The following is a 62,075-nucleotide window of genomic DNA, read 5'->3' as shown; positions in this document are numbered from 1 at the left end:
TTATATTTTCATCTTACATAATTCATTAATCAAAACTTTTAACATAAAAGTATCTTTGGTAATTGACAGATCCCTACTCTGATCTTTTATTTGTATAGGAATAAATTTAAACATGTGCTCTTTTGTTTAGGAATATTTTGTAGTGAAAGTCTTATATATTCACTAATCTCATAATTAGAATTAGACAGGTCAGGAATTTATACAAACAGTTGTTTAGTTAACTATGCTCATTTTAATCCCAATAGAAACATTCAAATATTTGTGGTAAAAAACATGACCAAAGTACCTAGTAGTCGTTTACCCGGTGGTGATCCCATTAAACTGATTATAGATTCGAATTGATTAGAAAACACAAATAGAAACATGTGTTTCCGTACAACAAAATCGGAAGTAAAGTGAACAGTTAATTGACAGAAATATGTGGTCAAATATGTTTTAACAAGGAAATAAGTATTTCAGAGAAAGACGCAAAGATCAGTATGACCCCGTATTGTGTAATTAGAAAGTTTATTCAATTCTAGGGCATACATCATAATTTGATAGTCCATTTGTAATAAAATTCAAATTTTCAATACAGATTATGAGATACATAAAAAATATTAAAGAATAAGAAGCTTTAATTAAAAAACAAAAACAAAAAAAAAACAAAAAAACAAAACAAAAAAACGCATACATATACAAATTACTTACAGTCGAGCATCGGGAAGTCATTAACATATCTTACGAAACTTTAATTTGAAACCGATATTTGCTCGCGCTGAAGTGATAAATGTTTATTTGAAAAATAAAAAAAAAGAACTTTTATGGTTGTGTTCTAAAAATAATGGGCGGCATAAGAGGAATTTCTTATTCATTTTACAACACTTGAAAAATTACTACAGAAAATGTGATGTTGTTTTGTTTTCAACAAAAGTGTGTGTGTTTTAAGTTTATTTATACTCGGCGCCGGAATAACCATATGTCCGAGATTATAGCATCTGGGACGTCTTTTTCAAGCAGATTCTTCCTGGAAGCCCATTCTTCGTTCTTTGGTGGTAAAGGAGACGACAATACCGTCAAGGCATCAACTTTCTGACTGACGACAACAAAAACGGCATCTATTAGCGCCAAACCTCCAGAGTAAGTCACCACAGGTCAACCAATCACCTCTGGTACTTATGATGACTTGACTATGACCTTCCGTGTGCCTTCTCCGCGACGTGCACGCCTCTGGAGGTATTTGGAGTAGTTTCAACAAAAACTTCCAAAACACGCCATTTATAACACCATTCATAGCACTGACGGCTTCGATGTTCTCATCTATTTGCGGGAAATGGTCGACAGGGAAAACCCTACGTAATAACCGCACACCCTGTTAACAACAGATTTTCCGCAGTATATATTTCAAGCTAGTGAGGTTTAAAAATACACGTAGAATCTATCGATTAACTACCATAAGTTGGTTGAGTGTTGAGTGTTGGCGGTAAAAAAAGAAGATATAACTTCCTGATCAATTTTCACTTAGGTTGATTCAGTTTTGAATAAGCTTTGCAGAGATGTATTTTTTCAAGAAATATTTAGCTTTAATATTATCCGACGCCGTCAGTAATGAAATGGGATTAATTTTCTGAAACGTGATTTTATTCGAGATTTGCTTCTGAAGAAGACAACCTTCTGTCCGTAGAGCATGAATGTTAATACTCATCACAAGACAGTATCTTATTGGTCTCAATTATGGTACATCTAAACGTGTATAATTTTTATGTTCAATAAAAATGTTGCATCACGTGCAGTTGTTATTATCATTCAATAATATTAAAATGACATAAAATATTTATGATGAACAGTCCTAGAATATTTTGATAAGGAACCGTCAGTTGTAAAATGTTATTGTTATCTGATAATGAACAGTCGTCATACTTGCTGGTATGTCATTTATTATTGACAGTTTAGGTTTTTCAAAATTTGCATGATTAACAGTCCGAATGTAGACCTTAATTAAATGTTCTGGAATATTAACAAAATGAATAGTCAACCTCATTAACCATATATATGAATGGTTGAACACAACAGTAAGGATAAATAGCGCAATGTGCATATCTTTTTATTTTGGTAGCATATTTTAAGCAAAAAGAAAAGAAACTATAAGTCTGAAACATTCTCTCATAGCCTCCCCATCAGTACATTCAGTGCTTTGATTTGATTACTCAGCTGATTTCTTAATTACTATTTTCATCATGCTCGTGATATTGAAAACTAGTGTGTCGACCCTTTATGCAAATTAAGTAAAAAATAAAGCTATAATTAAACAGATGTCACAACAATTTTATGAATTCATGAATTAATTCAAGTATACATCACCACTAATTCATTGTCTTTGTCCATCTATGTTTTTTATCATTCTTATGTAACATATTTATTGCTAAATAGAGGGGTAAATGAGTTAAATCGGAAAATTCTTAGTCCGAGTTTTGTGAAAAGCCTCGCAACGCTTCTTCATTTTTGGGTCATTTGCACAATAATTTGATTATTCTGGAAGAACTGGGAGTTGGAATTATCTGAAAATTTGCATCAGACCTACATCAAATGGTAACAAAAACTCGGTCCCATCATGTCAAAGAACGTCAGTAGAGTCCTATCAAAATATGATTATTTGACAAGCATTATTCGGCCGGTGCAAAAAAAATCCTATCAGAATAATTTAAATGATTTTTGTTGCTAAGAAGCTCCTACAAATCATTAAAAGGCATAATTGACCCTTTATTGTTGTAGAAAATCTTCTCCATTATACGTAAAATACATAGTACACTGTGCACTGTTTTGGCCTATGGATGTTTAAATCTTTTTAATCATCTGTAAGAAATAAATAGATGGGGCACACACTCCAAACAGAAAATGAAAACAAAAACACTTTTTAATAGTAAACCATTCATTTTATTTATAAAAACGCTATATCAATTTACATTCTTTTCTTCTTTTATATAAAAAAATCATAGATCAGAATAAACTGTGCGAGTTTTCAGACAAAACTGTTGTTGTTGTTGTTTTCCCCAAGTGGATCACTTTGTCGTCCTTGTCCTAGAAAAAACAAAACAAACAAGTCGGGAAATTGACTTTTGGTACAACCGTCTTTAAAGCATTTAGAGTAATTTGAGGTAAGAGTAACTAAGAGTATCATATGCAACATTTAAATTGTTGAAAAGAATGTTTGTTTTGTTTTTATTCGTTTTTTCGGCGCACCAACAGAATTTATATATGGCGCCGGAACGGAAAGATGGTTTTGCCTAACTCGGTTGTTACACAACTTCAAAGCCACACCAAAGTCAATGCATAATATAAACTAAACAACTGATTATATATATAAATCTATTAATATCTTTTTATATATCTATAATTTACTTACTTTAATAATGTTTCCATGGTTTCCCTTTTGGCCAGTAAGGTCTGTACCTTCCAGGGTACCCCCCATCCATCATTCTGTAAATTATTTCCAAGTAATTTTTATAATTTTTATAAATAAATCTTTTGTATTTTTATTTGGATTTTGGTTTTGCCAACCATAGATCTTTATCGAAAGTTGCCTTTATTTTATTGTATTTGTGAGAAGCAAAGGACCTTTCCTAAACTAGAAAATAGTGCATTTATTAAATTGTTTTTTTCACATAATAATTCACGACAGTCTTGATATAATTCCCTCTGTTGAAAGAAATACTTTTTTCATTACGCTCTACTCTTAAAGTTATAAGTATATACATATACAAGATTGTTATTTTGTGTATTAACCGTATTACATAAAGTGTAGTAAGTAATGTATTAAATAAGAATCAAGTAAACAAGTATTCAGTCATCGTGAAACATATTTCTTCTAAATATCCTTTATTTTAGTCTACGTACATCCCATATCCTCCACCGTGACCGTATCCTCCATTATCTCCATATCCGTTGTCGCCTCCATAACGTATGTAACCACCGAAGCCCCTATACCTCCAACCGTCGTCCTCGTCCCCATAGTCGCCTCGCCATCTGTATCCACCATAATATGGTGTCGCTATTGCCATGGAAAGCAATGCAGCAAGAACTAAAATCGACTTCATTCTTTAAAACAGAAAAAGAGGGACATGGTTATATACAACTTTAGTTCTTTTAATGATTTGAACAGGTTAATGAGTCTATTTGACATATAGATATGTAAGCTATTCCTCGCACAGATATTTAATTTGCTTTGCTGGCAATTTTACATTAAATATATTCTTACAAGTTAACTTTTGCTTATTGTAACAACTATCTTACAAGTTACCAAACAGATTCATTTCGTTGCCATGAAAAGTCAAATTTAAAATATGAGATCTTACCTGTTTGTTTTCGTGTGGTGTTGAATTTATCAGATATACTTTATAACAGTATATATACCCTTGCTCAGAGGAATTGAAAATAAAAAGAAAGAAAAAAAATGACGATGTCTCTGGGTTAAACATTAGATTTTAGCTTTTTTTACGTACACAAAACCACAGTGCACCACTTAACATTGCAACTTGTCCAATCAGATTAAATTCATACTCAATTTCGATGACGTTTTGTCAAATAAATTAGACTTCAAAATAATTTTAAATCTGGTTTTGACTAGCTTATATTTTTTTGATGATTTCCTTATTCTAACTCAAACTGATTTTAGTGTGTCTATACCATTCACATACTATAACCAGCATTTAAAACTGTCAAAACTAAATGGAAATAATAATGGGCGTCAACATGTAAAAAAGATTTGTCAGGTGCATACTATTTAAGGGTCAGCAAAAAGATATATCGTTTAGATCATATATTATAGCTTGCATATTTAATATTTTCCTATGAACTTATGTTTTTGTCGGAGCCCTTCAGAATTCAAAACCAGTGGTCCTGTCCTGTATGGCAGATTTTTTAAGGGATGCGTTCATTGAATGCGGCATTTCCTTGTTGATCTTTGTTGTTTTAATGTATACCAACTTCTCGTAGCATTTTACCTGATGACGCCACCATACTGCGGCAATTAATCTGCTTGCAATATCTGTTAAAATAAACATTTTTATCTCTTTTATTTAAATGTATTGATAATACTGTGTAAAGAAACATCTTATGGAATGCGTATGAAGAAATAATTAATACAATTATTTGGGTTTCACTTCCACTTATTTTGCAGAATATTCAAGTGCCGACAATCAAATAATGTAAATAGTAAAACACGTATGATGTACAGACATTATTATAAAAAATTAGTTGTTAATTGCTTTAATTTGCTTATCATTTATTTGTACATCCCTATACATCCCGCCCTTTGTACTCTTATTGCCCTACTGAATGCTGTTGTGGTTGTCCGGTGTGATTTTTATTTGTTTCGTATAGCTCGTCGATATTTGTTCTCATAAAATCTTCGAAAATTGCAGACTCGGTTTGATTGAGTCTGTACATGAGGGATAATGAAGTGCAACATACTTCACGACTCCTAGCACCGGCTCTAGCGGTACTCAATGTTCAACACTTGAAAATCAATAATCCCGACGGACTAATCGAAGTGAAGTACGGGACAACTTTTTACAGCTGTCACACGGCACTTGACACCTGCTGTTGTGAGGTATAAAAATCTAGAAAAATGTGATCCCCCAAGAAACATAAATCATCACAACAGTGGGTCGCCGAAAATTAAGTCTGTTTAGAATATAAGCACTATTTGCCATATATTACCAGCTTCTTATATGTACTAAGATGGTCATACACGTGACCAAGTTCAATTTGATAATACGTGGGGTTCATAGATCGACTTATTTCATTTCTAGATGTAAACAAGCACTCTTACAGTGTTTCGATGCTTCTGACGAAGATTTTCTGTTTCAATACTTCCTTAAAGGGACTTACTGCGGTTTTTCTGACATGAGGGAACTGGAAATATATTTTCGAGATTTCGAGATCTGTTTAACATTTGTTATATGTCTGGAGTAATAACTTGTGTGAAATTTTTCAGATCATTTCTTCACCCTGTTTTTCCAGAATAAAAATAACTATGAAAAATGAAAATAAATATGAAAATAATAAATGTGAAAAATGACCTAGACATGAAAAGCGGTGCAAAGAAAAATCGATTTTTAGTTTAATTCTGAATATGTTCCTTTATTTTTTCTTTGCAGATTTTTTCTTTTAAAGCGTTTTTACTTCTATTTAAAAGTATAAAACTTGATGTTATTTTTTGCTTTCTTTTCTGTAAGTCTCCTTTAAGTATCAAACGTGGTCTCAAATGTGTTTCTAGTGATGTTGTACTACCATTTGGTTATTTTCTTTACCTTATGGTTCTGAACATCTAAGTCTTAACACCATGTTCCGGTTTCTTTGCTTATTTATTGTAATAAACACTATTTGAGCCGCGCCGCGACTAAACCAACGTTATGCGTTTGAGACCAGCATGGATCCAGACAAGCCTGCGCATTCGCGCAGTCTGATCAGGATCCATGCTGTTCGCTTACAGACCCTATTACAAGTAGAGAAACTGATAGCGAATAGCATTGATCCTGATCAGACTGCGCGGATGCGCAGTCTGGTCTGGATCCATGCTGGTCGCAAACGCACTATGTTGGTTTTTTCGTGACGCGGCTCATTTTTTTCAGTTTTATTATGAACTATTCGTGGCCATTAACGGAATTGTACAGAAAAAGATATGTCGACAGGTTCCTTATTAACGCAAATTGAATAAATTTGAAACATACAATCGACCATACCTTCATCTATTTGTAAATGTTTGGATTAGCTTAAAGTTCAGTTATGTGCAGTTGGCTATATTACAATAAATATTGTTCATAATAAGGTACAACCAAAGAGAATCGGCATAATTGGTTTTGTTTTGCGACTTAAAAACTTCTATACAAATTTATTACTTTGCTGTTTGCAACGACTGTTCGTTAATGTTTTGGTAAGATACATTCAGAATATGCATGCATCATATTTAATCATACTTATTATGAAACTTTGCCTAACGGGTTGAAATAAGAAGAAAACATTAAAGTTGATGTCAAAGGATCAATTTTTTGTTGCAGTTTATCATAATAGTGTTGTTTTTTCCCCTCAATAGTATCAACATAGAAAAGTCTCATTACATGATATCACGCGAACCTTTCATTCTCGAGAAGTTATAAAATATAATGTGTAATACATTTATACTTTAAACTTATAACTGGGTGTAATTGGCTATTTATAAATTGTAAATGTAAGAACATAAACACAATAATAAAGATCATTGCAATTTATTTGTACATTACTTTTGTTAACATTCAAACTTTTCATGAAAAAATGAAAATAATTGAACATTCATATACTACATGCAAAAGTCATAAAAAGAGTCGGTGTCCGAGTCGGCCTAGTTGATAATGTTCTAATAGTATCCATTTCCTGAAATAAAATACAAATATGTAAAGCTCTTTTTGAAAATTCTCTGATTCTTATCATGCAAATATTACTTCCTGTACTTGCATAACGTGCTTAAGGACCGAATATTTGTAGGTTTGTAATAAAAGAAAATCGAGCAAAATGTCTTATACTTATGAATCAATTAACAATCAAATATTTCTTTGGAAAATAAAATAGATAAAAGGATGAGCTAGAGGTTTATAAAATCCAGTTTCCAGAGTTTATGGCACGCAAAATTTTTTGGGGTGCTTTTTTAAAGTCTACAGTATTCTGATTCAAATGATGCACAGTATCTTGCTGAAATAACGTTAATTTAGTGCACGAATTGAGATACCAATATTGTTTTACGTTAAATAAAACAACGTATCCATCAATGCCGAGAACAGGCTTTGCATTTCAAAAAGTTAAATTTCTACTTAACATATTATACTGAAATGCTTCTGATCATTTTTCTTTCAGACTAATTACCCTTTACTTATTGTTAGGTTTCCAGAGACCATTAATCATTTACTTACTGTAAGGTTTCCATGGCGTCCATCTGGGCCAGTATGGTCTGTATCCCCAATGTCGATATCTATACATTCCCGGGTACCATCCGTTCATTCTGTTTTTTATATAAGTATAATTAACATGCATTAATGTTGAACGACAGTTTCTGATAATACCAAAATAATATTCTAAGAAAATTAAGACACCGACGAGCTTAAATAACTCAAAGCTCTCAGGACCATTTGAGCCGCGTCACGACAAAACCAACATAATGGGTTTGCGACCAGCATGGATCCAGACCAGCCTGCGCGTCCGCGCAGTCTGATCAGGATACATGTTGTTCGCTATCAGTTTCTCTACTTGTTATAGGGTTTGTAAGCGAACAGCATGGATCCTGATCAGACTGCGCGAATGCGCAGGCTGGTCTGGATCCCTGCTGGTCGCAAACCCATTATGTTGGTTTTGTCGTGACACGGCTCATTTGATTTATGAAGTGATATTTATTGATAAACAAACATCGCTGGCACATCCGATATTAATTAACATGATAAAAAAGATCGTTTGAAGTCATAAACATATACATGTCTTGTTTAACAACAACATCATTTACTTCTAAGAGATCGAAAAATAAATTGATTTTGTATCAAATTGTTGAGTTTTGAGGAATGACTTAAAAATGGAAAAATCAAATTAATGTCATTGTCTTCAATGATGATACTGGAGATTCCAGTAACTTATTATCAGATATATTCATTATTTACCCGCCATATCCTCCATAGTCTATCATTCCTCCGTATCCCCCATAGCCTCCGTATCCTCCATAACCTCTGTAACCTCCATATCCTCCATAACCGCCATATGGCCAATAGTCGTCGTCGTAACCACCAAACCTGTATCCTCCATAATACGGGGTAGCTATTGTAACGGCAAGTATTGCCAAAAATATTATTGTGGACTTCATACTAAAAAAGAAATAAAAAGAATATACAAACATATTGAAATGAAGTATTATTGATAAATCAATGAGATCTATTCATTTGTTTATGGTTTTTGATATGATTTTAAACAATTCAAATTACAATTATAACACAAACAAAAAAAAAAACGGGAAAATATCGTTACATCCATCAAGACTACAAGAAAAGTTTAATTATATTTCTAACTAATTCAGTATTAAATTGGCCCAAATGTTAAATTGTCAAAATATAATAACAGAATTATTGATATGCCTCCGCTCTAACCCAAGTTCGGCATGGTCAAGTATTAAGATTAGTTATACCGTTAGACAAGTATCTAAATTAATAGTTAATTTCCGATTTGGCAGGTGTCATATACTCGAAATCATCACAAAGCTTTGAAGATTTTAATAGGAAATATTTTATCCGTTTTGCATTAAATAACAGGTATCTATTAAAGTTCGTTATAGATTTTAGCATAAACTATGAAATAAAGATTATTTGAAATATTTAATTTTGTTTCCTTTCTTATAGAATAAAAAAGCATCGGAAATGTCTTTGAAGAAAATCCTATTGCTTGCTCTAAACGAAATGAATGTAAAACGTTAAAAAAATATAAATTCAAGCAACGATTCAAATATAATAATTCTTACCTGTTTGTCTTTGTGTTCGATGTATGTGTCAGCTAAAATTCAGACTAAAATTTATAGCATCGAAGGTGACATTGACCCGCAATAAATGACAAAAAAATATAAAAGATCATTGCTAAAATTTATAATGTTGAGAAAAAAACTCATTGTGGGATCTGGTTCAGTTTTTCAAAAACAAAAATGCTGACACTCCTCATCTATTGACTCAAACTCAATCTGTCTTTTTGAATTAAAATGTATACCTGTAATTTGTCAAACCTATAAATTATAACATCAATTTCAATTTTAACTATACATCAAAGCTTTGACCAGCTGTCTATATTCTGGGAATTACTGTTGTACTTCATGAACCTAATTTGTAACACAGGGCCAATTCATTTTATGCCATTTCCATGATTTAACGTCACTTTATCAAACTTGTAATTATTTAGATACTTAGAAATTGTTATAATAATTCTTATTTCTTTTATTCACTGTGATAGATGGAAGACAAAACAATACATGCAATTGTTTTAAAAAAGCCACATGACAAACAAAAGAAGATAATGTAAGATATATTTTCAAATACATGCTAGTCGGATCCATATTTCACTTGATTTCACTTACTATTAGTACTTGGTTATATGTAATATGTAATACCTTTTTCCATTAATACAAATAATCAGTGTAAAACAAAATGATACACCAATTATTTACGAAATATAATACATGTAGCCTTTGCTGTCAAAATTGACTATCTGTTGCAATACGATGATTCTTTGTGTCCTTAATGTATGTCTTATTAATTGTTAACATGAGGTGACACTTGGTGCGTCTCTTTGTCCTCTGTTTAATTTAGATTTTGTTTAATTTTGTAATTTTTCACCGACGGAAAGTATTTCCTTTCACATTGACCTCTAGTCACCCCCATCTTGTCCCTGTAGTTCCCATTTCTACATTTTTATTTAATCTAATAACTTTCAATTCCAATTATACTTTTTTTTAATTATTAGCTACAATTGTATTTTCATAACATTGCTTCGTTCATAAACGTTGCCTGCTGGGTGACTTTTCGAAATACATATGTGGCTGAATACTGTTTGGGTGCATTTGGTGACTGTCGCACCCCTTTGCTGATCTTTTTTTTTTCATTTTCAATGATACTTTAACAATCAAAAGTTTTTATATCTAGTCTCAAATCATCACAAAATCTCGCATACAATAATCATGTTTAGATCTATTTGCTCAGAAGCATTATCTTATTTTATAACATTAACATTATATAAGTTTTTTCTCTGAAATTGATTTATAGGAACAATGAATGCATGCTGATAATGAGATGTTTCTTAAAAAAATGAAAAATTGTTTCCTTTGTAACATTGCAACGTTTGCAGAAAAAATAAAAAGAAATACTTGGAAATAAGTTATGATTGCAACTTTAAATAAATGTAGATAAAACTTTATAAAACTAAAAATAATATGACCATTCTATATCTATATAAATAAGACAATGCAAGGACAATCTATACTTTATGATTACACGACCACTGTGTGAAATTTTGAATTCAAAAAATAAAAAGCATTTTTTTGTCATTTATTGACAATGCAGGTTTCGAATATTTTTGAACGGGTCGTGTTTCAATTAAGTTATAAATAGTTTGATTACCTTCAAATTTAGAGTCTTTCAGCAACAATACATTAAAAAATGACCTGGATATACGACAATGATAACGCCCATTGTGTCGTTACTGTATTTCATAAAGAAACAATATCATTACTTTGTTTTCTAAGTATTCACAGATATATAAAAATGGCCTTATGTAAAAGCAAAAAATATATACAATACAGTTCATTTGACAAAACACTTTATCCATACATCATTTTGTGGTGAGTTATTTATTGCTATTAAGTCGCCTGCTCGTAAAGTCATTGCACCATATAAACCTATCAATTTGTTTACACTTGGTAGCTTAATTAGGTAAAATAAAAAACGCCGAGTACAAAGCAAAAAAATGCGTTGGTTACATCCAGGAAAAAAATGTTGATCTTATACCAATTTGATGTCACGTCATAATTGTATTCAATTTTTACAATTAATAATATACTATGTATGATGCTATGCGGAACATTTTAATTGTTGTTCTACTGATGACATGACTTATCAAATTTGTCAAACTTTTTTGTATGTATTTGTGACATCTTAATCATTCGTTCTATATTTATAAATTGTCAAGTAAATTGTGAATGACGATATGTCAATAATCCTTAAACAAATAATTATCGTACTAGTAAACTACTAATTGAAGAATTTTTAAAATCTTGAAATCACATCACAGATGAAAATTGCGGTGCAAAACATTTCATTTTTATACATTTATTTGCTAAATATGTAAACTTCCTCGAATTTATTTCAGAATATCTAGGCCATGCATTTCCACCATGTATGAAATATAACAAACAAAATCAACGTGGAAGGGCGGCATTCAAAGGACAAATCCTCCCAACACAGGACCACCGGCAAGGAGTCAAGCATGCCACAAAACAGGACAGGGTGCATGGGCGAGACTATTTTAGTGTAAACTTTTACGATTTTAAGACTATGCATTGCCACCATTTACGAACCTATGACAGTGTCATTTTCATTTAGAATACAATAAACTAAGGGTTGTAGAAGCTTTAATTAGCATATTTGTTTTACTACAATGCTATTGGCAAGGCATTAAGTTATCAAAAGATATTTTATAAAACATAATCATGAAAATATCTAGAATCCCCCCATGTTTTTCATTAAAACATAACTGTCAAATGACGTCGCACTTGCAGCACAACCAATGACAAATTTCTTTATCATCTTCAGAAGCCCCCTAAGACTCAGAAAAAATAATTCGCTCTGCGAGCTCGGGCTTTGAATGCACACACGTTCTTCTGCAGATGTAAATGTAAGAAAAAATGTAGATTTATTATCTATTTTAATACCTACGACCCAAGTTGGTGTCATTGCAAAACATCAAAGGTATCTTCATTGCATAATATTCCATGTATTCTTTGATATAATTCATCACGTATTCTTTTATATCAAGAAAGTAAAATGTTATATTACGCTAAGAGCCTTCTTATACTGTATACCATTGTTCCTGTGTATACCTGTTTTATCGTCACGTATGTCTCTAACCCACACCAGACTTAGAGCAAATTCTTGCAAACTGCTCGATACAAAACCAGACGATATCTACTCTAGAGACTAGTCAGGAACCAAACAGACAGCGAAGACATAGACAACTTTTTCTAACGTTAACCGCAAATCTGCAGTAACTCATATGAAATAAAAAAGGACTTACAACAGTATTGCGGTCAACCCTCGAAATGTCTTTTACCAATAACTTGAGGCCCTTTAAGAGTATCACCGTTTATTATAAAATTTAAACATAGATACATGCAAAGATAAATACATGTACATCTTAACCGAGCAAACAAAAACACATTCTACATTCAAACAAAATAAAAGGACTGTTATATTAATGTTAAATTTCTATAAACATTTTATAGATAATTTTATAGCACTGTAATCTAATGAATGAAAACTGTTACTGTTCGTATTGAATTTAATATATTTAATGCATAATAGTATGTCCACGCTCACAAACTAATCATGGAATGAAAACATATTTCAAACCCTCCAAATGTTTCTTGTTAATTATTGTTTGTGTCTCTCTTTCTATTTGGTATTGGTAATTAATATAATCTCTATCGAAGGTCTTTTAAATTCATTTTACAATAATATATGTAAAATGTATTTTATTTTATCTACAAATAAAAAGCTAAAGATTTGTTTCATTATCTGCATTTTGTATGCTTTAAAGAAGCCAAATGCAGATAATGAATTATCTGCCAAATGCAAATTGTCAAATGCAAATGAGTATTTTCAAAAAGATCACGAATGAGTCGTGTCAAATAGAAGTGAAATTTCTTTTGTTTTATTCTTTATCTTCCAAGTTTGCATTAAGTGTTTGTTCCCATTTCCGTTAACAAACAGGTATACGAGTACTGTTACTTGATTTTAATATATTATGCATTGGTTGTGAACCTTTTTCAATTTTTTAAAATGAGAGATAGCATTGGTGGAATAAAGGTTTTGAGACATGTTTCAAACCACAGGGCAACCGGCAATTTTTAGACATTTAACTACTGTGTGACATGTGCCCCGAAAATGCAAACAAAAATCGCACTCATATTATAGATTTTATTGCATTCATGGATCTCATACAAACCCCATATATCTTAAACATGTCACATATACACTAGCATAAAACTATGACTTTAAAAATATACTTTTTTACCAACCAATATATTATATTCGCCTAACCCAAGTAGTTTTTAATGCCGTAAAAACGCATTTAAATCTATCATGTCAAATCCTCCATCTTTTTAATTTTTTATTAAAACAACTTTTTTTAATCTTGCATGGACCTTGCCATATACCATCAAAGTATATTCTGTTGAATATAAGATTTTGGTGAATAAGGCAGAGACAAACAAAATAAATAGTAAAAGTACAGAGTTTTTATAACAACTATTCTTCCAATCGCTGTAATTATTCTTCTCTTCCACATTTTTAAATATAGATCCTGCTTACGCAATTTTAGTTTTGTAGTTCTATTTTAGCATTTTTAATAAATCTTCATTGAACTTGAAGCCAAGCATGACAAATTTTGCTGATTCCAAGATAATTTCCATTTTCATTTTATATTATTCGCACTTAGTTTTTCTTTTCCAATCCACACATCTTTTGTTTTGTCAAAATTAACTTTCAAACCTGAGATAAAATTAAATGTGGACAATATGTCTAGAGTTTCATTTTAAAGAGGAGGTCGAACCGTCTAGAATAATTGTAGTATCATCTGCAAATAATATATTCATTTTAATTCCTTTGATATTGTTACTTGATCTAATTTTCTGCAAAAGTATTTTAGTACATAAAATAAAAATGATCAACCTGCCGGCATCCACGCTGAATGTTAGAGAACTTTGAAAATCCATTTTGCCATATTGATATATCATATCTTTATAGAAAATGCTAAACCATCTTTTGATGTCTTCTCCAAAATTAAAAAGTGACAACGTTTTATTTACAAAGACCAAGACAAAGAATCAAAAGCCTTTCCGAAATCGCTTAGGAGTAAAAGACCGAAAATGTTATTCTCCTCTGTATATTGCATTATATCATAAATTAGTCAGTTTTTCGAAAAACGTTTAGGTTTATCACCTTTAGGGATACGTGTATTTAGACCCTGTGCTTGTGTTACAAATAAGTTTCCAGATATAAAAGCATGGTTTAGAGCCCTACAAAAAAAATACGCCAATTCTTTTCCAAAAACATTTATAAAATTCTGCTGAAAATCCAGAAGAGCCTGGATTATTATTTTGAAATTAATATATTTAATGCATAATACTATGTCCACACTCACAAACTAATCATGGAATGAAAATATAATTCAAACCCTCCAAATGTTTGTCAAAAATGTCTACCTTGTTAATTATTGTTGTGTCTCTCTTTCTATTTGGTATTGGTACATATGTACTTAATATAAATATAATCTTTAGCAGCTCTATCGAAGGTCTTTTAAATTCATTTTGCAATAATATATGTACTTCTCTACAAATAAAAAGCTAAAGATTTGTTTCATTATCTGCATTTAGTATGCTTTAAAGAAATTGTATTATTGTGAAATGCAAATAGTCAAATGCAAATGAGTATTTTCAAAAAGATCATGAATGAGTCGTGTCAAATAGAAGTGAAATTTCTTTTGTTTCTTTCTTTATCTTCCGATTTTGCATTAAGTGTTTGTTCCCATGTAAGTTTGCAAAAAGGTATACGAGTACTGTTACTTGATTTTAATATATTATGCATTGGTTGTGAACCTTTTTCAAAATGAGAGATAGCATTGGTGGAATAAAGGTTTTGAGACATGTTTCAAACCACTTACAGGACAACCGGCAATTTTAAGACATTTAACTACTGTGTGACATGTGTCCTGAAAATGCAAACAAAAATCGCACTCATATCATAGATTTTATTGAATTCATGGATCTCATACAAACCCCATATATCTTAAACATGTCACATATACACTAGCATAAAACTACGACTTTAAAAATATACTTTTTTACCAACCAATATATTATATTCGCCAAACCCAAGTAGTTTTTAATGCCGTAAAAAAGCATTTAAATCTATCATGTCAAATCCTCCATCTTTTCAATTTTTCATTAAAACATCTTTTTTAACCTTGCATGGACCTTGCCATATACCATCAAAGTATATTCTGTTGAATATAAGATTTTGGTGAATAAGGCAGAGACAAACAAAATAAATAGTAAAAGTACAGAGTTTTTATAACAACTATTCTTCCAATCGCTGTAATTATTCTTCTCTTCCACATTTTTAAATATAGATCCTGCTTATGCAATTTTAGTTTTGTAGTTCTATTTTAGCATTTTTAATAAATCTTCATTGAACTTGAAGCCAAGCATGACAAATTTTGCTGATTCCAAGATAATTTCCATTTTCATTTTATATTATTCGCACTTAGTTTTTCTTTTCCAATCCACACATCTTTTGTTTTGTCAAAATTAACTTTCAAACCTGAGATAAAATTAAATGTGGACAATATGTCTAGAGTTTCATTTAAAGAGGAGGTCGAACCGTCTAGAATAATTGTAGTATCATCTGCAAATGATATATTCATTTTAATTCCTTTGATATTGTTACTTGATCTAATTTTCTGCAAAGGTATTTTAGTACATAAAATAAAAATGTTCAACCTGCCGGCATCCACGCTGAATGTTAGAGAACTTTGAAAATCCATTTTGCCATATTGCTGAAATCATATCTTTATAGAAAATGCTAAACCATCTTTTGATGTCTTCTCCAAAATTAAGAAGTGACAACGTTTTATTTACAAAGCCCAAGACAAAGAATCAAAAGCCTTTCCGAAATCGCTTAGGAGTAAAAGACCGAAAATGTTATTCTCCTCTGTATATTGCATTATATCATAAATTAGTCAGTTTTTCGAAAAACGTTTAGGTTTATCACCTTTAGGGATACGTGTATTTAGACCCTGTGCTTGTGTTACAAATAAGTTTCCAGATATAAAAGCATGGTTTAGAGCCCTGCAAAAAAATACGCCAATTCTTTTCCAAAAACATTTATAAAATTCTGCTGAAAATCCAGAAGAGCCTGGATTATTATTTTTTAACAGAACAGAACAGAACAGAACAGATATTTTATTAAGACTTGTACAAAGTACATCATCTACAATACATTATATTCACATATGTAATCGCTGCATGAAAATTAACAAACAAAATATGGATATCACAAATTACGTATACAATAGTTTCATAACAACAAACAAACAAACATGCAATCAATCAATCAATCAATCAAACAAACAAACAAACATGTAGCTATGGAAAAATGTGTATTTACTATCTACTTTTATAATTAAATAAGACGCTTTTATGGATATTTTTGGAATCAAAACAAAACATTTGGAGAATGAACATTAATTGTAATCAGACAGTAGCATTTATTTGGATAAACGTATAAGCTCATTTTTATTTTGTGAGTTTAACAGTTGAGTAAATTTGTAAACTGATGGATTTCTGTAATAGTAGGCTTTTAAGTATTGTTTTCTTATAACATCATAGCATTTACATATACAGATTAAATGGTACTCATCCTCAATATCTAAATCATTGCAAAACAAACAATATCTTTCTTCACGAGGGATTCTATTTCTACTAAATCTACCTGTTTGAATTCTTAAAGGAAGGCCATTCATTCTTAATCTACAAAAATAAAATCTAAAACACCTAGGTAGTATATTTAAATAACATTCATATTCAAAACAAGATTTAACATTTCTATATATACATAAAACAGGACTTTTTTCAAGATTACTGAACCATTCTTGCTTGAAGGAATCAATAAGACGACATTTAAATTCAGATAAAAAACATAACCTTGTCTATATTGTCACAATTATCAAAAATATATGAAAACCCATAATTATTTAAGATATTTTTAACATTAGAAACCCAATTTGTCTTCCCTTTTTTGCTATCTTCAAGTGCCTTGGTGTAAACTGTTTTTAATATTATATTGTCTGTATTTACAAGTTTTAACCAGAACTTAATAATTCTCACATATCTATGAATATATAATGGATATCTGCCAAGTTCACCATATACACTAGTATTACAAGTATTTAATCTAACTTTTAACAATCTTTTACAAAATTTTAAATGTATTCTTTCCATTTCCTTAGATTTAGAATAACCCCAAATTTCACATGAATAATTTAGTATTGGTGAAACGAAGGCATCAAACAATTGACACAATGTTTTTGGACTAAAATCATACTCTTTGCATTTACATAACAGCATATTCATTGATTTTAAAGCTTTTCCAATTAAATGTTCTTGATTTAGAATAAATTTACCAGTATAATTAAAAACAGTTCCTAGATAATTAAAATCATTAACAGCTTCGATTTCTTGGCCATCATAGGTCCAATGCTCAGAGGCTAAAAGTGCACCCCTTTTTCGAAATACCATTATTTTTGTTTTTGAAGTATTAACTTTAAGGCCCCAAGTGTTACAATAAGACAATAAGAGATTCAAAAGAGTTTGTATTTCATCTGGACTTTTACCTATGATAGCCATATCATCAGCAAATAATAAAAGAATTAAAACTATATCATCTAGAGTAAGACCTGCTTCAATTTCAGACTGAAGATATAATTCAAGGTCTTCAACAAAAAGTGAAAATAAAAGAGGGGACATAACTTCCCCTTGACGAAGACCTACAGCATATAAAAAATAGTCCGAATAGCTAGAACATGACTTAACACAAGATTTTACTTTTTGATACATATCACGTATTATACTAAGTAACTTCCCTTGAATTCCGCAATTATACAATTTAAACCAAAGGCCATTTCTATAAACAGAGTCAAAGCATTTCATCATATCAACAAATATAACATATAATCTTTTATTATCATTTAAATATTTCTGAACCAATGAATTAAGAATAAAAATAGCGTCTACAGTAGATCTTCCCTTACGAAATCCGAACTGTGCATCCGAAATAGTGTTATGTTCATTACAAAATTTTTCGATTCGTCTATTTATAACTGTAGTAAATAATTTTGACAAGCAACTTACAAGTGTAATGCCTCTGTAATTATTAACGTCATTTTGATTCCCTTTTTTATGCAGAGGGATAATTATACCTTCGGTCCATTTATCAGGAAAACAGCCCGACTTTAAAATACAAGTAAATAAGTCACAAATATGAGACGATAAAATATCAATACTTTCTATAAAATATTCGTTCAATAAACAATCATTACCATAAGCTTTATTACGCTTCAGTGATTTAACAGCCGATAAAATTTCAGAACAAGTAATAGGCTCGTCTAACTCAGGAAAAATTTCATTAGTAATTGTAAAATCATTATTTTCACAAAATTCCTCAGCTTCAGCATTGTAACACTGAAAAAAGTCATTACTTAAGTTAGAAAAATATTCTCTAAATTGTTCTAAATTTATTTTATTATCAACTTTTCCCGTTTGTTTTTTAAAATATTTCCAAAAATCTTTCGGCTTACTCTTTTTCAAATTTTCTATTTCTTGCATTTTCTTTCTATAGAACACATTTTTCTTCTTTGTAATAACAGATTTATAAGCAGATTTATGATTACACAAAATTACTCTATTTTCATCCGTTTTACAACAGTTAAATGATTTTAATGATTCTAAATATACGTTTCGTGCATCAATGCAATCTTTATCAAACCATTCTGAGTGCTTCATGTATTTTTCTGCATCATAGTAATGAACACTTCTAAATTTCAAATTATATGAAAAAAGAGGATCTGCAACACTCCGCATTGTATCTGTAAATTTATTCAATGCGTCATTAACAGACTGTCTACTATTACAACCTAATGTATTAACAATAGTATTAAAAACGGGTAAATTTACAATTATGCCCGAACGAAATTGTTGCCTGCGATCATTGTCCCACTTAAATTTGATCTCAGAATAATCTGCATTATTATCGTGCGTATTATTACATTCAAGTGACAAGGTCAAAGGGGAATGATCACTCCATTCATTAAATGGATGTATAGTAAAGTCACTGATCAATGAAAAATTGCGTTCATTGCATAACACATAGTCTATCACAGATAAACCGTTATGAGATAAAAAAAAGTATAAGTGTTAGTATTCCCGATACGGCCATTGATAATACGTATACATGATGATTTACAAAAATCTAACAGTTTAATGCCATAATTGTTATGTTTACTATCTATTGTGGCCCTGCATGGGGTACTATCGGGTTCATAATCTATGTCATCAATGTTTTTATTTACTTTATCATGTACAATGAAATCATTTTTGTTGCCTACCCTACTGTTAAAGTCACCTAGAAGATAAACACAACCAATATTTTCATAATTAGATACATCATTTTCTAACGTTTCAAATAAGTCTATATTAAAAGTATTATATACAGGTGAATTTTCACCCCAAATATACACACCACACAAATATATATCTTCATCAACATTAAAAAAATTGCGATCTAATTTCAACCATATAATTGTATCAAAATGGTTCTGAACAATTTGAATTCCTTCTTTTAAATATTCTTTATAATAAAGTACTATTCCGCCACTGCATCTGCGAGCATTCTTATTTTGAAATTTTCGAAAAAAGTTATGAGTGACGTAACCATTAATAGAAACATTACTTTGAGCATTTGTCCATGATTCATATAAAAAACAAATATCATGATTACTTATAATATTGACAAAATCTTTATTTACTTTTTTATCATTTGTAAGTCCGTGGACATTCCATGAAAGTATGGAAAGTTCATCTCCGTCGCATCCCTAATCTTTGATCGGTCGTCCGTCTATAAATAGCGTATCGTACGCGATCCATGCCCTTTTCCCTTCGTCTCGAGCTGCCTTTAACTTGGGAATCAGTCTTCTTCTTTTAGAAATCACTTCCTGTGGGAATTGTTCATACATTTGAAAATCTGTTCCTTGCAAATTTCTCCATTGCCTGCGTACCTGCTCCCGGTCTTTAAAATATGTAAACTTGGCCACAACTGTCCGTTTTTTTCCTGGTAATACATGACCGGGTGATCGGTGAACACGTTCAAAACGGAGTTCGTTGACTACCTCCTTCGAAATCTTTAAGGCCTCATGAAGATGATTTCTCAACTTTTGCTCTGTAACTTCCTGAGATTCATTACCACTTGAATTATCTTCCGGTATGTTTGTAAATATTAGATTATTGCGCATAGATTGCGACTTAAGATAAGTTACTTCGTCACGGGCAGCGTCACGTGATTTCTCTAATTCGTCCACTTTGTTAGCAAGCAAAGCTGCACTTATGTCTGTATTTTCCATTTTATCTTCTAAATGTAACACACGTTCTTCAACTTTCTTCGCTCTTTCATCTATAGCTAACCAAATACTTTTTAGCTCTTTTTCAAATCCTGATACTTGTTTTTCGAGATGATCTAATGTACAAAGTTTTTTCTCCACTGAATCAAGTCTTTTGCAAATACCGTTTAAACACACACCATGATATCACTGTTAGTAGGTTGCTTATCTGTTTTTTCCGCCATCGTGTCGATTACTTCCGGGCAATTTGTTTTCAATTCAAAAACAGATATATCAAAAGTAGAAGTGTCACTAGGAATGTCATCATTAGTAGCATTTTCATCATATAGTACAGCATTTGTCTGATTTAGAACATCACTAACTGAAACATTTAATTCTCCGAAAGGGCCTCTCTGTTTGAATATTTTTCTATTGTTTACATTACTACTATCATTACCACTGCTGTTTCTGTCTTTTCTCTTCTTATTTTTCTTATCACCCATACTACGATTTTAACTCACGTGTTTGTTATCCAATTAATCCATTTATATCCAAAATATTCTACTTATAAAACTTTTATTCACGATAAATCTTAAAAATATTTTCCCTCAGAAATTTCAAACCACCATTTTTCACGCATTTTTAAACAATAGATGCTTCTTATAGTCTAATTTTACCCTCAATCGATTTTAAATCTTGGTAATATTGGAATGTTTATATGTTAAACAAAGCTTATAAACTTAGTATGTTCTTACTCATGTGAGGTACCAATAATGACATTAGAATGTGTACAAGGATATTGCATACTATAACAAAGGAATTCATTTTGGGCGATTTTAAAACAAATATAAAAATTGACTTGTTGTCATGATGACTATCTTTTGTAACCTAAAAATAGCTATCATTTTGAGATTGCGTAACAAATTTAAAATGTTTCATGTCAAAAAACTAATAATTTTTCTTCAACCGTGCAAAAATATGCATTGTTGGTAGAAAAAAAACATCGTTTTTCACTTTGTCCACGATCTAGTTCAGTAAACATACATTGACTAATGACAATAGCATATTTATTAAAATTTCCTGTTGACATGCCAATAATGTAGTTAAAGATGATATAAAAAGGATGCCATAGCCATTTGAAAATTAGTTGTTCCACCGACGTCGATCATCAAACAGAAGGTTTTTATTTCTTTTATATTTTTTCATTTACTTTTCATTATTCTGTTCATTTTTTTTTTCATTTATGGTTCTAGTAACAGTTAGTCATTTTGCTTGCGTTTGTAACAGTAAGTCAGTTAATTCTTTGTATCTATTATGAGTTTTTACTGATAAACATACACCGACAAATAAGTTTAGATCAGTAAACGTTACTTTAGATATACATCTATTACCAGTATACGTTTCAAAGCTGTTTTGGGCTGTTTTTTTCCTTTCATATTTCAATACGCATGTGCAGATAGCTCATTTTCTACATAATAGATAATATTATAAAATATCATTCGTAAACATTTTATTTTTGTTTAGTATGCTTGGTATTGAACTAAGAAAGTCAGTCAAAATTATTTTGTTGTCATGAAAGCATTTATAATTTGAAAATATCATAACTTATGCTATAAAACTTAGATAGTAAGTTAAGTTAATGGTGTAACTTGATTGTTCTATATATTGTCATCAATGTATTTTGTTTATATATCGGAATTATGTTTACAGTAATAAGAATATACATTCTGTATATCTAAAAAATGCAATTATACGTCGCTTATCTAATGTTTTGATAAAGTTTGAAAATATATTGTTTGTTGTTGATGTTGTTTTTTTCTTTTGCATGTATTAAGAAAGAAATAATCTAAACGTTTCTTTTATTGATTTTATTGATACGCCATAACAACTGAAGTTAATTTATGTTAAAAAAAACTTAAAAGCATGCATTCAAATGCTCTGTACAAAATTTACATTGTTTTCTTCTGTTTTACCATGACTGTAATTCATTCAAAACAAAACCCATCATGATTTCATATTGTAATTAGCTGTCTTTTATTTTATCACTAATATTTATCACGACCAGTATTTATTAGAATTAATATGAGTTATTGTCAATTTCAAAACACCATATGAATCTAAATTAAGTTTTGGAGACCAAATTAGAAAGTTGTGCGTTGTTACATTTATAAAAATCTTTCTTTGAAATTACAATTAGATTTCAATTTAATTCATAAGAACGCTTTAAAACTAAAAAAACTTACTTCATGCACATGTATTAGTTGGTAAGCCGTTGTTTTTTCTGTATATTCAGGGTGACAAGATGAAGTCTTTATTACTCCTGGCTCTAACTTTGTCTGTTGCATCGGCAACATACAGTATGTATGGAAGTATGTTGATGGGCACTGGTTTATTATCAATAATCTATTTTACTTTATTAATCTAAATTAGTACACCTTTATCTAAATGTTAATTTATTCGTTTTTCTTTTGCAACTACTTCTGATAAATATATTTGTTTTTCTTATATAATTATCTTTCTGCCTTTGATGGAACCTGCTCTTTACATTGATCTTGATCAATGAGTATATCTGGAAAAATATGCTTATTTGTCAATGATATTGACTAGTCTGTAGTAGCTGACAACAAATTATGTCTTTCTAATTATCTTTTGGCTTGCATGTTTTAATGTATCTTTCTATTTTTTTTAAATTTTTATTCCCTAATTGTTTTAAAATTTTTAAAAAAAATTTTGGTTTGGGAAAGGGTGGGTATGGTGGGAAAGATGGGGGGATACGGGGGATATCCATTTTATGGGTTTGGGAAAGGGGAAAATATGGGGGTGGGCGGGGAAAGGTATGGGCGGAGATTATGGATTTTCCATATATGGGAGGGAAAGGGGAGGATTTTGGGATGATGGGGGAGGGTATGGGGGTTTAAGGGAGGGGTATGGTGGATATCCATATATGGGTGGAATGGGAGGAGGATATGATGATATGATAGGAGGTTATAGTGGAATGGGAGGATATGGTAACATGGGTGGATACGGCGGAGGATATGGAATGATAGGTGGAAAAGCATATGGTGAGTTTTTTTTATAAACTGAGCGACAAAAATAAAATCTGTAAAACAAGTTATGTTGAATAAAATGAAATTAACATTCGTTCAGCGAAACAATGTTCAACTCAGTTTATGAATTAATTAAATATTTAGGCTATTGTAGACATAAATCATTATGATATCAAATGAACATTATTGATTATTTGAAGGTATTGTGTTATTCCGATATAGAACGTCTAAATAAGACAATTAAAACAAAGTGTTTTTTTTCCTCTCTTTCAACTAACTTATATACATGTATATAATGAAACAAAGAAGTTGTCTATAGCTATAATGACGTTTTTGTTTCATATTCATGTAAAAGGTGTATTTTCTTGTAAAATGTTTAAACGTTTTAAATTGAAAATGACATATGCTATCATCAGGTACTTTAATTTCTGTAAATATTTCGGATGATCGCAGAAGAATACTGTTAGAAAAATATGCTTAAAACATACATATATTTTGAAAATATACTTGTATTTTTCTCTATATCATTTGACAGGGAAAAAAGGATATTACTAACTGATATCAGAAAATGAACTCTAACCGGAGAGGACTCGTACATGAACATGGACTGTAAGAGAAGCAACATACATCGGACTGACGTACATAAGATTTAATGTTTCGGCATTTCAGATCATACCAAGTGTACCTGAACGAGATGTTTGTTGTTTGGCTTTTTATTTGTATAGTACTTATATTGAATAAATAAAGCATCCAAACAAATTCACACTTGTTGTTAATATTATATTACTCATGTAGCCCTCAGCATCGACGTGTCACTATAAACAGAAATTACAGTATCACATGTACATAATGTAAGGAATCAATTAATAAAGAAGCCGTTAAATTGTTAAACAGAAACAAAATATAAAAAATATAATAATAATGCTTCAATATACGCACTGATATATGCGCCTAACACACAATTACAAATTATGAGAACAAATATAAACAACGGAGGGCATCTTTCACAATATCAGGCCTCACAGAACCACTCCAATCGCACCCTCCTGGGATTTGGGATATCATTACGGAGACATGGGTCATTCTTCACTCATTTTTCACTCAAAAAGTGCCATTGACAGGAGGGGCGATATTAAGGGGCTGGGACGAAAGGAGAAGGAAAGAGAGTAATCCCAACGGAGACGGCAATGCAACATTTATACAAACGTCACGTTTAAGATCGTCAAAGCATTCAATTACATCGGTAATTGTAACATCTCTTGTGCCCATTTGCACCAGCTTAATATAGAAAGAAAGAATTTTGTCAGTTTAAAGGTGACAACATAGTCAATTATCGCTAACAATACCCTAAATGAAATATATGGCTGGTTCCTCAGAAATTTCGAAAACATTGCGATAGTTTGCAGATGTTTATTTCTTTATGCATTACTTATGAATTGGACAGATACGAAAACATATTATTCATTGATCATTTTGAATACAGTGTCGCCCGTAAATAGAACACAGTACTAATAAACCTTGGACAAAGTATGAATTTACTGTATGTCCGAGAAGAAATCGAATCTCTATAATGTGCATATTCGCAGATGAATATGAATGTAATTATGATAATAGCAGTGAAGAAGGTCGGCCGATTTAATTGGGTAATACCTTTTGATTTTATTTAAGTATGTTAAAGAATTTATAAACATTATATAGCATCTTGTTCTCATTTGTACATCGGACATGTGCTTAAAATCAAACAAACGCTATCTAGATTTATTACTTCTGAAGAAACATAATACATGCCCATTGCCACCATAAAAACAAAATAGCAACTGCTAATAAAGAAAGCTTACGGATAGTCACGCGACAGGCACCAGGAGAGTAAATCACGTAAATATTTGAAGTAATTTCTGCTATTAAATGATATAAATCAACAGTTTTTTTAATTGGTCACATGTTATTTGGCCATTAAAAGGTGACAAGTATTATTAGACATTTGAAAATGTTTAATTACTTTAAGCTAAGCATCTTCGTACAAAAACATTTTTTGAGCCAACCGTTAAAGCACAATTTGTCTGGTGATTCTGTTTCCATTGCAATATAAGACCCAAGGCTGATGGCCTCGATGGTCTCGCGTTGAAAGGTCATTTTTACGGCCGGGATTTGTTCATCCTGTAAACGCGCTACTCTTTTCTAAACCACCATTTGTCCTTCTATTAGGTTTAGAGATTTTTTCTATACATCAACATAAGGCACAAAGCTCTAACCCCAGGGAAATGACCCCGAGAGGCCCGCATGTTATGGTCGATTGTTCTTTCTGTATAATAAGTGTATGAATTTATCTTTCCGCACAAGTTCTTCAGCCCACAAGTACAACACCATTTTCTTGTTAACGTTGCGGATTAGAAATTTCATAAGTTTTGAGAATTTTCTTTACAGAAATATAAGCCAAAGAAAAATAGCCACATAAGATCCGTATGTATGGTCGTTTTTTGATCGGCTATTTTCTTTTCAATCCTTAGATTCACTGAAACTTTCGCAAACATTTTTATAGAGACTTAACCCTTTTAAAACTGTGGTCTACATTATTTCGAATGGGAACGAAACCAGTTGTCTTACATCTTCGCGAAAACGTGTTTAAGTGGTGTGTGACATAAGCACATTTTTACAAGAGTTTTTTGTCATGCACAGTGAGTCACAGTATGTCATATTGGAAAGAAATGAAAGCTTCTTACATAAACAGAAATATAAAGCAAGCTATTACGCAAGGGAAATTACCACGAGAGGTCCGTATGGTCTGGTCGCTTTTTGAGTGATTTGATCTATCTGTATATAAAGTGTATGCATTTCTTGAAGCCAACAGTTAAAACACGATTTGTTTAATTCCGTCGCAGATTTGTCATTGAATTAGTTTAGATGACCTTCTTTTCAATATAAGGCAAAAAGGTTGAACACAAAGATAATGTCCTAGAAAGACCATTAATGCATGGTCTTTTTGTTGTTGTTGTTGTTGTTGTTGTTGTTTTATTAGAAATTTGAACTCTCTTTATATAAATTGTAAGAATTTTGTATAAAAACTCACCATTTTCTGGTGCCATTCAAAGCTCATTTTGGGTGCCAACTTTTAAAGCACGATTTGTCTCATTCCTTTGCGGATAAGAACCTTGCATATGTTTTGAGCTTCTTTTTTTTTACAACAATATCAAACACAAAGCTATAACCAAATTTAATTGTCCCGAGAGGCATGCGTGGTATGGTCGCTTTTTGAATAGGCGATTTGTTCTTTCTGTATATAAAGTGTTTAAAAGTTTCATGACAAAAATCACCATTTTTGAAAGCAACTGTGAAAACACAATGCGTCTGATTCTGTAGCAACTTATATACCTTGATGATCTTCTTTACAAGAATATAATTCATAAAGACAAAACCCAATGAAAACGGCATCGAGAGAACCGCGTGGCATGGTCGTTTTTTTAATCGACGATATTTTCATTCTGTATATAAAGTGTATGGATTTTCGTAAAAAATCACCATTTTTTGGCTTATCTGCAAACAAAATCCCTATAGAACGCCGAAAATGACAAAACTGAAAATGTTGCAGGTTTGGTTTGATTGAGTCTGTTCATGGACGGTAGTGGTATATGCAAGCTGCCGTCCATGCTCCCTAGCACCGGTTTTAGCAGAATTCAACATTTAAACAATGCAAAATAGTATAATTTTGAATTTGAATTTAGAAACATCCGCAGATGTGTTTATACGGCGGTTATCATAGAACCTTTAATGTTACACGTGCGTGTCATTCCATGAAAAGCGGCGTATGATCCCTAATTAAAAGAACGCATATGCCCTATACGAACAAAAAAAATCAACAATACAATGTGTGAATCGAAATAAAATGGAACTTAGAAAAGGGATCATAGGAAATGAAGCCTGTATTCCACAGACAAGCCGTCAAAAGACATATAAAAAAACACACAATATATTCTAAGGGATTTATTCGGTATTCAAGTAGACATACAGGAAACACCAAACTTTAAAAAGGTCAACTAGAAGTAACTAAAATACCACAAATACAAGAATAATGTCGTGCTGATCGATCTTCAAGTATCAGAAATATAACATCTCTGATTAAATAAACAGAATGGCTTTTAATGGCCTTCAGTCGGCATAATTAACCATATTATTACAATAATTAAGAAAAATACAGAAAAACTGAATAACTAAAAGATGTAAGAAAAATGGCAACATTTAAATAGTTGCATACTCGGTTTGATTGAGACTGTTCATACGCTTGTTTGTCTTCATACTAAAATGTATCTTAGGTCATTTAAGTTCGAACAAAAATGTTCCTGACATTAAAAAACCACAAACAATATTGAATTACTTATAATTACATCTTTTTGTTTTTAAATCGAAAAAAAAAAAATTGTTTTTTTTTTGAAAGCAGGTTTTTGTGATAAATTGATAGTAATTGAATATTTGTGTTCATTGTCGATATATTGTAATATTATCTACACTTAGTATTGCAACTCCACCCCACCCCCCAACTAAAAAAAAGGGGGGGGGGATCTTTCAATATGTCTCCGATTATTTTTAAAATTACGGTAAATTATTCATACATTACTTATACATTACTTCCATACCCACCAATCAAGTTGTGATAGTGGCAAAACAACACAATTTAAGCCGCGTGAAATGAAACAGGCAAGGTGATTATGGCTACCTCGGGTGCTGGAGCATACATGTAGAGATACATAGACTCTTGTAATTCGAACCTATTTAGACGTTACTTTTGATCACGCAGGGATATACGATGGCTGTAAATCTGATGCCTCAACACTTAAAGGCAACCTCTCAGTCACAAGGGGATGTTTTCTTTTGTAAAATATGACTAACGGATTATTATTCAACAAGAGAAATGTGATTACAGGCTTTCTGATAACAAGGAAGGATTCAATAAACGCACATCCAACACAACCCTGCAACATAGGACCACCGGCAAGCAGCCCAGCAGGACACCAAACAGGACAGCGCAAATACCCTCTTTGGAATCAATTAGTCAATACATTTTGTATGTTTTTATTGCTGTTCACCAGCATTTATTCGGGCAAGTTCTATAACATAGCCGTTTACCCTTTCCACACAAATGCAGTATAGTCGGTATCAATCCGGTCTGTTGCAGACAACCCTATACTTTCAATATAAACTATAACAAGCAGATGACATTTAAGCGGACGACTTTTTCTTTTTCTCAGTATGCAAAAGGTTATAGGTATTTACTCATAATGACGCTGGGGTTTGTACAAATATCATAAAAAATATTACCACAACCAAGGAATTCAATTTGGGTGATATTTCAGCACATATATTGACGTGTTGACATGATGACAACTGACTAGTAATTTTATTTTTTTATGACATAAGCATGACTATGAATTTTGAGAAAACATAACAAATTTTGAATGTTTTATATCAAATAACACATAACTTTTTCCTTAATGGAGCAAAAAAAGCATTGTTTATAGAAAAACATCGTTTTCCACTTTGACCACGATCTATTTCAGTAAATTTATAAAGAATGATTAATGACGATAGTATAATTATTAAAATTTGCTGTTGACATGCTAATAAAATGTTCGAAGACAATATAAAAAGGGTGCAATAGCCATTGTGGAAAATCAGTGCTACCTCCGACGTTGATCATCAAACAAAAGGTTTTTCTATTTTACATTCGATTTTTCATTTCTCATTTTCTTTCCATTTGTTTTTCTTATAGCAGTTAATGCATTATGCTTGCAATTGTAAAAGTTATTCAGTTGATACTTAGGTTCAATTATCAGTTATAAATGACATGAATAAATAGGATCAGAAAAAGTTCCTTTTGTTTGAATCGTATATTTTAATTAAAAAAACAATTTAAAACGTTTAAAAGACACGAATTAATTAATTTTGTCTTTCATTTTCCAATATGCATGCTCACGTCTAGCAAAAGCATAATCATCATTTTAACGGAAACTCAAATGTGTACAATTAATTATTGTAGACATTTCATTTTTGTTTATTATGCTTTGATTATTTATCATAATATTGATCGTAGAAAGTGAGTCAAAATTATTAAATTATATCTCTAAATTGTATTCATGAAAGTATTAGCAATTATTAGATTTCTTAAATTATGCCATGGAACATTTTTAAAATCACTTTTGATATTAATTCACAAATATATCGTCATAAATGTATGATCCTTTCTCACGAATTGGAAATATTATATTAACAGTAAAAAAACTAATTAGAATATATACTATGTATATCAAAATACACAAAAATTAAAATGCAATTTATGTAACTGTTTAAATGCTGATAATTTGTTTTAAAGTTTAAAAAAAGCTTTTTTGAGTATATTAAAGAAAGGTTTTAATGATTTTTTTATTTGGTTTAACTTGTTGATAACTTTTAACATTGGAATTTTATATATTATAACGCGCGAATGACTTTTGTTTCTAAAGTATAGATAGCGGACGGTAGATTACAGGTATTATATCGGGTTTTTTTTTTGCTTATGTATTTTAACGACGGCAAATTTCATTTTCCACCTTAATTCTCTTGTTTGAAACGGTTTATCTAATAATAACATATTTAACCTTAAGGTAAGCTGAAGGCCTCCAAATTTGTTATAACCCGAAAATGTGTGGCGTCTGTAATAATTTGGCCTCTGTCCTAAGAATAAAGTGTTGTAAAAATGAGATATTTTCATTTTGCAGTGAGCTGTCCTATATTTTACCTTTTATATTTATATACCACCGATATTCATAAGAATTAATGTGAGTTAAGGTTAAAATTTGAGAAAATAACTAATTAAATCGTTTCATTTCATATATATTAAAACAAATTGATATTACTCGTACATTAAGTTGTTTGTTATCATTGTAGGTAAACTCATTTCTGAAATTACACACACATTTTTACTATTAAATTTCAATATAATTGATGAAAACATTTTCAAGCTCAATATATTTCTTCTTGTATCACTAAGTAAGCCGTTGTATTTCTGTATATTCAGGGTGTCAAGATGAAGTCTTTATTACTCCTGGCTCTAACTTTGTCCGTTGCATCGGCAACATACAGTATGTATGGAGGTATGTTGATGGTCATTGTTTTTTTTTTACTTTATAAATCTTAATTAAGATTATCAATTATATAAAAATGACATTATTCGTTTTCCTTCACGAATACCTAACACTCGTATGCTGTTTTTTCTTAAAATAACTATCTTTCTGTCTTTAATAACAAATGCTCATTACACTGATCTTGGTCGTTAGGCTCATATGTTAATTTTGTCAGTAATATTGATGAGTCTGATCATTTTTTAAAACTAAAATGCATAATCGTTCAACATTTTAACAGGTGGCATGGGAGGCTACGGTGGAATGGGAGGCGGATATATGGGTGGAATGGGCGGTTATCGTGGAGGAATGATGGGAGGATATGGCGGCATGGGTGGAATGGGAGGATATGGCGGCATGGGCGGCATGGGTGGCATGGGAGGCTACGGTGGAATGGGAGGCGGATATATGGGTGGAATGGGCGGTTATGGTGGAGGAATGATGGGTGGCATGGGAGGCATGGGTGGCATGGGAGGCTACGGTGGAATGGGAGGCGGATATATGGGTGGAATGGGCGGATACGGTGGAATGGGCGGATACGGTGGAATGAATGGAGGATATGGCGGCATGGGTGGCATGGGAGGATATGGAATGATGGGTGGTATGGGTGGCATGGGCGGCATGGGCGGCATGGGAGGATACGGTTACCGCATGAGATACCGTGAGTAACTTAATTTCAATTTCATTTGTGCATTGATTCAATCTTGAGTCTAATGTTGAAATTAATCTCCTTCATATTCGAAGTACATGAATAATTACTTGGCAGTTTGGAATGGTTTCGATATAGTTAGTCTAGATAATACAAATGAATCAATGAAAGAATGATAACGTTTTTGTTTTCTATATTCTATTCATAATGTGTATTAGAATTGATATCTTTAATTAAAATATCATGTGCTATCATCAAGTCTTTCAGCATGATTATTTCGGAAGATTAAAGAACAATTTTATAAGAACATATTCTGAAAGTTTTCAATTATATTTGACAGGCAAAAAGGGATACTACTAAATCATATCAAAGATTGGGCTTCACCTGGACTGGACATGGACATGGACATTGAGCTGTAAACTATAAAACTATAGGAAAAACATTAGACTTTTTACCGGAAGTTCAGATCATACCAAGTGTACATGAACGAGATGTTTGATGTTTGGGTTTTTATATGTATTGTTCTTATATTGAATAAATAATGCATCCCAAAAATTCGCAATTGTTGTTAATATTGCATTACTCTTGTGGCTTGAAGCATCGACTTATTTGTTTGCTTGTTGTTTTTTTCTGTTATTTTTTACGCCGATTTTAACACATTTATTTTATCGTATTTATTTAAGAGACTGGCCTTTATAACTAAACAGTTACTTCCAATTCCTCCACATGTGACCGGCCATTGATCTTACATCATTTGTAAATAAGCTGTGTGAGACAAATAGCCAGCGGGCTCATTGTCCGACGTTGTAAGTCAGAAAAAATATGCGTAAAAAATATTCCTAGTATTTAAATTATAAAGTTTTTCGACTGTTTTACAGACTAAAAAGCAATACCAAAGCTTTGTACATATGGTTTTATCATATAACATTATAAAATATGAGGATGAATATCAAAAGGAAGAGCAACCTTTACAATACCGAGCCTCAAACACCCATTCTTATAGCGCCCATCTGGAATCTCAGGGCGGAAAAGTTAAAATTAAGCTTAGTTTTTTACTGATCAACTGATATCATTGGATAGATAGTTAGCGGAATAAGAGGACAAAACAGAAAACGGGAAGCGAAAGGGAGGAATAACACTGCACAAAAAATAATCGTTGTAATTGACACATATCTTGCATCCACTTGCACAAACATAGGATTTTAATCAATCTTGAACCGTGAAAGTATTGAAATAAATGATCCGAAAGACTTGAAAAATATGTAATTTTCAAATGAAATTCTGGGAAACATTTTATACAAGATTTTAAGGTTCCATGATAACTGCCGTATGAATACAACTGCGAATGTTTCCAAATTCAAAATTTTACCATTTTATGTAAAATGTTGAATTCAGCTAGCGACGTGGAAGGTGGCTTGCACTTTCCACTACCGTCCATGAACATGCTCAATCAAACCGTCAAACATTTTCAATGTTGCCGTTGCCGTTCTAGGCGTCTCCATGGATTCTTTTTTGTCTATATTATGTCTAAATACAAGCTGATTTGACTTTATAAATAAATACCATTTACGATTCTGAGAGAAATGTTATAAAGAAAATAGTTGGTGAAAATTGCAGACACCTTTTGATTGAGTTTTGTCACAAAAGAAATAAATGGTGCAAATCTTCGACACAACTTAATATCGGCTTATTTCATAAAATATAATCCCTCCTCAATTCGATGTTATTAAGTTTTAACCGTTATTGTTTCATTAATGGCGCAAATATTATGTAATTTGGGGATATGACGCCGCTTGTAAATGACATAAAAGTGTCACGGGGAATATTCCTTAATCATCGCTACATGAACACATTAACGGATGCATCGGAAGTCTTGATATATTCAATATTCATGTTTGAATATTAAGTTTGACCTTAGCCGATGATTTTTAGATTTTTCATTTTATCTTTTTAAACAATGATCATTGTTAACACTAAAAGCGTTTGAGTCAACAGCTTTTAAGTCAGCAAATGGAATACGAAAAAATCTATATGTAAAATTTTCTAAGGAAAAAAAACTAAATAAACTTCATTATAGCTATAGCGTCGAAATGATTGGCAAGTTTTGTTAAGATTAGTTGCCAATGGTACCTTAATTTTAATTTTAAAAAACAATTTGCTTTTACTGTAGAGCATTAAAAGATTCAATTCCCCGTCTTTATGACACATGTCATATGTGAGATATTTTCATTTCAAAGATGGATCATCTTTAAGAACTCTGATAATTATTATAATTAAGCTTTTGTGACCATTCCCAAAAGCACGAATAGCTTCTAGAACTAAGTATGTTTTGTTGCAATATATATGGAATAACAATAATACAGTTTATTTTAAAAGATGTTTGCAGATAAAACATGAATTTAATTCTTCAATATCAAAAAGAGGGAATTCTTAAGCATAGTGAAAGAACGCGAAACAACTGTCTAAAAAGAAAAATATTGATGACTTAGCATGTGCATGCTTTGTTATTGTAAATATAAAATTGCATCAGTTAAAATAGGTTTCCCAATAATTATTATCAGAACAAATTGAATTCTAATTAAATAAATTTTGTATAATTGAGTTTCATCCCACATCAAAGAAACATAAGGATTAGTTGATATTTCAGGAGCACGTTAGTCAAGGAATTATAAAATGTATATATTAACTCCGTTGAGATCCAAAAGCCTAAAATCATGAATGTTGATCTTGATCAGCTGGGGCATTTAAAACAGAAAGATGTGCAAAAGAATATTAAGAAATATTTTTACTCAGAAATAAGTTTGAAATCGCATTTTGTGCAATTCTTAGCCCCGTTTGAGTGATAAGCTTTGCAACGCTTTTCACTTTAGGGTCATTTTTTGACGATTTGAAAAATTATACTAGAAAAATAGTGTGAAAAATGATCTGAAATTTTTCACAGAGGTTACTGGTCTAAACCTACATCAATAAAACATTTATCTTGAAAATTATTCCAAGTTATGCGAAAAAAAAACTTCGAAAACATCTCATCTTACCCCTGTATTAACGGGTTTAGCACTAGTTTACATTTTTTGAGCAGTATATGTATTGAAATAAATGATCAAGAAGTTTCAGAAAAATATCACCTGAATGTACTACAACAATAACAAAAAAAGGAAAGAAGAAAAACTGTAATTAATATTTCATATCTGATTTGATTAAATATGCCCATGAGTTGCAATTCCTAAACACTACAGACCATCAAACATCGTCAAGAGAATTATTAATTTAATATTTCTTTTACTTACTGAGTTGTATATGGAATTAACAAAAGATTACATTTGGTAAAACATAGATATGCCGAAAACATAGATATGCCCAAGTCATATCTACAGTTTATTCTTATGGCAATAAATATTTCTGGAAGACTCTCAGCTGACAGAATAGGTCGGTGGTCAAAATAAGCTTCTTTGTTCGACTATATTATTTTACACAAGTTGCAATGTAACAAAGCAACGATACGTACTAAACTCAATATTTAAACAATTTGTTTGTGTTTGTTAAAACAGTTAAGGTCCAAGAGTACATGTTATAATAGTTCAGATGGTTACGATTGTAGAATTTATGTCGTTTTTATATAAACCTACATGTTCTTTATTGAAGTTAAAGCAAGAATATTCAAAACCCATTAAAACACGACAGCCATTTTATTCTTGTTCATTCAAATGTAAATAAATCAAATATTTATTTCTTAACGTTTTGTTGTTTGTTTGGGTTATTTTACAAAAATGACTCGAAAAGGTATTAATAGTAAATTAATATGACATAATTTGATTTATTTGTTTACCATACAAAAGATAGAAATTCTAGATGAAAGTAAATATGGACAGTTATAGTGATTACCAAAATAAACAACGCAAACAAAACCCGATCACATCTCATCGATGAATGTTTACCATTTATGACTAAACAGTAATGATTTATTATTGAATTTGCCAAAACAACAATCAAAATCAATCATTCTTTTTTCCCGAATTTATCAATTAACATGATAAAGTATACGCAAAGTATATTTTCTTGTCAGTTAAACGAGCAATCTATGTGGTATTTGATGTCTTTATTTCCGTAAATGATATCATAAAACAAAATATATTACTTTGGAAATAGGTGATATGTTTACATTTTGCAATAATGATAAATACCACATTTGACATGGTATAACTAATGACATTTATGGTCAAATTATAACCCTCAAAACGAGCAAAAAAGGGTTTCAAAACGAATTTTTCATGCCAATGTTTTTAAAAGAATCTGAAAGTAGCTCTTGTAGATATACTGATGAAGATATCTGAAGTGAATTGGTTTAAAACAGAATCTGTAAAACAATAAAAAATTATGTTCATAGTCAGAGAAAGCCATGCATTTTTAGTTAAATTAAATATATTCGTGATTTGTTCTTTGGAAAGAAAAATAAACGTGTTATCATCAAGTAAAGGTTATCGAAAATAGGTTCGGGTTGACATTTAATGTTTAAATACAAAAAATAAACAGATATGACAGGAGATGAAACTAGTAGATGAGCAATTAGAAGATCTTAGATTGTAAAAATTACACTAAAAAACTAAAATAACTTCACTTCTTACCAAATAATTAATTATCTATATCTATACATATATATAAATGACAATATGTTACGTGTTCATTACAGAAAATGATTTATTGACAATATTTACATTAATTTGTTATTTTGTTTTTATGTATTATATATTAATACAAATAGGGCGTCCGTGGCCGAGTGGTCTTCAAACCACCCGCCAGGGGCTTTAGATTCTTTCATGCGATGAAGCTATCTAGCTAGCTTTCGGAACGTCGGTGGTTCTACTCACGTGCCCGCTCGTGCCTAAAAGTAACACACCCGGTCTCTTTCTCCACAAGTTAAGTCGCCATATGACCTCTAATGTGTTTGGTGCTACGTAAATCACCATAAAAATGTTAATACAGTAGATATAAGGTCTGACGGAGGATAACCCAGACCCCTTACACCTATTACTTGATGAAAATGAACAGATGGCGCCTCAAACAGGAATTCCTTTTTGGAAACGGATACGTGTCTTTGTAGTAAAATAGAAAAACGGGATTTTCAAAGAACGCCCAAATACTGAAAATGTTTCAGGCTCGATTTAATTGAGCATTTTCATGGGCGTGAGTTATATGTGCTATCTACCGTCCCATGCTCACTAGCAACAGCCTCGGCCTATAATTTAGCATAGTCACTTGACAAAGGTGAAGTTTAGAAGTTGCAAACATCCTCAAATATGTTCATACGGTGGTGATCAAGGAATATTCAATGTAACACGTACGTGCCATTCTATGGTCACCAAGTAAAAGAATGCATCTCTCCTAAACGAGAAAACAATGGGCGGAACTAAATAAATGGGCAGGAGATATTAATGTACAATATGTAATAAATGTTTGCCTTGAATGTATTTGCCCTTAAATCATTTGTTTTTGATTCGAGTACACGAAATTGGTGTTTTTACTAATCATAGACTACATTTTGATATAATTTTCAATGTTCTCCTTTGTCAGTGATACCAGAAAGCTAAAGTAAATTATTCTTAATATACTTTTTCAAGTAAATGCTCGTCTAGGTTTATCAATAATGTATAAAATTTCATATGTCATTTATATTATTGATAAAATATTGATCAATATTTATGTAAGCGGTCAGATAAAAACACCATGTGGTCGTTGTCCTTTTCTGTTGTTACAAGTCATTTTTGACAGTTATATATCTCTTTTAGCCTATATTGGTTTTCTTTTATTTCAGAAAAAACCTCACATGACCCTGGGTGTGATTCACCAGTTATGTATAAATATCACCTTTTTGCTTGTACTACAACATTGCAGCGGTGACAACACACTAGTACTTGGTAAAAGGTAAGATGTTTTACTTGTACTTGGTTTTTTTTACTAACCAAGCAGCACTTGTTGATTATATGGTTGTATTTAATATCGAATAGTCCCTTTTTATTCACCACGAAACTTTTTTTGCAATTTGTAATACCTTTGTTTAATTTATTTTGAATCTTTATTCTGACTAGCAATCATTTTTAAAACTTTTTTTTCTATTATCCGGTTAAATAGCGTTTATTTTAGATTCGGAATGAAAAAAGAAGTTACATGTCACATCTTTAAGATACCTACATAGATTTATTTCTCTCTGTAAGTTGCTGTCGTTTTCGTAGGTGTAATATTTTTAAATTTAATTTGTACAAAGTCCAGCGCTTTGGCCGTTGTCATCTTCATCTGAGCGTGTTTATATTTTTCTGGTCCATATGGATCAGTGGTTTCAAACTTTAAATGTTGAGAATTAAATAACCCAGTGTTAGTGGGCAAGAGAGATGGTGCACCTTACATAATCTCTAAAACAAGATCTCGTTAAAACCAAGTCTGCAATGGTCAACTTTTTTCTTTGTTTTTTTTTTATTTCTCTCGAGAGATCAACCTTGTCCAACTTTGGATAAATAGTTATATATACTTTTACATATACCTAAAACAAAAATAATGATAAAGACATTTCTTAACACAAGCAAAATTGATTTGTTTTTTTTCCGTTTGTCCTGTCCTGTTTGGTGCCTTAATGGGCTCCTTGCCGGTGGTCCTGTGTTGGAGATGCATTCATTGAATGTCGCCCTTCCACGTCGATTTTATGATTTCTGGCTTTCAATTGACACTTTTCGAACAAATCGAAATAAGTACACGAAAATTTGAAAGTCGAAATAAAATAAAATAAAAAATAAATAATGATGCAAAGTAAAATATAACTTTAATAAATCGTCTAAATTTTATTTCATGTGTTTCCGTTTTATTCCAGAGCCGTTAAAGACAATCCAAGATGAAGATCTTAGTTATTCTTGCGTCCGTTTTGTGCGTGGTCTTCGCCACATATCCGATGCATTACGGCGGCGGTAAATATCATTCATTTTTAATTTCTCCAAAAATTTTAATCTTGAAAAGCATCATATGTTTGATATTAATTTATACAGCCAAGTTACACTTTGTCAAAATGGTGCAGATATAATTTCGAAATCAAATGCGAACCACTCTACATCAAAATCTGCTTTATATAAATAAAGGCTTTTATAAAGAGTGCCTTTTTGTTGAAGTTGATTGAAATCAACAAAACTTGATATGGCGTTAGAGCAAGTTTAATCATAAATACTTGTATACGTAAAGATTGGGATATGTTATTTTAAAAATTGCTGTAATAGTTCCATTTTACTTAATTGATCTTATTTGTCTATATATAATATGGATCTATAGGTGGATATAGATTTGGAGCGATCGGTGGTCCATATGGTGGTGTAATTGCTGGAGGCTCATTCGGTGGCTATGGTCCATATGGAGGATACGGCGGAGGACGTGGTTTCTATGCTGGTTATCCTGGTTACGGTGGTATTTATGGTGGTGGAATGTATGGTGGATATGGTGGTGGATATGGTGGATACGGTGGCGGATATGGTGGATACGGTGGCGGATATGGTGGATACGGTGGTGGATATGGAGGTTATGGCGGTGGATATGGCGGATATGGAGGTTATGGCGGTGGATATGGTGGCGGATATCGTGGTTACGGTATGTACATATTTTAAATCAATCACATTAATAAGATTAAAAAATACAACACATTCTAAGTTTGCATCCATAACATTCCCCTTTTAAAGAAAAACACAAAAATTAATTTGAATTAGCATTTGAAAGCCATAGTCGATTTGATTAATGTCTACATAAATGTACTTTATAATGATATTCAGTATGTTTTATAAGATGGGCCTTTCAATACATGGGATAATACTATTTTGATGTTCTTCTTGTAATACCATTTGTGTTGTTGTATATATCTGTTATATCTTTTATTGGCTTTCCAGGCAAGAAGGGGGGCTACTAGATGCGTTTTATTGCAAGAGTTATGGATTCATTACAACAATGCATGTACCAAATTTCTTCACCGGATGCTTGACCACGTGCTTCTCAACCAGATCTATTTATATTAAACTCATTAAATAAATTAATAAAACAAGTAAAAAATATCCACTGTGTTTGTATTTGATTAAAGGTACATTATGCCGAATAATTTTCCTTCTTTAGAAATGGTATTAACAATGAGTTTTATAATGTTTAAACAATGGTTTTAGAGCATTTCGAGGCTTGTTACATGAAGAAAGTAGTGCTGAATGTGAAACATGTTGTCATAACAGTAGCAAAATGTAAACAAGATAGTACTTTGAATTCCATACAAAATACTAAATCTCTATAATTGTACTAATTGTCAGAAAGCAACAAAAGCTATATATGATTTAGGTCATCGGCCAATGTGTAACTTTTAGTAACTATTATCGGACATAAATTATTAAAAGCTTTGAGAAACAAATAAAAACATTTGTGGGACATAACGATCTTAAAAAAAAAGAAAAGCAAAAAAAACAACAAAGAAACAAAAAAAATATTTAATTATTTATCAGTATTGAAGATGAATAATGATAAATGCCGGTTCTGGGGGTCATATACTTTGCACTTATCATAACCAGATTCATTAAAGACCGAGTCTTCTTTCATCAACGTTAACGTTTTTTTCTGTTGTTCTAGTGGTTTCAAAAATATTTTATATTTATTTACTGTTTTTATTATGCAATATGTTGACCAGATATGTCTTACAGACGCCGAGCAATGTAATGCTACTTTAATACTGCTTTACAGGAGGGGTTCCATGTTCTCCGCCCTGTTAACATATATATGCAGAAGTTTCTGAATTCACAACCTAACAATTTTACATGTAAATGTTGAATATTTCTTAAGCATGGACGGTGGAAGCTACCGTTTATGAACAGGCTCAATCAAATAGAGCTGCACATTTTCGATTTTGCCGTTTTTGCTGTCCTTCTGGGATTCTGTTTTCCTCAGTTCTATACATTTAATTTACCACCTCAATACAAAGCATACACTTGCTCTTTTACAATGCAAGCAGCATACAAGGTTTTCTATAACTAAAGCAATAATGTCCTTGCGGCAGTTCACCAACAGTTTTTTTCTGTATCGCAAACACTTTCGACTAAACCATTACTTAAACTCTTCGGTCTTTGATTCAGGGTGACGTATATGATACCACATTTATTGCAGTGATAAAGTAGTGGAAAGTATATGTTTAATCCTCATATCTAAATACAACACTGTTTATAGTTGGTGGCTGACTTGTGCCATGTCGCATTTTTGCATCACGGGGTCCAGACAAAGGAAAACTTTTAATTACGACAAAGTGACTACATTGTTACATATTTAATTTTATCGTTAAAAACGGACATGAAATCCTTTAAAGCATTTAAGATCTGGGAAATTATGTAAAAATTAGGAAAAAATGTATGGTTACCAACATATAAGTTTTCTTTTTGTATTTGACCTTCCTATGAAATCAATTCCTTTGGAAGTATTTTCTTATATTATCTCAATAAAACAATTATACATTTAAATAAAATTAATATCTTCATAAAGCTCATTTGATTCTGGTAAAAGCAAACTAGCGTCCACGCCCTCTAGCACCGTCTTAAGCAAATCAAACTTTTAAAATGAGTTGCCTTTTTGTTTTTATTGTTATTTTTTAAATTAAAAAACACATCCGCAGATTTGTTCATATGGTGGTTAACATGGAACCTTTAACGTGACATGTTAGTGTTCCCAACTATAAGTTTTACATCAGCACAGCAGCCACAGTAAGCTTTGTATTAAAAAATAATCGTTTAACGGTATTGAAGGTTGTTTTTGGTATTTTATTCAGAGAATTTTTAAATAAGGAAATATCTCAAATGCAATCAAAATAGAGCATATTTCATGAGTGTTTTTCATTACTCTCGAGGATTACCTCAGAATTCTTATTCTCGGTACACTAAAAATGTAGCTTTTTTGCAATAAGTACAGTTATAGTGCTACTTTTTTAGGTTATAAGCATCTAAATTTTCTCTTAAACCATTATTTAACCGTTATAAAATTCATGTTTGCCCTTTCTAAAGAAGTAAAATATTTATTTGTTTTCAGATGCATAATGTGTTTTAACAAGATAACTCAAACTAATATTAAGTTTTCAATTTTCTTATACTTATCATAATGTGCTTTTGAAAGTTTAAATATATTAGTGGAAACTATGATTATCAAAACTTAAATATATATATATATATATAATTCAGAGAATAGAATATATATGACAGTGTATATAAGTATATAAGTAGAAATTTGCATAGTCATAGCTCAATGATAAGAAGCACTATCGAACATTTTATATTTCTGTTTCGACACGCGTTCATAAACGCATTTGCAACTGTAAACTACTTTTTTGTTGATGTAACCCACTTGACTAACATCTTATGAATTACTATTTTATTGCTGTGACTTTCTTCTAGACGACCTGAAACAATGGAGCAATAAGTTGGCTTTTCAATAGTACTATTTTTTTCACCTATTAAATTGTCGCTCATATTCTTTCCGTGAGATATTCTTTCCGTGAGATATTCTTTCCGTAGAAGATATTTCATTATGTTATGCTTATGTACATGTCAAAGAAAATGACAGTCTTGGCTAGCAGGCAAGATTTGCTATATGCACTCCACAACTCGTTTTGAACAGTTATTGTGGCGGGTAGTATGTTTTTGCTGATAGTACGGTTTCAACTTGTCTTTTAGGCATATATACGAATAATTTTAGAATCTGAATGTTACCAAAGCATATAAAAATGAAACCTTACATGGTGATTTTAAATATTGCTGTTCTGTTTAAAATATTGTACGTCTTTCATTAAATTCAACGAAAGACAGACATACGAGCGTATATAGACTAAAAATCTTGTGGTGAACTGTGTATTATTTGATTTAATGATATCTTGAGTCGTTTCCCTTGCTAATATAATAATAGTAAATTAGGGTTACTGTAGCAAAGGAAAACCTCTAGAGAACAACCTATGAACTGCACATCGTATATTATATCCTTAAAAAGTGCTTCTTTAAAGTGTCGGACATCAAATTCCGATAAATATTCAATTTCTATTCCGTGAAATTGGTTTATGTTTTTAAAGTTATAAACTTCTTATCATTTCAATAGTTTTGGGAAATATCTTATGACAAACCAATAAACATAATTATTGAAATAGATCAGGGGTTTCATAAGATATGTGTCATGACATTATATAATTCTGTTGGTGTCAAATAAGTAGAAAATAATCAATTTTACAGGACAGAAAAATCAAATACGTTTTAATCAATTAAAGAATGAAAAAAGAAAAAAAACAGATATATGTTTTCTATCATTCACAAATTTTCTGCTTTCATCTTTGATTTCAATACATCATGTAGGTAATTTACTTTAAGGAAGTTTTACCATGTGGTTAATGTAATAATTACTAATATCCATTCAGCCATAAACCTGTTTTTTTTATTTCCTTCACGAAACTGTGATGAAAGGTCTGCAAAATGTCAATATATGAACAAGACCGAACGGTTGTTGACAGATGACGTTATAATGAATGTTACTTTTTATTTCAATTAAGACGTGAAAAACGTTAAACAGATTATTTATTATTATATTTTTGATTTGTTTTATTTCCATTTAATCAATAAATAACCATATAAATTTTGAAAATGAAATGCTTATAAAAGCAAAATATGCAAAATACTTGTTGAAAGTTTGAAGTCAAGAAGCTGTGTCGTTTAGTAAAAATAAAAGACACACACACGCTCGCGCGCGCGTGCACCAACACACACACACACCGAACGAATAAATTAATTTTTTTCGGTATCTTATATAAAAAAAAAAATTCTCTTTTTTTGGAGGGGGTTGAGTTGTTTTTCATTTTTGCTCTTAAAAACTTCATAAATGTACATTTTGTCTCCAATCAAACCAAATGTTTCAATTATTACGTCCTTGGTTTATCTTTGATTAAAGTCACCTCGTTGCTATTTTGTGATATATCTTAGGTATAAGTACTATTAAGCAGACACCTTGAAAAGTCATATTCACAATAACATAAGAAAATAGACATACGAAAAGGAAACATTTTGTTATGTATTCATTAATAGAATTTTAGTATGCATCACTTCAAATACACAGTTCATTGCAACAGGAATTTAATAAGAGATTTCTTTTTCTATCTAATCCATATTTCAATTAGTTGTCTTTTTTAGAGACAAAATATACAGACTTACAATTTTGTCATTTTGACACAACTATGCAAGACAATGTCAAGTCGCACAATTAAGTCAATATGGTTTGGCAACTCTTCGGGAAAAGAGAAAAATAAACAATAGTATTTCTGTATTCCTTGCTGGATAAAGATATTCCTTGTCTTTCTCCTTTTTTTTTGCTAAAGCAATCACAATGACCTTATTTATCAAAAGAAAGTCTTTAACCTATATTTTTCAGCAAAAAACTAATCATTTTGTTAAAATCAAGCGGTCAGATAAAACAACACGGTGGTCTTTGACATTTGGGTTTTTTTACAAGTCATTATTGACTATGATGATATATTTTTATAGCATTTACAAGATGTCAATCATTTTGACCGCCACAGTGAATTGACAATGAATCACCAGTCCCCTGTTCATATATATAAACATCCAAATTTTCTTGTTCAAACTAACTATCCCACGCTAAATCAAATATACGAAAGGTAAGAGGTTATTTGTTTTCTTAAATAAACAAGATGACTTTTGATTTACTGGAACAATTTTTTTATATTTATCAATTGGTATGACATTTAAAAAACATGTTTTTATTACATTTTCAGTTTGATCTGGTCTCTTTTTATCATTGTAATCATAACTTTTTGTCATTTTTTTATTTCTAAATTACATGTCTAACTAATGATTATATCGTCAAATTACAAAATTATTTACTGCCTTTTCTACTTAAATTGACTCTGTTATATATTTAATGCTTACAATTTAAAATGATAAATATTTACATTTCATGAATTTTTTTATTGATTAAATTAAATAATTGTTAATTAATATACTTTGACAAATACATGAATTTCAAAGATATACTATTTTAGATTTAGTGACTAAATGTCAGTAATTTTATCAAAATCTTCGTACTTATATAAATATCGGTGTTGTTATATTTGTAATCTAATTAAAGTGACATTATGCCTATGAAAGTGTAAATGGTCCAGTAAACTGGAATAAATCAAAATAACTTTTTTTCTAAAATTGTGTTAAATTTTGTATTTTACAAACAATCCCCAAGACCAATGGACATTGCTATATGTTTCCTTCACAGTATCGGTAACGTTCATTTCTTTAAAAAAAAATTGGTACAGTCGTTTTATATTTAAATTAAGGTCTTTTCCATATTGTATCATGTTTTCATAATCAGTTATTGATCAATCATCATTATATTAGCCATTTTTTAAAAATAAATGACTAAATTAGCTCAACTTGACATCGTAAAGACGAGCATAATGTCACTTTAGATAAGTGTTAGGTGATGTTTTATTGACCAAAATATGAAATTTAAAGATTTTTTTCATCTGTAATGTTATGATTTAAATGTCAATACTTTTTTTCCAAATCATACAATACATTTTACTTAAATTAATATTGTTTAAATGTAAATTCTAATTTGAACAACTGTTAAAATAATGTACATTTACAAAAACATGAATTTCCAATTATTTCAATTTCATTTTTTATTTATTTATTTATTTTTTTTTTTTTTTTGCTTTGCTTTTTTTTTTTTTTAATGGCAATCATTATATCAAAATCATATATCGTACTAAACTTAAATCGAGAATGTTGCACGTGTTTTGAAACATAATTATGAATATTATATTATAAATTTCTATGAAACACGAAATTTTAATTGGTATTTCTCGGCTTCCTTTTCTTTTCTTTTTTTTTCTCTGTTTGTTTGTTTCTTTTTTTCTTTTTTCCCCATACTTTTTAATGGGACTCCACTGAGCTCTTTTTTGACATGACGGAACTAGAAATAAGTTTTCAAAATTTATGTAACATGTCATATACCTAGATCAATTACTAAAAGTTCAGATCATTCGCTCTCTCCGTTTTCTAGAACTACGAAAAATAACACAAAGTTGAATAATAAACGAAATTGAAACTAAATTCGGACAAAGAATAACACAATAATATGATTTTCAATTAATTCTCTTAGTATTTTTCTTGTACATTTATTTGCACATATATTGCTATCTCAGCTGATATATGTAAGAACTTTTACTTACATGTATATAATTTTAGGCTTTTGGACCTCAGTGATGTTCCTTTAATTAAGAGCATATTGACATACTGAGCTTGGTCATTATAAAATCATAGATAGTTAGTTTCAAAGTTTGTTAGTTTTTTTGTTTTTTGTTGTTGTTTTTTAATGAACCAAGTTAATGCAGAAAGTGAACTCCATGCTAACTGACCTATGCAAATGTGTGACGAGCATATTAAATTACTATTAACAAAATTAATATGACATACATTTGTATATAAATCAACGAAATGCAGTCCGTTATTGCTTATTTCATTGGTTAGGACTGGATATATTTACAAACTAAATTTCTGCACATGTCAGTTGACTGTATATTTATTTAACTAAAAAGCTGATCGGTTAATGTTGCAAAGGTTTACTTTGTTTCTTTTTGATTTTATATATCATAAATTTTATTGCAGGTTAGCCATTAATTTCTAGCATAATAAACATAATGAAGGTCTTGCTTGTTTTAGCCGCTGTGGTGTGTGTGGCTTTAGCCACTTATCCAATGCCTTATGGAGGAGGTAAGTAGATTTTAATATTGATAATTTTTTAGTCAATTTTATCAAGTTAATATCAAATATATTTTATTTTAGAAATATAAATAATGATCTATTTAGACTCGTGGTACGGATAAAAAATCCATATTAACAAATTCATATAGCGGCGCAGCAAACAGATAAATAAAAATGTATAATATCTCGAGAACAAGACAGGTTACCAGGGTTTCAAACTTACAACCCTCAGGTCTTTATGCATTTTGGAGTCTAGGAATCTAGTGACGTCAACATAAGAAACAAAATACCTTTCGAGTTTATTTTTCTTATTTTTTCACGGACAGGTTGTTACATTGGTGCATTAATAAAGTTATCATCTTTCATCATTTTGAAAATGCAATGCTTTCACAAAAGAAAACCACAGATTTAATAATGTTTTAGGTGGTTATTATGGCGGCGGTGGCTATGGGCCGATGGGTGGATATAGATTTGGCGCTATGCGTGGTCCATATGGTGGTGTAATTGCTGGAGGCTCATTCGGTGGTTATGGTCCATATGGAGGATACGGTGGAGGACGTGGTTTCTATGCTGGTTACCCAGGTTACGGTGGTATTTATGGTGGTGGAATGTACGGCGGATATCCATACGGTGGAGGTTATGGTGGCATGTATGGTGGTTACCGTAAGTGGTTAAAAATAGGAATATTTACATAAATGATAATAAATTGAATAATGTTTTGAAATATAAGCTGTTTATGCATAACAACAGCTTTATTCATAGTCAATGTTCAACAATTTAAGTAACAAAAGGAAACATAGGTGATAAATAATTAGTTTTGTTTTTATTAATTAGAAATGCTAACTTTTATATGTAATGGTTATGAAACAACAAAGTATGGTATGAATATATCCATGCGAAATGTTTTATTCACAATTAATCAAATGAAAGATATCAATTTAAATTAATTAAATTGTTAAATTATAACTTTGTTTTAAACAGACTTTGAACGGCTTTGAAAAGACTCAAGCAAAGAGTTCACAATTACCTTATAATTTTGTTATTTTTATTGCTTCAAATTGAGCACCCTTTTCCCGATTTCATCATGACAAGAAATACCTTACATTGTAGAAAAAATGAGATATTAAATTATTCTGCTTTTGTTTTATTTCAGGAAAGGGAGGCTACTATTGATGGGTTGAACAGCACTAATAAACAACGACTAACGGGTAGACGACCAAGCGCTTTCTTAATGTATAAAACTATGTACTTTATAATGATAATACAATAAAAGCATCATGGAGAACTTATAAAGACTTGTTTGTGTTATATTGAGTTGACCTACCCTTGAAAAGAAAAATCTTCTTCGGGATCATTAATTGGTTCAAATACGTTCAGTGTTGATGACTAAAGCCTGACAAAAAAATCGCTTTTATCACAACAGTTCCACCATATTACTTACCATTTAAAAATATTATGCCAGTTATCTGGGACCACGGATGGCCAAATTTACACTTGCCATGTTGATGATTTAGAAAATTCTTATATCTGACTGTAAAACATAAATTAACATAATTATGTTAACGAACTCTTTAAATGAAGAGTATGAAAAAGATGTCATGTAAATAGGTTCCTTTCTTTTTCATTTATATGTATTTGTCCTACACTAGAGAATGATTAGTATAATATTTTCAAAGCCTTTCGTGTTTTACTGAGCTGAGTCCTGCAAAAAATGCATACATGCACATAAATTTCCAGCCGCCGATTAGATACAAATAACATGAAATAGCGATTCGTAAGATACGGTTTTATTTATAACAAATGGCCCCAGATTCATGCTAATTTTCATAACAAAAATTTAATTTGTTAAAAAGTAAAATATTTTAAGTGAACAAAGAAAGTCAGGTACACATTGCAACTCTACTTATAAACTACGAAAAGTGCCAAAAATATGTCAGAATATGCAAAATTAGCCCTAAGTGCGTTTTTGTCACGCAGTGAGAAATATATAGTGAGAAATACTGCAAAATCAGTCAATAATTGTATATAGAATGTAAATTATTTCTTGAATGATAATTATTTTTACATTTCTTAAAATCTTGGTAACAGAACACAACAAGTAGTAGTGGACAGCGCATCATCTGTTATAGCCTCGGTAACATCGAGTACCGCAAGGAACAGTCCTCGGACCAACACTGTTTTTAATCTATATGAATGACATCGCAGATAACATTATATCAAATATACGTTTATTCGCTGATGATTGTGTGTTATATCGGCCAATAAATAATCATAGTGACAACATAGCTCTTCATGATCAGGAAGACCTTAGTATATTTGAAAAATGGTCGGACATTTGGCAAAACGGAAAATAATTATACGAAACAAAATGCGCCATTATGCAATTTTCATCTTCTCCACATAAAAAAAGAAATATGACTACAAAATGAAAGGCAAAGCCTTGGAAATAGTTAACCAGCATCAGTATTTAGGAGTTGAATTCAGTGATAATTTGAAATTTAACAACCATATTAACAATATCACGAAAAAAGTATGTTTCTGTTTGGGTACCAAAACGAGACAATAATGAGCTGTGATACAAAATTCATAGTTTACCTTAACAAGATCACTACTGTATACATAATTTAATTAAGTTAATAAAACAAAAACTCGTGAGTGAACATTTAAAATAAGAAAAAAATGCGTGTTATATCTTTAAAATCATGCTAGGTCAATGTTAAGGTCAATTTTTTGATTGGGCAGAAGATAAACACGACCTAGTCTGATAGATAAGAAACGTCGTGACTAAATCTTAACCAGATCCAATGTGATTCGACACCTTAAAGGTAAATAACTTCAAATTGCACGTTATATCAATTTCGATTTTATTCTTTTTAATATAAACATTCCTGTATTATCTTTGTATGTCAGTCTGTCTGAATACTTATTTGTATTACCAGTAATTGAAGCAAAATTATGGTATAAAAATAAACTGGTTCCCGCCAACTTAATAAAGTCAAACACGAGTCATATAAGAATGTGTGGTCTTATATGTTACAAAGGTTCTCTTAAATATGTTCTTTTCACAAATCAAAGCCGTGTTTGTGACACTATAGTATTACGCCACTTTACATGGAGTGGCATGAACGTGCTTGCTTGAAGGTCCCAAGATTTCTGCCGTATATATTACATCTGCAGATGTTCCAAAAATTCTATTTATCACCATGTACACATTCTTCTTATCTTCTTAAGCCGGTGCTAGGGGACGTAGACAATATTCTGCACCTTCAACTGTCGTCAATCAACAGGCTTTTTAACAGTCTTCAATATTTTCAATTGTGCAATGTATGGCTTTCATTTTATTATCATATTGTCAGATCAGAAATGTTTGTGTCGTGAGGAGGCCACAAAAGTCGCCATTGTGCATTCAATCAAAGACATTATATTTTCGACATAATGTTCCACCATTTTAATTTGGTTCTTGTTCCAATATTTCTTTTATGTTTGTCTGTGATGTTCAGGATTCATAATCTCTGATCCCCTCTTAAATTCTTTGTTTTAGCTGAGCCAATTGTTTTCTCGTTTAAGAGAAAAATTCTTTTACTTGGGGTATATTCGCCACTTTTTTGGATTGGCAAGAAAGTGTCACATTGAAGGTTCTATTTAATGAGCATTGTCGTATTAACACATCTGCAGAAGTTTAAAACTATACACATGTTAAAATGTTGAGTTCCGCTTTAGCCAGTGCTAGGTGACATTAATGGAAGTATGTACTTTCTAGTGCTGTCCATGAACAGAAACAGTCAATTTATATATCTTCTATTCAATTAAGTTACTACGGAAAACATGTTATAAAAATAAATGAAAAAGTTAGTGATTTTAAAAATTGTTGCTAGCAGTTTGATGTTATTGAATTCGAACTTTCGATATAAAAGCTTAGTATCAGCAAAGTTTGGTTGATTCTTTTGTCCGTAAGCAAGAAAATAATGTTAAGATCTTTAACACAAAAGGTCATACAATATTTGATTTTCATTTAAAACAGATGATTCGCATTATACGACCATCAAATCTAAGCGTGCTGGCATTGGTTGCTATGGTAATACCGATTGCAAAATGTGAAGGTAAACTCTTACTTTGTGCAATTAAAGATATTTAATTGATTCAAACATACATTTTAAAAATAACCCCCTACTGTCACCAAATTGTATAAGATAATACATGTAATATCAAAATATTTACTCATAAAGTTTGATACATCATGTGATACTACTAATAACTCTTTTGTAAAGAAAAGGACTAGCATTCCTCTGTTAGATCTAATTAGTTTTAGTAGCACATAAATGCTTAGTATTCAATTGATAACATCATGTGAATTTGAACTTATAACTTATTTTGTGAACTTTAAGCATATGAACATCAACAAATGAAATAGAATCATACTGTTATACAATACAATCTTAGCTTTACTTCTAGAATAACAATATTTATTTCAAAAGAAGTATAAAATACTCACAATGAAAACTGATGATTTGCAGACTCACTATGGCCAGTAAGAGAGTTCCGTGGTGTCTGGGTAGCTACAGTAGCAAACATTGATTGGCCTTCGTCCCGCCATTTAACAACCAGCCAACAAAAACACGAACTCGATCTCATTGTTCAGACAGTACACAAACTGAATTTCAACGCCATCGTATTCCAGGTGCGGACTGCACACCTATTCTCACAAGATAGGCCCAACTTAAATTGACAAACTGTTAAAAAATGAACTTGTTTTTTATCAAAGTTTTATTACATAGATGGTTATAGGGATATGTGTCCGACAAATTGGGAAAGTTACAGCACTCAAACTCGATTATTATCTGTAGAACAGCCACTGAAACAAATTGAGTACTTTTGCAAAATGTAATTTACGTTACCTTAACTAAAAATAAACCAGTGGTCATATTAAAGTTATTTTGATATTTTCTATAAATGCACTTTATACAGATAGTCACTTCGATAAATAATTTGCCAAAGTAACATTACATATTTTATCCACAGGATTTAATAAAACCGTACACCAAGCTTTAACTTTTTCATTTATGTTGGGTTGAATATTTCTGGAAAATATGATCATCAGTAATAATAGCTACATAAACAAACTCATTGTTGTACTTATTTAGTTGATTTTATTATGAATTATAAGCACCAAATATTAACATACAACAGTATTTGACTTTAAAATTTATTTTGTATGCAGCATACACCAATACAAAGACAACTAGGAAATGGTAACGTAAATTACAAAGAATCACCTTTAACTGGGCAACAGTAAAAAAAAACTTGATTAAAGATAAAATGACAGCTATGTTTCATTATTTTTTTTGCTTTTGAATAATCTTAGATGTAATTATCAGTAATAAGTTCGTCGACTGAGATAAATTTATGAAAGGTTTATGCTCAAACATATTCATTTATCCATTTCTTTAAGAAACTAATAGCTTAAGGCCGTAAAATACCTCGTGAATGCCATTAAGACATTATCTTTTTTATCAATACAATACAATATACAATACAATATTTCTTTATTTTGTCAAGATTACATATAATGTAACAACAGACAATTTACAAATAATATCAGTATTATAACATATGTGGGTTAACAATTTATATAGAACGAGACATGCAAAAAATATTTCGAAAACAACAGTTTATAAGAATAACGTGTCTAATGTTATGAAAGTTTTGATTAAATAGCCTTTACCAGGGGAACAGTGTAAAAACCGGGCATTTTTGCATGTACACAAATAAGTTCTATTTAGAATAATTATACTAGTCAATTTCTCCCAACTAGTACTTTATATCTAGCAGTTTTCATACTATAAAAAATTGGAGACATTAGAATAAAACTAACAGTATCTATACGTTCGTAATAATCTCAAATAACTGTATAAATACAAAGACACGATTTACTATTGTGTTGCACGATTATTTTGTAGTAATCATGTCAGTCTAGGAATTTCATTCATAAAGTGGATTTAGTCGGTAGCGTTGACCAATCAGAGTAAATTTTACCTGGCGAGTTGTTTAATTTTATTTATAAGAAGAAAGCAACTTATTGTTTCAAAATATATGAAACAAACATACTTAAAGATTTCAAGGTAGCATAGTCGGTACTATTTAACAATTCATTATACTTTATTACATTTGGATGTTTAAAATAATATTCTGGGATATATTTTTTCCGTATGACAGTAAAACGTTTACAGGACATAATTGCGTGAAATTCCTCTCCAAGTGTTCGGCACTCTTCGCAGATACGCTCGTTGTACGGAGTATTGTTATATCTTAGAATTTCTACCGGAAGACGGTGATTAGCTGTACGAAATTTAAGAAGCGGTATGTACAAGTTTTCGGTAATATTGTTAAATAGTCTTCTCTTTTATGTTCTTCTTTATACAAATAATATAGTTTTCCTTTGTTTGAGGCTTGTAATTTTCCATTCCAATCTGATATAAATCTACTAGCACTTGCTTTATTAGTAAGTGGATATTTTTTATAGTGATATCTTCTTGATTCAAGAATAGATAGGGGAAACCAGTAAAGTTTAAAATATCTTTTACTGAATTTAGCCATCTGTATGAATTATCGCTTTGAATCATTATTTTGTAAATAATATTTGAATATTTATTCAAATCATTTGTTTTTAAAATATTCCAAAACCGAATTATTTTTGTATTGATATTTATTTGCAACGGATAACGCCCCAATTCCCCATATAACATATAAGCGGGGGTACTTTTCCTTGTATTTGTAATTTTTCTTAGAAAATCTAAATGAACCTTTTCTGTGTCGTTGTTATTTTCTATACCCCATATTTCGCTTGAAATTGTGAGTATGGGTAAGAATGTGTTATCAAATAATTTAAGCTGAAGATCTAAAGGTAGATTTAGGTTAAAAATACGTTTGTATAACAAATGCATCGCCTTTTTTTGCTTGAGTTATAATATGGTCACGTGCTTTGTTAAATTTGCCAGTCTGACTAAAAACAACTCCCAGATACTTATATTGTTCTGTTATTTCAATAGGATGATTATTTATGTAAAATGTTAGGTTACGAGTACCGCGTTTATTCGAGCCGAAAACAATAACTTTCGTTTTTTCTGTATTTATTTGCAGTTTCCATTCGTTGCAGTACGAGTAGAAATCATTTAAGCATTTCTGAAAATCTTGAGGGTTTCGCGCCAGAATAATAGTATCGTCCGCGAAGAGAAGAGCTAGGATAGTTAGAGTTTCTATGTTCTCGTCGGATGCGTAGTCTAATGTAATCCAGAATTGCCTTTTGATGTCAAGTAAGCTAAAAGGTCATTAAGATACAGGGAAAATAAAAGTGGGGACAAATTTTCCCCTTGACGGACCCCAATATCGCACGAGAAACATTGCTGAAGTATTGCCATTTAACTGGATACAAGATTTAACCCCTTTATACATATTGCGGATAAGTCTCAGGAATTTTCCGTTTATTTCAGTATCGATTAATTTTTGGAAAAGTTGCGCACGTGGTAAATTATCAAATGCACGAGAGAAATCAATGAATCCGACATATAGTTTTTGTTTTTGTTTTTTTAAAAATTCTATGAGAAAATTCAATGTAAACACATGATCAAGAGTTGACATATTTTTTCTAAAGGCAGTTTGATTTCCATGGATCAGGTTATTTGTTTCGACAAACCTTGTCAGTCTATCATTTAGGACACTAGTGAATATTTTTGAGAGACAGGATAAAATCGTAATGGGTCTATAGTTTTCCGGGGAAAGTTTCGAACCTTTTCCTTTATATATTGGAATAATGTAGCCCTCTGACCAAGTACTAGGGATAATACCAGTATCCAATATCTTGTTGAAAAGTTTTGCATAGATTGGTAGCATAATATTCTTAGTGCTTTTAATATATTCGTTTGATATGGAATCGGATCTACTATATGCTTTACCATTTTTTACATTTTATAATAGCTTTGCTTATTTCGGAATGCGTAATTTGTGAATTTAATATTTCATTTTCGTAATTCATATCGGTTTCATCGGCCATATATAGCTGCTATTTTCAGATGGTTTATTTACTTTTTCAAAATAATCACGAAATTCTTGTAAATTTGGGGTTTTTATGTCTTTATTACGATTTATGGAATTTAAAAACGTCCAATAACCTTTGGGGTCACTTTTATTCAATTTACGCAATTTCGATTCATTGATAAAATTATGTTTATTTATGTAATACTTCATCGTGCGTTTATACTCCTTGCTTGCGCGGTTGAGTAAGTTTCGGTTATGCGGGTTATTATTTTCTTTGTATGCTTTACGTGCACGGTTATATTGGGATTTTTTACTTCTGCAGTGAGGCCCGAACCAGGCTTTGTTTTTAATTCGTAATTTGTTTTGCGTTTGTTTTTTACGCATTTGAGATTGTACATTACTAGTATGAAATGTGCTCTTGGCGGAGTTTCCAAAAATAATTGAAATGTTTTGCATGATATCATCTAGAAACGGTGATTGCGCAGATTCCTCCGAAGGAAAATTTTCTAGAAGGTTTAAAATATGTGATACATGTTCTTGGTCTATGTTTTGTACAAATTCTATACTTTTATCTGATTGCCATTTAAAGTGCTGGGGACTTGCTTCGGTTTCGCTAACATCTGAACTACTAATATTTAAGACCTCTGTGTCAAATCCGATAATTGTTGTAAGAAGTGAGTGGCCATCGGAAAAAATGCTATCAAGTTCAGTAATGTAGAAATCTTTGAGATATTTTAATAAGTTTGCAGAGGCTATAGTGTAATCTATAACGGAGTTATTTTTAAATGTACAAGCCGCTTCAAGGCTATCAATCCCAAATCTACCATTGAGTATATACAAGTTATTATTTATACAAACATCAACTAGTTTTCTACCTAAATTATTAATATTAAGGTCTTTGGACGCTCTATTTACATTTATGCCTAAACTTCTTAACAGATCCGTCTGATTAAAAAAATCAACCATATTTTCATCAAAATCAAAAAAGCTTGACAAAAATGCGTCTGGTTCTGAGAAATCCTGCAACAATCCAATATGAGCATTAGCATCACCAGTTAACATAACATTTCCATAAGAGTTACACATATCAACAACTTCGTTTTCAAAAATTAATAATTCATCTTGGTTGAAGAATCTTGAGGACTCTGGTGGGATATACACAATACCTAATATCAAGCATTTATTTGACTGAAATGGTTTTTTATTTATCTTGATCCAAAATACGTAATCTGATGTAGAATCGATTTTTTCAACATGTTTACTAATATCATTTTTGATAAAAGCCCCCACTCCACCAGAGCGTCTCAATGATGCTTGTTTTCTAGGCTGGCTTAGAAATACATAATTATCAATGTTTATTTCATCATAGTTTGCAATTTTACATTCTGTACAACAAAAAATATCATAGTTTGATACTAAATCTATAAATTCTGGGAAGTTCGATCTTGATTTAATACCACATATATATATATATAAAAAAGTCTATGACTTGATTTAAAATTGTTACTTTCAGACCAAAAATAACAAATTAACAAAGTAAAAGAATTGACCAGTTATGGTAACGTAGATTACTTTATATTCTAGGATTTTTATATATGTTTGAACATGTCAAACAATAAAATGTTGATGTCAGAGCTATTGCAAAAGAAAATAAATTAATTCATAAATTGAGATCAAACGCATAAGAAAATCTTTTTAATTTTTAAGCATGATGTTTATTTTAAGTTAAAAAAAAACACCAAAAAAACAACGTCTTTGTTTGAGACAAAGCCTTTGAATCATTTATTTAAAGCTGCCTTCTGTTTTTCCGAAGGTTTTATATAAAAGTCAAATAAAAAAATATGGTGGGAAATTAAATTTGCCGTCATAAAACAGAATCAATAATTAAACTCCTGGATTCCTCTTATCTACATGTCCGCTATTAGTAAAGCGTGTGATTTGTTTTACGATTTTCTATTTTTAGAAACAAACATCACCGGCGTTCTATAAAATTAAATAGATCTTCAAATAGACACTGTTTTAAAGTAGTTCTTACATTTATATGTTGCACTTTTCTTAGATAAAATTACTTAAATACTTAATTTGAAAAAAAAAAACAAAAAAAAAAAAACAACATTTTCGAACAAAAATGAAAGCTGAATGTCGCGCTTTAAATTTATCTTATCTTGTCCTCTTTTAACCTGAAAGAGCGCACATAACAACTAACTTTGGACGACTCATCTATGTCAGAAAAACCGTCTTCTAACTTAACAAATCTTGTCGGCATTGTTTGGCCGATTGAAAGTTTGACCCCTTTACATTTTCGATTTTGCTAGTATGAAACAAGAAAATCGTCATCAGCTATGACAATCTCTTCAATCAGTCCAAGGTACCAATGTGCCGAACTACTATTTTCGTGTTTCCGGGTGCTTGAACGGACACCATTTTCATCAGCCACAATCAGTCTGTCTTCATCTTGAACACAACCAGACCAATTAATTTCTTAACTTGTATTTGAGTCGCAAGCTCTTTCATTCTGTGTCAATTTCTGGACATTTTTTTCTGACATTCTATGTTCTGGTCGCTAAAGCCCCCCCCCCCCCCTCCCCTTTTTTATCTTTTCACTGTTGTTGCTCAGTATGATTTTGTTCTTTTTCGTTCTTTTTTCAAGTTATTTTACTCCTTATGTTGATTTTTTCCTCCCACAAAGGCTCGCTGTATTTCAGCCTATGATATACCCATGCTTGCTGAAACAAAGAAAAAGTAATCTACGTTACTTATTTTGTAATCAACGTTATCATTTTTTAGAGTCCATTTATTTATGCCTTAATTACATTTTTTCTCAGGAACAAACAGAGTTATTACATTAAACTACCATATAATGATCTACAATATAGGAACATGTCAAATATTTGGAGAAGGTTTACTTATTGGTGTTGCAGATATCACAAGTTGATATTTTTGTAATCTACGTTACCAACATTGGTATCACATTTGTTACACCTTTATAAAATCTTAGATGATCTGGTATAACACAGTTAACATACATGTATCTGTGTAGATCTGTTATGATAAAAAAAACTTTATGAACAAAATCTTTTGGTAAGTAAAAATGGTAAGTAAAAAAGGATTTGTTAAAAACTTGGGCCATGACGTAACTAATATACGCAATAAATGTTTGAATTATAAGTGTACAAGATTGATTTCATTGAAATTAAAGATGTATAATTCAGTTATAATCTTAAAATTATAATAAAAAACATTTTATCACTTACCTTGTTTTACTTTCCTGAAGATAACTGGAACTCAGTAATATAGTGTTTCTACGCGGAAATTGCAAATGCAAATGGCGGAATAAGTGGCAAATTTGAAATAAAGGGAAATAAACTATGTGTATATTGATCTAGAAGTATATATAACGGAACCTTGAAACAGCTGAACATTATCTCGTACATTAAAATCAAATTATTTGCAGAAATTGAAAAACCGTGGTAACGTTGATTACATCACGTAAATTACATTTTTATTGTCATGAGCATGATTCTTTTAACAAGCAATCAACTTTTACAAAATAAAGAAATGTTGAATGTTTAACAAGTCTAATCTAATTGATAATAGTCTATAAAGAGCACCCTATGTCACAATATTTGAGTAAAAGCAGTAACGTAGATTACATTCTTAAATTTACTTTACAAATATAAAGTTTGTGTTTCTGGTGTAATGTTTTTTTATGAAATGAATTAATCATTGTATCGCGTATTGTTTATACTATGTTTTGTTAGTATTTTCATCTGTTTAAACACCTTTTAATGTGTTTATTGCCTGTGTATTTTTTGTGCGCAAACTAAGTAACGTAGATTACATTCGATTTGGAGACAAGAAAGTTTTGTTTTATAACGAATAATGCAAAGAGCTTCAGTCAGAAATTCTTTTAATTTTCAAACTTCAACATGTCGTGAAACAAAAATTAAAAAGATATGTTCAGTTTTTAACAAATTGATGCAGCACTTGTGTGTTAAATCATGTAACCCTTTACAGAGACAACGTATTTTTCTTTTAAATTGATATTATTTGTTCATTTCTTTTTCTAAATACAAGTTTCTGACATCTACTGTGAATATGATTTAAAAGAAGGAACCATGTAATGTTGAAAAAATAACAAAACCCAACTGTATAATTGTATATGTTTTAATTTTTGTCAAGAGACACTCAAATTTCAAACTTGGGCCTATCTTGTGAGAATAGGTGTGCAGGGGATGCAATGTATAACTCTTCCCTAGATCCATGGAGCTATTATCTAACAGGTTTATAATTAAGAAATAACATCGGCCTGAGAGGTGTACTGGCATGCGAGCAGTTCCCGTACAGAAGCAGTACCCGTATTTTTCAATTAAACGCTTGATTTTTACATGCATTCTTCAAAAATTCATTTCAAATCAAGCAGATACATAAACGAGACAAAATCTAAGTGTCAGTTCGACAGTACGTGTAAAAAGTCTCATTTTAAATCACTTTCACCTGTGCGTTGTCAAAACGTGACCTTGTTTTATTTGGGGATTCCGTCCTTGCGCGCATGCGCAAACATACTTACACGTGAGGCATGTTAAAGGGTTTTCCGCTAATACCACCTGTTTACAGATAAGAAGGCAATGTGATGAAAACTTGTTTAATTATCAGAATTTTGTCCAATATTACAATATAGAATAATTTTATGGCTTTGATGCGTAAAATATAATGCATACAAGCATGCCATCGCATGTGAATGCGTTGGGGGTAACGGTACCGGGTAATAGATACACGCGTTTAGTCTACTTTCTATTTCCTGAATTACATCTATTTATCTCTTAGAAAATGATCTGTTCAACAATTATAAATGAAAAATAGGTCCGATATAATAAAATTGTATAATTATAATGGGTTAAATTTTATGTACGGGAACTACTTCTCTTCATACAAAATAATGGATAATTTCTGTACCCCATATGAGGCCTCATAACTAAGGGTTATTCTATGTTTAGAACATGATGGAATTTCCATGATTTGTGTGCCGAGCCGAATATTGATGTGTAACATTCAAATTTTGGCGAGTGAGCGTAATAAAAAATAATGTTTAAGTAACTACGATTTTTGTACGGGAACTGCTCGCATGCCAGTATATCGGCTATTTAACACCGGTTTGGAGTTTTGATGCGTAGGAATTGACCACGAAGGCCGTAGGCCTGACCCGGGAGTGGTTAATTTTGTCGCATCAAAACGACAAAACTGGTGTTAAATAGCCGATATACACCTCTCAGGCCGATGTTATTTCGATTCTAACACGATAAAATAAGGAAAATCAAAAATGTTATTTTTCAAGCGGAAATAACTTCCGGTGCCGATTTTCGTATATATATAACGCTGTTCGATTTTCGCACCCTACTGTTGCGAAGATATAAAAACAAAAGATATAATAAGAAAAAAACGTTATTTTATCAAGTTTTCAACAATAAAATCTTACGTAGTATTGTGTTTACATCAGTGCCCCATTTATCATTCTTGTATGTATGAAATAACGTCAGCTTGTTTATGAATGAGTTGTTTACTTAGGATGACGTCATTACGCTGCTTACGGATTGGCGCCGTTTTGTCAAAATATTTATTAACTGATATGGATCTAATATGTGGCGTTAGTGCATGTGAGATATTATTTCGGTATTGTATGAAAAGAAAACATTATACGAACTGAAAATATAAATAAAAATGCTTTTTATTGTTGCTTTAAAATGCTTTGTAAACTATACAATCTAGGGTGAAAACATAACAGCGCATATACAAGTAGTCCCTAACCGGTGTTTATTGTCAGTTTAACACCGGTTTTTTTTCCTTCTTTGTCTATAGTGACAAAATCACGTGAGTGTTAGAATTAAGAAATAACATCGGCCTGAGAGGTGTATATCGGCTATTTAACACCGGTTTGGAGTTTTGATGCGTAGGAATTGACCACGAAGGCCGTAGGCCTGAGTGGTTAATTTTGTCGCATCAAAACGACAATTCATTTTTTTATTATATTAAATTCATCCCATAAAAACATATAAATATATATTTTGAACATTGTTCAACAAGTTTGGTCTAATTGCCCAATCGAACTCAACCAATTACAATATACATGGATATAGATTAACACAGTGTACCGCTAATACTTATTGAAAACACTGGGATAATTATTCTGAATATGACATATTTGACGAACGGATGTACTAACAAACAATTATATTGACTTATTTATCATTCGATTGATGTAAGTTAGAAAACCTTTAGGCCTATGATCACCGTGATAATAGGCCAACCTCGGTTGGCTCGAACTACCGATCTCTCGAACAAATTTGCACAGGCCCTCCTAGTTCGAGCGAACGAAGTTCGAGCGAACGAAGTTCGACTGTAGTTACATGAAACCCGCCATCATTGCAGAAAATACTTGTACCTCAATTCCTCACTGTAATAAATAATTTTGAGATATGGTATGTGTTAATGGTGATAGGTACTGTTTTAGTTGAGTTTATGTACGTAACGTCATACTACATTACTTACTAGTAACCAGCATCTAAAGTCATTTGAAGACTTAATAAATTTATGAAATACTCTTTTTAACAGGAACTCAAGGAAAGTCGCCTTCTCCATACTGGGATCCTCTAGCGTATTTGATAGAAAAGTCACACAATTTGGGTATGGAAGTTCATGCTTGGTTCAACCCGTACAGAGCACGTGCAGGTAGTTCGTCACGCAGCGGATTGGCATCGACACACATGGCAAATCGTTTTCCACAATACACCTATGGTTACGGTCACAATTCTGGATGGATCCCGGCGCAAAGGTTGTGCAGGACTATATTATATCCGTATTTAGTGACGTTGTCCCAAAAACTATGATGTAGATGGATCCATATTGATGATTATTTTTTATCCTTATCCAAGTCCAAGGTCAGGATTTTCCAGACTCCCATACTTATAACAGTTACAAATCAAACGGTGGTACTCTTTCTTATTCTAACTGGCGGCGAAATAATATAAACGACTTAGTTCAAAGGATTAATAATGAACTTCATGCCATGAAACCGGGTATATAAAATTTGGTGTCAGCCCCATTTGGAATCTGGAAACCAGGACACCCAAGTGGTATCCGTGGTCTCTCATCTTACGATGCAATCTATGCAGATGCAAGAAATGGCTTGTGGAAGGCTGGTTAGATTACCTGACGCCTCAGTTATATTGGAAAATTGACCCTCCAGCACAAGCTATCCCGCTTTACTTGATTGGTGGCTGCAGCAGAATTCTAAAAATAGAACATGTTTACGCCGGAAATGACGTAGCCAAGATCGTTTCACCATGGTTGGTCTGCTCAAGAGATATCTAATCAAGTCAGATATCAAGAGATCATCGCAAGTTTGTTAAGTTTGGGAAATATTCAGTTTAGTATGAAGTACTTCATTAGCAATAGCCAT

The 62,075-nt window shown here is 31.2% G+C and overlaps 4 protein-coding genes, 1 long non-coding RNA gene and 1 pseudogene across 8 annotated transcripts; 4 read left to right on the top strand and 2 right to left on the bottom strand.

The window, feature by feature from the left end:
- Positions 1 to 2,899: 2,899 nt before the first annotated feature.
- LOC132744685 (uncharacterized) lies at positions 2,900 to 4,859 on the bottom strand. The gene is made up of 4 exons (XR_009627737.1): positions 4,332 to 4,859; positions 3,874 to 4,074; positions 3,383 to 3,456; positions 2,900 to 3,057 (listed from the first exon to the last, which is right to left on the bottom strand). It is a non-coding gene; the product is annotated as an uncharacterized LOC132744685 (long non-coding RNA).
- Positions 4,860 to 8,653: 3,794 nt separating this feature from the next.
- LOC132744688 (uncharacterized) lies at positions 8,654 to 20,976 on the bottom strand. Its single transcript, XM_060733449.1, has 4 exons — positions 20,635 to 20,976; positions 18,901 to 19,042; positions 9,745 to 9,760; positions 8,654 to 8,858 (listed from the first exon to the last, which is right to left on the bottom strand). The coding sequence occupies exons 1-4, from the start codon at positions 20,974 to 20,976 to the stop codon at positions 8,654 to 8,656; spliced, it is 705 nt and encodes a 234-aa protein (XP_060589432.1).
- A 2,273-nt stretch (positions 20,977 to 23,249) lies between these two features.
- On the top strand, positions 23,250 to 32,255 carry LOC132744684 (ctenidin-3-like). 4 transcript variants are annotated; one of them, XM_060733447.1, is made up of 6 exons: positions 29,585 to 29,698; positions 31,045 to 31,120; positions 31,389 to 31,571; positions 31,605 to 31,624; positions 31,664 to 31,808; positions 32,137 to 32,255. In XM_060733447.1, exons 2-6 carry the CDS (start codon positions 31,054 to 31,056, stop codon positions 32,154 to 32,156), a joined length of 435 nt encoding a protein of 144 aa, XP_060589430.1. In that variant the 5' UTR covers positions 29,585 to 29,698; positions 31,045 to 31,053; the 3' UTR covers positions 32,157 to 32,255. The 4 variants fall into 4 exon arrangements, with proteins under 4 accessions (XP_060589427.1, XP_060589428.1, XP_060589430.1 ...); XM_060733445.1 differs by having other exon boundaries at positions 29,584 to 29,698; positions 31,605 to 31,808; XM_060733443.1 differs by having other exon boundaries at positions 29,589 to 29,698; positions 31,389 to 31,808.
- Positions 32,256 to 37,647: 5,392 nt separating this feature from the next.
- Positions 37,648 to 39,857, top strand: LOC132744683 (uncharacterized). Its single transcript, XM_060733442.1, has 4 exons — positions 37,648 to 37,715; positions 38,653 to 38,746; positions 39,102 to 39,413; positions 39,707 to 39,857. Exons 2-4 carry the CDS (start codon positions 38,674 to 38,676, stop codon positions 39,724 to 39,726), a joined length of 405 nt encoding a protein of 134 aa, XP_060589425.1. The 5' UTR covers positions 37,648 to 37,715; positions 38,653 to 38,673; the 3' UTR covers positions 39,727 to 39,857.
- Positions 39,858 to 44,448: 4,591 nt separating this feature from the next.
- LOC132744681 (ctenidin-1-like) lies at positions 44,449 to 47,878 on the top strand. Its single transcript, XM_060733441.1, has 4 exons — positions 44,449 to 44,484; positions 46,493 to 46,597; positions 47,012 to 47,251; positions 47,742 to 47,878. Exons 2-4 carry the CDS (start codon positions 46,525 to 46,527, stop codon positions 47,759 to 47,761), a joined length of 333 nt encoding a protein of 110 aa, XP_060589424.1. The 5' UTR covers positions 44,449 to 44,484; positions 46,493 to 46,524; the 3' UTR covers positions 47,762 to 47,878.
- A 1,449-nt stretch (positions 47,879 to 49,327) lies between these two features.
- On the top strand, positions 49,328 to 61,962 carry LOC132744698 (glycosyl hydrolase YngK-like; annotated as a pseudogene).
- The last annotated feature ends 113 nt before the right edge of the window (positions 61,963 to 62,075 follow it).

Source organism: Ruditapes philippinarum, unplaced genomic scaffold (genome assembly GCF_026571515.1).
Source record: "Ruditapes philippinarum isolate M1 unplaced genomic scaffold, ASM2657151v2 ctg308_1_1_1_1, whole genome shotgun sequence".
In the NCBI taxonomy this organism is placed as follows: domain Eukaryota; kingdom Metazoa; phylum Mollusca; class Bivalvia; order Venerida; family Veneridae; genus Ruditapes; species Ruditapes philippinarum.
Note: the sequence above shows the minus strand (reverse complement) of the source record. Positions and strands in the feature narration are given on the sequence as shown.

Coding starts and splice junctions, on each gene's coding strand:
- LOC132744688 (XM_060733449.1), bottom strand. CDS start 20,976: ATGGAAAATACAGACATAAGTGCAGCTTTGCTTGCTAACAAAGTGGAC. Junction 19,043..20,634: donor ATTTTAAAGACCGGGAGCAG/GTACGCAGGCAA, acceptor GACTTTTTTCAG/TGTTACAATGCTGAAGCTGA.
- LOC132744684 (XM_060733444.1), top strand. CDS start 23,255: ATGAAGTCTTTATTACTCCTGGCTCTAACTTTGTCTGTTGCATCGGCA. Junction 23,322..31,388: donor AACATACAGTATGTATGGAA/GTATGTTGATGG, acceptor ACATTTTAACAG/GTGGCATGGGAGGCTACGGT. Junction 31,809..32,136: donor CGGTTACCGCATGAGATACC/GTGAGTAACTTA, acceptor TATATTTGACAG/GCAAAAAGGGATACTACTAA.
- LOC132744683 (XM_060733442.1), top strand. CDS start 38,674: ATGAAGATCTTAGTTATTCTTGCGTCCGTTTTGTGCGTGGTCTTCGCC. Junction 38,747..39,101: donor TCCGATGCATTACGGCGGCG/GTAAATATCATT, acceptor ATGGATCTATAG/GTGGATATAGATTTGGAGCG. Junction 39,414..39,706: donor TGGCGGATATCGTGGTTACG/GTATGTACATAT, acceptor TTGGCTTTCCAG/GCAAGAAGGGGGGCTACTAG.
- LOC132744681 (XM_060733441.1), top strand. CDS start 46,525: ATGAAGGTCTTGCTTGTTTTAGCCGCTGTGGTGTGTGTGGCTTTAGCC. Junction 46,598..47,011: donor TCCAATGCCTTATGGAGGAG/GTAAGTAGATTT, acceptor ATAATGTTTTAG/GTGGTTATTATGGCGGCGGT. Junction 47,252..47,741: donor TGGCATGTATGGTGGTTACC/GTAAGTGGTTAA, acceptor GTTTTATTTCAG/GAAAGGGAGGCTACTATTGA.